The 60,543-nt window shown below is 39.9% G+C and overlaps 1 protein-coding gene across 5 annotated transcripts; it reads left to right on the plus strand.

Annotated features, from left to right (window-relative positions):
- Nucleotides 1–7,098: 7,098 nt before the first annotated feature.
- UBE3A (ubiquitin protein ligase E3A) lies at nucleotides 7,099–56,196 on the plus strand. Of its 5 annotated transcripts, none has more exons than XM_052705699.1 (14): nucleotides 7,101–7,119; nucleotides 15,469–15,536; nucleotides 22,494–22,640; nucleotides 23,205–23,322; nucleotides 26,345–26,389; nucleotides 34,777–35,087; nucleotides 39,166–40,421; nucleotides 47,323–47,467; nucleotides 51,005–51,210; nucleotides 52,766–52,930; nucleotides 53,345–53,500; nucleotides 53,592–53,665; nucleotides 54,503–54,646; nucleotides 54,857–56,196. In XM_052705699.1, the coding sequence occupies exons 4-14, from the start codon at nucleotides 23,303–23,305 to the stop codon at nucleotides 54,975–54,977; spliced, it is 2,643 nt and encodes an 880-aa protein (XP_052561659.1). In that variant the 5' UTR covers nucleotides 7,101–7,119; nucleotides 15,469–15,536; nucleotides 22,494–22,640; nucleotides 23,205–23,302; the 3' UTR covers nucleotides 54,978–56,196. The 5 variants fall into 5 exon arrangements, with proteins under 5 accessions (XP_052561660.1, XP_052561659.1, XP_052561657.1 ...); XM_052705697.1 differs by lacking the exon at nucleotides 7,101–7,119 and adding an exon at nucleotides 7,382–7,534; XM_052705700.1 differs by lacking the exon at nucleotides 22,494–22,640 and having other exon boundaries at nucleotides 7,099–7,119.
- Nucleotides 56,197–60,543: the final 4,347 nt, after the last annotated feature.

Below are 60,543 nucleotides of genomic sequence, written 5' to 3' on the forward strand. Positions count from 1 at the left end.
AACGTACACTGAAGGAAAAATGATCATTGCAGCAAGTTCCTACTGGTGACTGAGTCACGAAAGGCAGTTCTTGGTGACCGTGTCTTCAACAGCAGACCAATTTAAAATGTACTAAACTTTTTCACCTCTTTGATGGTCATTAGTGATAAGAAGGGAATGACTGTCCTCTACTCTTCCCTTGTAAGACCTCACCTGGAACACTGTGTCTGGGCCTAGAGCCCAGACTACAAGAAGGATGCAGAGCTGTTGGAACGGGTCCAGATGAGGTCCACGCTGATGGTCAGAGGGCTGGAGTGCTTCTCCTATGAAGAAAAGTTGATAGCTCAGCCTCTTCAGTCAGGGATACTGTGTTTCTACACACGCAGATAGTGACAGGACAAAGGAGAATGGCTTTAAAGTAAAGGAGAGGAAATACAGGTTAGATGCGAGGAAGAAATTCTTTACTCAGAGGGTGGTGAATAACTGGAACAGGTTGCTCAGAGATGTTGCGGATGCCCCATCCCTGGAAGCCAGGCTGGATGGGGCCCTGGGCAGCCTGATCTAGTGGTCAGCAACCCTGGCTATGGCAAGGAGATTGGAACTAGATGATCTTTAAGGTTGCTTCCAAGCTAAGCCATTCTGTAATTCTATGAACAACAAACAGGCATCAAGTCTGCTTCATATAGTAAGAACAAGAGACTGAAAAGCAGCAGGTTATGCAGTGATGGCCACTACTACTATGCTACTAGAATCTAAATCATATAGAAGTCATACACAAAGTTACACCTTGTGAGCACTCATCCAGATTTACAATGCCTTTATGTCTGTAATTGCATCAATTTTGATTAATTTGGAAGCATACAATAGCATTTATTTTCAGTATTTTCCTTAAAATGGCGAGGAAATCAGTTAGCTCTCAAATCAAATGTAACTGGTAAAAGCTCTTACCTGCTGCTTCCTTTAGCAAAAGCAACGTCACTGCAAACTTTAAGGGCTATAGAATAATCCTAGGGCATGGAATCATGCCTGTCCTATGATTATTATTAATTTTTTTTAACATCTTTTCCACAATTGCAAGACTGTCAGGTAACTTATAGGCTTAGAAGGCAAAAACTGAAAAGAAATCACAATTAATATTGATTGCAATTGTTTGAATCTGGTTCTCATATGCATGACAACCACTGTGGTTCTTCTTCAATATCTCTAAACTGTATGGTGGCTGTTTTTTAAGTATCTGCAATAAATCACTGCTGCAGGTTAGTAAGGAAACTAGTTCACCGAAGCTCATCCCATCTTTGCAAACCAAATCATTTGATCACAGCTTTGGCCTTTTCCATATAAGTAAAGTAAAATCAAGATTTCACAGTTCACACACATTAAAGACCAGCCTAGAAAATCAACACAAAAAGCAATATGCGTGTGTTTTGCGTGTGAGCAGACTTTCTGACAAACGAAAATGAACATCTTGTTTTAAAATATATTTCTTTTTAATTATTTCTTTTTAATTTAATTTCTTTTTAATTTAAAGGAGTTCTGCACCCAGTGATCACATCTGGAAGAGAAAAGCAAAGGGAACAAGGAACACAGGCTCGTTGGAACAACTCCAGTGTGTGTTTCCACCCCAAGGGCCAAGCCTTTCAGCACTCTCTTGAGCTAAATTCCCAACTACTTCAATGGGATTTTCCTCTGGCATGAAAGATTTTAACTTCTCTCTGAACATTCCTGCATTCCTCCAGTATGTCAAACAGAAAGCATTACTTTCTTATACTACCAAGTGTAAAATTATGTAAGCAAAACTGTGAAAGGAAAATCACAAATGCAAAGACCCCTTACCGTAAGTCTACATTTGGACAGTGGTGGATAGAAATGTATGGAGTAGATATTCAATGCTTTTCCAGACAAAACACCTGCTGAATGCATTTGCTGGGTGCACAATGGCCTGGATGATCTCTTCTGCTCAAAATGCACTGGGGTGCATTTCAGCCCCAGAGTCAGGAGGTGTGGCATGGCCACATGCCAGCATCACGTGGGGCTGAGATGGGGGATGATGTTGTACCTTCCACAAAAAAAGCAATGAAAGCATGTGGGTCAGACACAGGACATGCTCTAGCAGGACACTGAGCACTTCATTCTTCAACAGAGATCTGCAAGGCATCTGCCAGTTCTGTACTTCCATGGTGAGCTCAGCATTTAGGATAGGGGTTGTCTGAGACATGCTAGCTTTAGTTCTTCCAGCCTCCAGGTTTAAAAGAAACTTATTCCCACTTAAATTGATGTTATCATCCTCTTCTCCTCAGGTAAGTTCTTCCAGTGGTCAATGTCTGACACTGCCTGGAAGTGATGCAGGAATCAAAACCCAAAACATAGGAATTAAAATTCCACCCATACCAAAACACAGGCAATTCACAGCAGAACAAGGCATGAAGACAGCTTAAACTCTCTTTCTCCTCCCCTGCTTTCCCCTGCTTTTGTGCTTTCTCTGTCTGCAGCTGCTGAAGAAGAGCTGCAGTAAGACATGTATTGCTGCTAAGGAAAGGAGGGGAGCCAGGCTTCACATCCATGTCTCCTGACACCCCGGACAAACTGGAGCTCCTGACACCCCAGGGCAAACTGGAGCTATAGCTAAATTTTTTCTTCTTGTGCTAAACAAGTTTTTGTTTTCAAGCAGACACCTTTTGGGAGCACCCTCCTTTCCACATTAAAGTCTCCCCAGACAACAATACTACTAATGCAGCTGTACCAAAACCACCAGGTGTGGAAAGCTGCATACTCTATGCCAATTACCCAAGTCTTCAACTTTTCAATTATGTCATAATGACCTTTTAAAAATCATTTATTATTGACTGGGAAGAAAATACGGATAGCTAGTTGGACCTGATTTCACCTAAGTGCCACTGCAGTGCTAGTAACCAAACCGTATTTTGTATTCAAGGATCAAGCTGCTTAAATAGGAAAGTAATTATGACATTAAAATGCCAAAGGAAAAAAAGATCATAAACAGAATTTGTCACCCAGTAGTATAACCCAAGGGTAAAGGGAGCTCCTGGTGTGACAGAAGTTTCTCTTGGAAAAATACAGTGCCTTATCTCAAAAGCAGTATCAACTATTGGGCACCTCGTGGGCCCTTGTTTTAGAAAAACATGTGTTTGTTCTGGGATTGCTTGGCAGAATTTATTTATTTTTTTATTTTTTAGCTGTGGTAGGTTGATAAATGCAGATGCCTGCACCCTTCCAAGCATTATTAAGCATGTCACATTAATTGCACAAAGTCATTTTGCTCTGCTCAGCATGTCAGGCTTCTATATATATCTAGGAAAAATAATGTAGGCATGTGGTCAGGAAAACAGCTGTGTCAAGGGCTTCTCCCTTACAAATGAAACAAGAGTTAACCCAAACCTGCATAGCTGTGTGATGCAAGATAGTGTCAGCTGCGTGCTGTAGGACACACCAAGATGTTCCCATGAAATCTCTGAGTAAATACAGAAGTATTGCATCTGAGCATCTTTCACAACTACAGCAACAACTCATGACTTCTTCCTGAAACCAGACACCCTCTCAGGAGCCAAGGCTGGGCTGTGAATGTAGAGAAGCATGTGAGCACAGCAGTGAGCAAAAAGGCAGGAAAAAATGGGTCGGGAATACCTGCAGTGCTGTCATCTTCACAGCACAGGGAAGGAAGAAAAAAAAAAAATGGAAAGGAAAGGAAAAAAGGTAGAATGCACAAAGGAGCATTTTCGGCTCATCTGCAGAGGTGATTGAAGAGAATATTTCGGAGACCTGCAGGGAAGTTCAAGCTCTGCACCTCATGAGAAGAACAACTGTGTCCATAATCTGCCCCTGCAAGGAAAATGAGCAAGGTGTACCCAAGGCTAGCAGAAAGACAGCCAACTCAAAGACTCAAGGGCAAAGAGGTGAGCATGTGCTGCTTTTCCTTCCGCTCAATTTCTTCCAGGGACTGCTGTGCTGAGGAAAGCAGCAAAATGCAGAGGAAACCTCCTTCAGCTCACAGAGAGGAACCAAAACACCATCAACAGCAGCTGACAGCAGCCTTATAGCTAGAGATGGAACAGAGGTTGAGGTAGCAGGGATTTCCACACACCACCCTAACTCAGAGACCAGTCTGTGTGAGGAAGGGGCAGAACAAGTATTGTTTTAGGACTCAGAAGCATGAGCTGCCTTTCAAAAATGCCTGCATTTCTGAAAGGCAAACATCCTTCAGGTTGAAATGAAGCAGCAGAGGTCAGTAGCTCACTTCCTGGAATGGAGCACTAAAAGCTACGCTTGATAGTTTGTTCACCAAGCATTCATCATCTACTCCGCCTCCAGTGGGAATTTAGGGTAACTGGAAGCATGCCTGACAAAAGGGAGTGTCGAGCTGAGACAAGGAATCAAACAAACTTTTCTCTGTATTGCTTGCATTTAGCTTCTGTGTTTTTCAGGTTAATGCTTCTATGTCTCATGAATAAAAAGAGCAGTATTCTGGTGGTTTAAATATCCTCCTTGCTATTCCTACATATCAAGCCAATAATAAAAGCTAAGACTGGTTTCAGACATTAAAAATTAACATGGACTAAAAACAAAAACAAAAACATATTATGTAAAAATATGTGTGATATGGTGAAAACAGGTCTCCAGAGGACTCCGGAAAATGAAGTGCCTGTTTCCTTATTTTCCCTCGCTTCATTTGTCACTCACTCTACCTAAAACCTTACCACAGGTCTCAGCACAAGGAGGGTCATGTTTACTACATGAGCGAAAGGTGGAGCAGTCAAGATTCTGCACGGATTCTAAGATTTTGGGTGGCACAGTACTAACTGCTCTAAACCTGATGACTTCTGACCATAAAACACAAAGGCAAGAAAGAGAGATTAGGAACAATGCCCACTCCGGTCCGGCCTTCTTTTCCCCCCAAGAGGGCTGGAACATATTCCCACCAGCCAGGGCTGTGGAGGCTATGCTGCCTCCACCATGTTCTCTTGCCTTTCTCTCTTCCTCCACTGAAGATAACACTGCATCCATCCAACCAACTTACACTCCCCTATTCATAGCCTGAAAAGCTTAAGTCTCCCTGTCTGCACTGCAAATGAAGAGATCTGAGCTGAGTGTCATCCCAATCTCCAAATTTCCTCAAGGGAAAAAGAGAGGGAACAGCTGGGGGTAACAGACCACTTGTTCTTATCCCAGTAACAACTCGTATTTCCATCACAATCAGTCAGTCACCACAGGGATTTTTCTCTCCCTTACCAAGGCTGGGCTCTAACTCAGTATTTCATTATATTACTGATTATTTTTTCCTGTCCCTTATCTTTTAACTGCAAAGGGAGACATAAAGTCTCCAGCTATCAGCAGGCTGAAGTATTTGGCTTGGCTCCCAAAGGCTCCTAACACTTCAGTGTACTCTTTCTGTCAAAAGAGGATTAACTAAGGTAGACTGTTCACAAAAAGATGCCTCTCATCTATGGGGCTACACTGATAGAGCTTCAAGATCTCATTTTCCCACAGATAATTCTCAGGAATCAACACACACACAAAAAGGAGTGTTACTGGGTTCTTTGTATTGGAGTTTTCACATGAAATAAGAATGGCATACATGCAGCATTCTTCATATGCTAAGATATCTCCAAAGAAAATTATTCTTTCTGAAGTGAGACATCAACATCTGAAATTAATACACAGCAGACCTGATGGTTTCTCTCCAGCACTACACACAGTGAACAGTGAATCGGAATTCAATTCTTAATTAATTTTTTTTCCTTTTCCTCATGCTGGAAATCACTGCCTTTTCCACACAACTTGGGAGGCAGGTTGCATCTGCTCTCCTCCAGCAGTGAAGAAAAGGCACTTGTTTACAAATATCTGGATGCTGAGATTAGGTTTTCTGCAGGGCTTCTACATAGCAATCAGCCCATTAGCTATAATTGTTGGGTTTCACATTTTTACCCAGCACTGCTTGTATCAGGTAATTGAAGCATCTCACCACAGCCCATTCTGTGTAGGGGATCACTGCAAGACACCACTGAACCACTCATTTCCCTCAGCAGCAGCACTTAGCAATGCCCAAGTGCTGCAGCACGGATTAGCAAGGAGGTATGCAGAAGCAGCTTCTCCACTGAGAATTCCGCTCACATTTCTCCAAATGCAGAGTTTGCTTAGCTGGGCAGATCCAGTAGCTTTCCAGCAGCTGGTTATACCTTGGCTGAAAACATTCAAGGTACAAAAGCGTACCATTCAAGGTACAAAAGCGTGTCTATACCGCAATACCTGGGCGTTTTGGAAAATGTAACATATTTCATAAGGCAGTACAGTACAGTTATCCTCTCCCGCAGAGAAGCAGCCTGGGGACATTGATGGTCATAGTTAATCTACAGCAACTCTAGTCACTCCAGAGATGGGGCACCACAGCTTCTCTGGGCAGCTGTGCCAGAGCCTCACCGTCCTGAGTGAAAAATTTCCCTCTGACATCTAACCTAATTCTCCCCTTTTTAGTATAAATCCATTCCCTCTCTGTCCTATCGCTATCAGACCACAATCCATCCTGCACGTTTCCTCTACCTACTGTCATCTGCCTCCAACTCGCAGATTTTACACTAAGAGATCGTTGAAACTGCTGAAGGATGCAAAGGATGAGAGTAATCCCAGACAGAACTCATTGAGAGCAGCCCTGCGGTGGACTTGGAGGTGCTGGTGCACACACCATAGTGTTCACCTGTCCTCTTCAAGACCTTGAAAGCATACAAAGAATTCAACGTGGGCTTAAAAGTTTTATTTTCGCATGTATGTACCCTAGTAACATACATACAACCGTTCTCGTGGCTCCGAATACCCACGTGCTGCTTATATGCGTGCCGCAGTCAGAGGTGCCCGCACGCCCGTGCACATGCAGGCGCGTGCAGGCACTGACCCCACACGCCCGCACCTCCCCCACAAGCAGCACGCGTCGAGCAGCGCACGCGCACATTCGGTTCCGCGCCCTCGTCAAACGGGAAACTCCGCCTCACTCCCGCCTCTCAAGTTTTGCCCTCTTCCAACATGGCGGCCTCCGCCTCACACACGCAAGCGTCGCTCTGGCCCCCTTCCGCCGGGAGCCTCGAGTGAAAGAGTCAGAAGGGAAGCCGCCCGCGAACTCTATGGTGCAGTACGGTGCGTGGCGTGGCGCGGCCGCCTCGTCCTTCCGCCCGCGCTGCACGCCGGGACGCGGCGAGTCCGCCTTCCCGCCTCCCCCAGCCCGCCGCCAGTCCTCCGAGCTTGCGCCGCGCTGACATCGCGTTCTCCCAAGATGGTGGCGCGGGGCTGAGTGCGAGCAAGGCCGCGAGAGGAGGCGCCCCGCGGGCCCGGCCCGCCCCCCCGCCTCTGCGCGCCGCCCCGCCAGGCCGCTCGCCTCTCCCTTCCCCTCCCGCCAGGCCGCGGGCCCCTCTTCTCCGCCCCGACGGCTCCTCCGGCAGCGGCGGCGGCACCTCCTCCTTCTCGCCTGCGGCCCGGCCCCGAGCGCGGCGCGGCCCCCGCATGAGCCCGGGCGGCGGCGGCAGCGAGCGGAGCAGCAGGCCGCGGCGCGCAGGTCGGTAGGCGCTGCGCCGCGCCGCGCTGAGCGGGGGCCGGGAGGGGGGTGGTGGCCAGGAGGCGGCGCGGGCCGCTCCCCCGTCGGGAAGAACCCCGCGGGAGGGTGCGTGGCCTCGGGGCTCCCGGCCCTGCGGGGAGCAGGGGGGGCTCGGGGCGACCTTGGGTGAACCCGGCCCTCCCCCGTCTCGGTTCCCCCCGCTCAGCGCGGGCAGCCGGGGCGGTCCGGGCGTGGAGCGAGTGCGGGGCCTGCGTGGTGCGTTCCTCTCTCTCGTGTTTCCCCGATCCGGGCTGGGGTGTCGGGTCTTGCCGCCGAGTGGGAGCTGTCGCTGCTGGCTGCCGGACGTGGCTCTCAAGTGTTGAGTGTCTGCGCTGCCTTCTTTTTAAAGGGACTCTGCGGGATCGCGGGGCTTGGCGGTCGGTTTGTAGATCGGGTGTCCGAGGTGATGCGGGCCATGCTTTGTTCCCTAGCAGTAACTCGTGAATGACCGTGTCCCTTAAGTGATGAGAACCTACAGACTCCTGCTAACCCCCACTCCCCCTACCCCACTCTCCTATTAATGAAAATAATTTTTGTGTTGGTATCGGGCTTTTGGGACAAAGCTTGTCTTACACATCACTTCTGAGATGGTCCCTCTGTATGGAAACTTCACTATCTCAGCAGGATGCTGCACTAACCTGATGTTCTGTGTGAGCCTGCTTGGCAGATTTGTTTTACTGTGCCTCTACTGCATGTCTGTCAGAGTTCTCCAGTGTGAAACTGTACCCGAGTGTAGCTCTGATTGCCCAAGGAAGTATAAGCTGCCTGGTTGTATTGTCAGTATATCTAATAGAGCTTTGGTTCCGTGATTTGGAAGGCAGAGGTCTAAAAGTTAAAGTTCTCAAAGAATTCCTACAGGTAGCATCTGCGTGGAGACTGCTTGCTGGGGGTGAAGCTGCAGGGTGATGTGACAGTACTGATAGGCACCTCCCACGGGTGGGAGAGGGCTGGGGTGGTGACAGGTACTTCATGGTAAGAAAGAAAGCTCATGGAAAGTGGGCTCACAAACTCCTTGCTTTGGGTGGTGTTATGCTATTTGCATATTGTGTCTCTGAGTACTCTGTGTACTTTGATCTTGGAAACAGTTAGAGGGACTTTTTTTCTATCTGAGAGTACTGTGAAACTCGGTGCTTAGTGATTGGGCTGAATTGAAAATATGAAATGTGCATTACCAATAACTTTCAGTAACTTTCCTCACCTACGTTTGCCTTTTGAAACAGATGCAGTCTACAGTGCTTAGACTGTCTCCATAATAGCACCGTTGTCAATTCAGATGTAACACTGGAATAAAAGGCATACAACTATTTAGGTTTACAGGATGAAAAATAACTTTAATTGAAATAATTGTAGTGCAGTTTTACAGATGTTTTTGTCTCTTGTGAATGTCTCATTCCACTCTGCGTTTCCTATTTAATGTGGTATCTTTCCTACAGGAACTAACAAGTTCTTTTTCTGTTTACCAGAGCTGTTTGGTATTTCTCCTCACTGGAGTATTCAGTGTCTCCCAAGTGTTTGGAAATAAAAACTTCAAGCTAGACGGCAAAACAAATTATTTGATTTGTTGCTTGTTTCGTTTTATTTGTTTTTAGGGATATGATTGTGTCCACCTACTTAAAAAAAAAAAAAAAAAAAAAAAAAAGCGTAAAACCTCAAACAGTCAGAGGTGTCTGTCTTTTATTTATTTATTTTTTTCAAGCAGTAAGTTTCAGATCCCAGATCTTAATCCACATCCTCCTCAAAACTGATGTGTGATTTTTTGATTGTTTTTCACGTAACAAACAATTCTAGTCATCTTTTAATTACTGCTCCTGCTTAAAGGCATGTGAGTGATGATTTGAGGATGGAAGGTAAAACTCTATGCATTAAATATATCTAGGGATGTTTAATGCCTATCGGAGTCTGTTGGAGCACCTACAGATTGCCCTGTTCTAACTAATGTGGGAAAATAAAACAGATTCGCTTCATTTTCATTGATTATATTATTATTTTTTTTGTAAGAGACAACCTGATACAGAAATATGAGGTGACATGTACCTCTAGTGTTTAAAATCATGTGTGTTTCACTATAAGTGTGTGATTTGTGAATGTGTTCATTAGTTTTCACATGAATTCATAGGTTCTATTTAACTATACGTATGGGGGGCGATGGGAAGGGATAAATCTTTGAGTCAAGTTTTAATAGTGGTAAACATAAACACGTTTAAGTGTGAACATGTTTAAGCATATAACATCTTGTATAAACAGTAATTAGTGTGATACATGATACGACACTTAATGGAACAAATTAAGTGTTTATATTTTTCTAAATATTCATCATAGTTTTTGCTATACAGGAAAGTTTTGGGGTTTTGTTGTTGGTTTTTTGTTGTTTTTTTTTTTCCCTTCACTACTTTCAGTTTCAGTTTACTTAGGGAATGTCCAAGGAGTATTCATATTTTAAAAGCAGGAAATGGTTTTTTCCTCTCCCCCTCCCACCAGTGTATTCATACATGGAAGATAAATTCTTACAATGAAATTGAAAGACAAAGGGAGAGAATTCCTGGAGTGCAGAGGCTCATTGCAAGTGCTGAATTTCTTTTCTGGTCATGGTAGGCCAGATCTTCACTCAACTTCAGTTGCTGGATCAATATGGGTTTTTAAAGAGAGGTACGTTTTGTGTTTCTAGCATTTTGGTAAATGGTTTGGTTTTTTTAGTATCCATGTATTTGAGCCATGATTTCCATAGAGAACCGGGATTCAAGGTCTGGCTGTTAGTAATTGAATTCTGATTTGCACATCACGTGAGAAGGGCAAGAAATTCACTGTCAGGGTCTTTACGAAATAATTTAACATTTATTGTTTACTTGTATTAATCTCCCGCTTTGCCTGACCAATCCCCCTCCCCCAAGAGAGCGCTGTAACTATTGCTTAAATATTTGTTTCCCAGAGACAACAGCAATGAACAAATTGCGTGCTTGAAGTGACTTTTGTTCTTGTCATCTCAAATACTTTGACCTTAACTAACATTTACTGCACTGACTTCCTGTATATACAGCCAACACCTGGCAGCCTCGTACAGCATCGTATGGGCTGTGAGTTAAAGTCTGGAGGCTGCTGGCTCATATGGATAGTACTGTGCATGATTATTTAGTTGCTTAGCCAAAAATCAGCAAATAGGGTGTAAAGGGCTGTGTTTTGTAATGAAGCAACATGTAGCTATATGAGCTGGTGAGACAGTCTTCAGGAAAGTAGGCTCATAGTAAAAGTATCTAAAGAAAAAAAGGCTACTTAAAAAAAACATTTAGATCCAGGATTTCTGCTTGGCAGTGTTAACATGTGAGGAAGCTGTAAATTTTTAATTTACATTATAAATTAAGAATTATCACCTTACGTAGACTTGTTATGTATTAATCTCTTAAAGGAAGCGTTAACTACTCCACTTTTAATAGGTTGAGCCTGCTTCTCTATATTAGTAACTGCTGAATGGAGGAAGGGGGTGAAAATCAGTCTTTACCAGGTCTCGTTCTGTAATCGCCTCACATAGTGGTTGTTACCTGTGTTCTACTGAGTGGTGAAGAATTAGCAGAAGTTGCAATTGTTCAGCTGAGGGATCTAAATGGGTGGCTTCCCTTTGGAACCCCAATCCCCTGTCTTCAGTAAGAGGGGTGGCCTGCTTCTTTTGGAGCAACTTACATTTCCTTAGGACAGGTATGTATGTGTCAGAGAGAAACTTTGAGCAGGTGTCACAGAGGCTTGAACGTTTTTGCAGTGTGGTGGTTTGAAAAGGATATTCATGTTATGGCTTTCTAAGACTTCATCAGAAAGTGTCACTGCTCGCATCCATCCAAACAGCTGTGCATTCAAGTACTTTGGAGTCATGTTTACCTTGTGTATTGTGCCAACAGTGAGACTGGACCGGAGGTAAATTCCAATTGTGACATTTTGGTACACATTTGAGCTGATGTACCAGCTGACTGCTTGGTGTGGCAATTACTAGTTTTTTTTGTGTTCTGTTCATTAGTACATCAAAAGTCATACTTAATATACTTGTGTGACCTAATTTCACAGGATGTGGCCTAAGTAACTAAATAAAAAAGTGCATCAACCATAAGTTCCAGAATCTGTTTCAGATTGATGGAAGTTTTGGTCTTGGTGGACCTTGCAATAACCAGTGGGGTCACAGGCACATAATTATGGCACCAGTACTGAGGCCTGGGGCTTGTTGTGTATTGGTGTGGCAACAATGAATCCACCTGGTTTCCTCTTCCTTCTGATGTTTTGGGAGCAATGTGGCAAGACTCCAGCTGTTCAACCCAGCTTGAGTTGTAAGGGCGAGGCTAGGTCTTTGTGCCTCTGTCATTGAGATGACTCTGCTTCTCCTCCCTTTGGACTCCCTTCTGGGACTCCTTGACATGTCCTTGATGATCATTATGCCAAGTAAGTTGGTTAAGTGAGCAGTGGGAATGAAAAATAGACCTCCCCCTCTCCCTGAAAGGCACAGAGATCTGTAACACAGTGCCAAGCTGCGCGGTGCTGAGAGATGCCAGGCTTGTCCAGGCAGCCGGGCCCTGGCAATGCTTGTGCTCTCCTGCTCTGGTATGCTCTGTGGGACCCGGGTTGGAGCAGCTGCAGCTCAGCAGACTTGGGGTGTTGGAGCGTGGTGAACTGGCTCTTAAAGGAGCTGAACTTCCAAATCGGTCTGCAGGTCAAATGGGAAATGCTACCATACTCATGGGTGAAGATTTTGCGTTTTGTTCTCTTTCTGCTTTAGGCATAGTCATGCATTTGAGCTGATGACTTCAGTAATTAACAACATTCTGATTTTTGCTGTATGTTATTTTTATTTTCTTAAAAGGCATTAAAAAACTTTTACGAAGCTAAATAATGCTGCCTGTCACTACTTCAGAATTTCTGGTAGGATGCTTTCATCTTTATTTGCATAGCTATATTCAGATAACACTTAGTTTCTGATTCATAGTGAAATCTAACGTCCAAAGTCTTGATGATCAGTGTTAGGGTTTAGTACCCTATTCTATGTTTAGAAAGTCCAAGGTACACCAGTGTACACTGGCAGCTACAGCAGCACTTAGGTGCCTGTTCCAACTGCTGTAGCAAAAGCTGGATGGTGGAAATGCATAACTATCCACACAAACTGTAAATCCTTTGAGTTCTGAGAACACGAGTGTTCTTCGGGGAGTGTATCACTTTACTGAGGTACTGGTGTTTCTGGGTTGCAAAGGTTGAGCCCTTTCTTTTGTAAGAGAGGGATTAAATATAGTCCGTTTGCATGGTTCTTTTGACCTGGATATCTTACTGAAAATAGACTGTTAGTGAATACTTGTTTTGTTTGAATAACACGTTAAGAATATCTCTTATGGAAGAAAATGAGTCTTCTTCAACTTACATATTTAATGTTGTGTGAGAAAATCTATTATACTGGGCAAAATACCTCCAGTCTTGTGACAGCTAGCTTGTGTACTGTGGGGTCTTTGTGGTTTTCTTAAAAGTTAGAAAAGTGCTGTCAAGCTTCTAATTGGTGTGACTTCATTGTACCTATCATCAGGCAAGGCACAAGAGTTGTGAAGTGTTTTTCATAACTTCCTAACTATTTTTGCAGTTCTTTACACCACAGTTGTTTAGTTAACTCAGTAGCTTACTGTCTGTTGATATGCAGGGCAACTTGAAGTTGGAAAACGTATGGATCAGGGGCATCGAAAAGCAGCAGTCTTGGCTGTAGTCATGTGACAGATTGAGAATTCTTTACATGGAATAGAAGTAATAGCAGTAGCTGTGCTTTTAGTCACACTTTTGTCCACTTGCATCTTTTTTTTTGAAGCAGATGTGGCTTAATGCTAAGTAGTAATTATACTGGTGGTAAATGTTAAAGTACGTCTGATTCTGTACAACTGCATCCATTCCTGTTAGGCGAGCATTGCAGGTCCTGCGTTCCATTTTGTTGTTCACGTAGCTGCTCATGAGTGGATGTTTTTCAGCAGGCTGCTGAATTCCTAGGAGGCTTCTGCTTGCCTCTGTGGTAGCTGCTGGTGAGTGGCTGAGCAGAGAGAGTTGGAGGTCCGTGTGCTCCAGTTTTGTGTTGAGACTACTGCTACCTGCCCACGGAGGCTGTGGATGCCCCATCCCTGGAGGCATTCAAGGCCAGGTTGGATGTGGCTCTGGCAGCCTGGTCTGGTGGTTGGCAACCCTGCACATAGCAGGGGGGTTGAAACCAGATGATCATTGTGGTTCTTTTCAACCCAGGCCATTCTATGATTCTCTTCTGTTGCAAGTGTTTTATCTTTAGCAATTCCGCTGCCTCCGTCTCCTCTACTCTGTTATGCTTCTTTAATTTGTAATGTCCTCAACTTCGTGGATTTGGTTCTGTTGTGACCCTTTGTTTTCTAGTCACCTCTTGCTAGGCAGCAATTGTTAGATCTCTGCTGAATGTATTTGTGATACTTTTTCACTCTTATACTTTGCTTGTACTCCATGCGCTCCACAAGCTGATGCTTTGTGGCTTAGAGGATGATTAGTTAATTACGTATAGATAGCATTACTCTGCATGTACGAGTGTGTGTACATGACAGAATTTGCATACATTACGATACAAGCTGGAAGTCCCGTGGTGTGAGATGTGAAAACATTGTTTGTGTTTGTAGCAGAGTTTGCTTGGTGGCTTCCCTATGAAGGAGTAATTATTCTTTGTCACGTCTGCCGTTGGTAGTACCTCCTCCCATCAGGAAAGTCATGTTGCTTTCTCTCACTCTTTGGATAAATTTATTCTTATGAGTGGTAGTAAAGTTTTATTGACGCAATTCTATGGGTTTGTTGTTCACCCTGACTATATGTAAATCCACGTAATTGCCGTATCTTTGCGTTGAGGTAGGAATTTTGCTGCATTGAACAGGTCGGCTGCTCCATGTAGGTTTTTTTTCTTCTGGAAATATAGGAAGTTATGCACAGCCTGGCAGTGCTGTGGAGCTGAACTGGCACAGATGTTCCTATTCATTCTTTTTGTATCCCCAGAGCAGAACTGGGCCTTGGGTACTGGATGGGGTGCTCTGTCATTTTACATCATTAAGACAAAATTGAATGTGTACTCTTTAAGGTAACCGGATCAAGGCTTCTTTTGTAGGAACACTGATCTAAGTTGGAAATCAGACTGAATGAGCTACACTGGATTTATTTGCTCTTAGTAGAGCTTTAGAACCAACAAATTAAGTATTAATCTTTGTGACGGTGACAGCATACTGTGAACCAAATAAGTAAGTTTTCAAAAAGTAAATATTAGTTTTCTTTAGATATATGGCTATTTTGATGTAACTCACACCCCTCACTTTGGTTGTACTGTGCTTATTAGTTGCTTGTTAACAATATTCAGGGTATGTTTAGGCCTGAGTTCCTTATTTATTATGGCTTTTCTAAAAATGAACTTTTTATAGGAATTCTTACCAAACTTCAGCAGTTCTATGCAGCCAGGACCAAGGTGTGGTTCTGTTTGTGACTTTTGAAAGCATTTTATTATTATTATAAATACTGATGTCTTTAATTTAGAAAATACTATTTTTTTAAAGAGGACAAAAATGGGTGGGGGTGGGGTAGGGTGGAGCAGGAGAGAAACCTTGCCAGAATCTTCTAGAAGGAAATGGATATTTATAATAAAATGGATGAACGGAATTATAAAACTGTATTGCATCACTAGAGAGGAAAGAATAGGGAACAGTGTGTGTGGATGTTCAGCTTTTGCAGTTTCCCAGACATAACTAAGCATTTTCTGCTCTGGCTGGTATTGAAAGTCCTGTGTTTCATTTCAATGTAAACTTGTGACGAATCGAACGGCTGTTCTCATTTATATCACTTTGAAGCAACAGTGAGTTGTGCATGGTGCAAAAACTGACATACGGTGTTTTGCATTATAGGTACAGGAACTGTAGAAGTCCATTTTAGAATTGGGAAGTAGAAGTTTCTGCAGCTCTGGAAAGATATGGTACGTCTATGTTTTCACTTCTATTGTGTATATATATATTATGACTAGTAATAATAATTACACTTCACTGATTTAAACAAGTTGGAAATAAATTCAGGAAAGCACAAACATTCATTTTTCCCGTATTTTTTCAACTTTAATGTCTATTACTTTTAGGCTTAGTTTCTTTGCATAGCTGTGTTACTTGATATTCTTGGAGAAAATGAAGATGCAACATTGATGAATTCCCTTTTAATTTGTTATACAAGCTCAGCGTTATGCTACTATGATTCATCTATTTCTCCATTGGTTGGATAAGACCTGGTGCTGTTGCTGAAGGTATTCCATGCTGCTTTTTCCATGCTGCTGTACAAGTTCATAGTCAGACTTCTACATTTTTAAAATATAACTTGCAAAATAGACTCAGAACTCCTAGGAAAGTTGATCAAACATCACTGTAAGCAAAATTTACAAATCAGGATGTTTGGAAACTCAGAAAAGTAACTTTCTCTAACATCAGCCTGTGCCACATGGTGTCTCTCTTTGTCTGGGCTGTTAAGTGTCCAGCAAGCTTAAAACACTCTGCATGCATTATAACAAAATCAAACTTTACCTTGTAGTTACTCTTGTTCCCATTTTTTAACGTTATGCTGCAGTCGTCCAGCATTAGAGAGAGTCTGCACCACTCGATAGTGGCTCAAGTTCTATAATGTTCTTGATACATCCTTTTATCTTTCTGAATTGCTGCATTCAGAAAAAAATAATATTAGAGTTCAGATTTTTCTAGATTATCAAATATGTGTTAATAAAAATCATATGGAGTTACTTCAGCAATTACATCTAAGCTATGAATATACTTTTTTTTAAAAAAGCACTTGAAATACTTGGAAGAATTTAACTCCTTATACAAGTTTTATACCTGTATATTTGTGTCTAGATTCTTCTTTTGAAGATATCAAACATGGAAAAAATAGTAATAAATAAATAAATAAATAAAAGTTCTAAAGTCCTGTCCTTGTGGAAGGACTGTTGGCTGTCTCTTCTTTCTGTAAAGTTCTGTTTCGTGGGAGTTAAAAATGATTAATTCTAAACTGAAACTTTAACTGTGCTGTGTGCTAATTAAAAAACTGTAGTTCTTAAATAAAAAAAATAAATAAAAAGATGTAAGTAGTAGCGTTCTCTCAGGAACATCTGGGCTATGATAATTCTGTGGATTGGTCCTGTACTCCAGCAGGCATTGGGCAGGTAGCATGCATTCTCTTTGCACCCACAGCACCAGCGGGGTCACCCACCCACCTGCTTCTCACTCTCCAGTTTCAATACCAGTTGTGTGTATGACAGCCCTCTTTCAGACCTAAACCATTATTTCTTCTTTGCAGTTATCTCTGCTGGCTGCTTTCTTCTGAACGTGTGACTGTTTGCTACTGTATGTGTTCATGTAGTCTTTGTAATGATACACACTTTGTAAGCTGATGAGCAAGAGTCCCCCTCTAATCCACCACAGTGTGCAATTAATGAACATCAGAACAGCAGAACATCAGAAAAACAGAACTGCATGATTGTTGGGGTTTAACACAACCTATGTATAAACAAACATGCTGGTGTCACTGAAGAATCTGGTGAACAGAAAGGTGCTTTACATGAGAGGCTCCATGTGATGAATGGGTGGAAAAAAGAAAGCAAAATAACCAGGCATAAGCAAAAAGGATAGGTGGAATAAAAGTTTAAATATTTAAGCTGAAGTGAAGCTGTAAAACTTAGCTGTTTGGAAGATAACTTGATACCTACCCAGTAAATGGAGAGCTACCAAAACAAATTTAAATAGGTGATTGTATTTCACTTTCTGATGTAGGAGAACCTTTCCATTCAAAAGTGTGTAATTTTGGAGGAAGCCTGAAGTAGCAGACATAGCTGAGATAGAAACAAATGGTTTTTCAGAGATGGAGCGAGGCTGGGAGTAGAGGAGAAATTAGCTATAGTCCAAATGATAAATTCAGTAGCTAAAGGTAATTGCAGATCTTTCCTCTTTTGCAGAGATAAATAAAATGTATCTATGATCTTAAAAACCTCAGACAAAAAAGAGAAATGTTGGGGGATGCCAGGGGTGGAAATCTACTGTCCAGAGTTGTCGAGACAGTTGTAGAAAACAGGAGAAACAAATAAAGAAAATGAGAAGCCTTTAGCTTTAGAAAGAAAAATGGTAGCAAACACTAGGCCACTTTCAATTACTGTGTTATCTGTGGGTATCATAGCCAAGGCATAGCAGGTATGCAGATACCATAAAATGAAGCTTTTATATAAGTCTGTATCTGATTTCTGCATTTGGAGGTTTACCAGCTGCACCAAATTCTACCTTTATTAAACCCAGTAATTTATGTTTACATTAAACTGTTGATTCCTGAATAGTAATTGGCCTTAATTTGAAGATAATAGCAAATTCAGATCCTCTCTGCAAATAGTTTATTAGTTGCTATCCTGCATGCTTGTGTTCGTACTGAGTTTTTCAACCTTTAGTTTCTAGTCATATTTTTTTTTATATGTGTGTTTTCTTTTAGTTGGAGTATCTTTTTTGTGTGTGTTCATTCTCTGTTGTGAAAAGACTTAGTTTTTTCCAGTATTCTCATCAGTTATCTTAATCAACTTTTAACTCTTTTCATTACCTCATCACAAGGCACTTTCTCCTGTTTTCATGCTTACTTCATGGCTCTTTTCTGCTGCCTCTGGAATGGTGTGGAAGAATATTGAGTAATTGGAGAATTAGACTCAAGTCTTGAATGTGTCTGAAGTACTTTGTGTACCTTTCCAGGAACTGTTTGTGAATGGTGTCTGTAATACAGAGAGCGTATGTGTATTTACTGATCAGTTGTTGACTGTTGTAGTCGCTTTGATTGATGTTTTCCAGGATAGAACCCCATTGTTTTTGTCTTCTAGCAGCCATGTTGGTTTGTATTTATCTGCTTTTGTTGTAGTTGAATGAGTTTGGCTTGTGAAGTAGTAAAAAATGATAATAATAATAATAAAATCATGCCTTACTGCTGTTTTTTGTTTCTTTTTGGTTGCTCCACTAGATTTTATGTAATTAGATTTTATTCATATATTTGATTTTTCTTTAAGGTAGTTGATGATTTGACCTACAGATAGTTTTGTAAATAGAAGTTCTGGAATCTTGCATCTTTCCATGCTTTCTGTGTTGGTAAAAACAAGCAAGCAACAAAAGGAACCTTACTGTTATTTTTCTGCAAGTTACAGTGAAGACTGAACTTAGAAATATGGAGGATATTCTGCAGTTTCTTTCAGGACACTTGATGAATCAGTCTTAAGACAGAATCACAGAATTGTAGGGGTTGGAAGGAACCTCTGGGGATCATGATAAATGGCCAGCTTTCCTATTGCAGTTTCTTTTTTGGCAGTGTTAAGCTAGCTATGGTAGTACAAGGGCACCTTTCACTGTGTGGATGATGACTGTCCACTTCATCATGCTACTCAAAGTCATTCTGGAAATGTATCAGTTTGGAGAAGGGCATTTGTTCTTGGAGGATTCAGAGGGATTCTTCAGTAAACATGTAAAAGTGATCTTGAGAGGAAGTTTCCTGAGTGAGATGATCATTTTAAATTAGAGCAAGTAAAATTCCTGCACTGGAAGTTAAGGAACTTGGCACTTTTTTGCACTGATAAATCACCTTCTTTTTCATTAATATCTTTTAAAAAGATGGTCTTAAAGGTTGAATTTTAAGCTTACTCAGGGGGAAACTGAAACTGTTTTCTAAAGAAAACAAATTCTGAAAAATGCCACTTCTGAGCTCATTGGTCCTTTTAGCTGTCAGTCACAGGTGTTCCTCAGTTCAAAGGCATTCCTAGACTTCAGATACTGAGTGTCAGCCACCAGATGTGCAGATGGACACCTATAGGATAAATAAGAAAAATAGTAGATTTAGAAAATCTGTACAGGCGGAACTTTTAATTTACACTGATTGGTAGCTGGAAATTATTTTGGACTTAGTTGCTGATGAATATGTACTTGTGTTCTCCATGGTGTAGCTTTGGATTCTGTTTGTTGAAGCTGGGAGCCTCACCTTGGCTCATAGACTCATAGAATTACAAGGTTGAAAAGGATCTACAAGATCATCTAGTCCAACTGTAATGTTTGTGATTCCAGAATTAAAGGTTCAAGGAAATACTTGATGAGAAGATCTCATCAGGCTGTACAGCCAGGTTGCTACTTAGCCACTTCTGAAGCATCTGAACATGGTTTCTGACTGCTTGCTTTCACTGGCTTATTATTTATTTTCTTCCTCCCTCCCTTTCATTTGATGGTGTTCCTTTCAGAGGAGCTGTATCTTTTCTACATGTTAAACATGGATGTTGTCTCCAAGTACTGTGCAAACATTATTTATCCTACTTTCTCTCGATGATGGCTACTCTATGCCATATACATGGTTTAAGGGTATGGTTCTTGTCCATTATATTGGTAATTATAATATGGGTTGTTGCAGTCCTGGTTCAGTCCACCTCTTGTAAATAGTTGCTAGACAGATATGGATGCACCTGTATCGGAGCATGCCCAGTCCCAAGAGCCTCCAGCAGCCATCTCAAGTTTCTGGGGTGTCCTGCACAGACATAAACTCTGCTTGTTACCTTCAGCTGCCCTATATATTTGTGAAAGACTAACGTGTAAGCAGTGTTAAACATGACAGTAATGTCTGGAGAGATCATTTTTCTGAGTCATTCAGCTTTAAGAATAAATATTTGCTGTGGAGCTTTTAGAATGTTACCTTCTGAAAGATAAGTTACATCCAGAAATTTTTGTAAAGGAATACCTCTGACAGATGAATATCTGCTTTACCTCAGTTTCCTTTTTCACAGTGCATTTTTTCCATTGTATTAGGCTCCCCTTTCCTAATCAAGTTGAGCCCTTTGACTCTTTTACCAATTTTTATCTGGATCCAGCAGTCAAAATGTCCTGTGTTCAAACACTCTATTCTGTGCTAGGCATCTTTGGTGGTCTCCTTCACACCCATCCCACGTTTCAATGTTCTGATCTCTTGCTGCCACAGACAGCGCTCTGCAGATGGATAAGCAAGTAAGGTTTTATAAAGATGAATTTCATCTGTGCCTAGAGACTTCTGGCTAGTCATATCCAGTCCCACAGGACTGGCAGCAACTGTACCTGGGGAAGCTGGGGTGAGAAAGGAGATAGAATCACAGAATGGCCTGGGTTGAAAAGGACCACAGTGATCATCTGGTTTCAACCCCCCTGCTATGTGCAGGGTCACCAACCACCAGACCAGGCTGCCCAGAGCCACATCCAGCCTGGCCTTGAATGCCTCCAGGGATGGGGCATCCACAGCCTCCTTGGGCAACCTGTTCAGTGCATCACTACCCTCTGTGTGAAAAACTTCCTCCTAATATCTAACCTAAACCTCCCCTGTCTCAGTTTAAAACCATTCCCCCTTGTCCTGTCACTCTCCACCCTCATAAACAGCCATTCCCCTCCTGTTCATATGCTTCAAGTGCTGGAAGGTTGCAGTGAGGTCACCCTGGAGCCTTCTCTTCTCCAAGATATACAAGCCCGGTTCCCTCAACCTTTCCTCACAGGAGAGGTGCTCCAGCCCTCTGATCATCTTAGTGACCCTCCTCTGGACCCATTCTAAGAGCTCCACGCCCTTCTTTTGCTGGGGGCCCCAGGCCTGGATGCAGTACTCCTGATGGGGCCTCACAAGAGCTGAGCAGAGGGGGACAATCATGTCCCTCTCCCTGCTGGCAAGAAGTGATCAGTTGAGGGTTCTTGCTGCTGGTATCCATACTGTTGAAATGTAGCATGAGATTTTTAGATTTCAGTACATTAAATTCAGTCTTAAGGTATCATTTAACAGATTAAAAAGGGCTGCAGCTCCAAGATTCAGTGTTTTGATCTATAATAAGTTTACTTTGTAGATCTAGATTTCATTACAAAACTTAGATGGGTTAACAGCAACTTAGTGAGGTTCCTGCTGGTTTGGACACTGTTTCGCTTAATATGGGGGCTGTAAATTCTGTATTTGGTGCTTTGGTGTCTAACAGCTGGGTCTCTATCAGGCCTGGTCACAGACTTGCCCATGGCTGTGGAGCTATCTCTTCAGAGTATATTCTTTAACAGTCCAAAATCTCATCGTTTTGAATCCAGCATCAGCGCTTCATGCATTTCTTCACAGTCACATGGGAGAGGTCATGGACACAAAACACCCTAAGTGCACTGGATCAAAAAGCATTATTTCAAAAATAATGTAAATTTCACTTCATTTTAGTGATGCAGCCTGTAGCAGAGTTGCAAGTTGTAGTAGAACAGCAAAAGTCAGCAGCTTTTCAGACAAACTTTAGAAAACTGTAGGACCTGTTCAGCCATTTCATCTTAGATGTGTCATTAGATGCAAATTAGCAGTGAGAGTTCTTGGTTGCTCTGTCAGACTGAAGACCTTACTGAAAGACTTGTGATATGTTGGACTGAAGCACACTATAGGATGAAACATGTTTGCTGAAACATGCTATAGGATGTGCTGTTAGTATTTGCATGGGATCACGATGACTACAGATGTTGTAGAGAGCTGGTCTGAGTGCCTCCTTAGCCTTTGTGCACCTTGCTGCATAAAAAACCTAAAAATGTGGATATTCACCTGTTAAAGCCACAGAAATAAAACTTTTTTTCAGATACTGGACAGAGATCTGTATTGCTATAGGCTGTTTAGAGACTAATGCCTTTGTTTACTAAACACAGTAACGATGTTTCAATTTAATTAAAAACTTCATATCAACAGAAAGTAACTTGTGCTGCTTGATCTGACTCCATCAGAGGCCTCTTTGCAGTCTGTTGAGTGATAGAGCTTGGATGGGAGAGAGAATGGGGTGATACTGAGTGTTGAGGCTTATGTTTGGAAATATTTTATCAGTTTATTATAGAGTAGATAATAGTAATAGGTAAGAGACTAATTGGTTCCTTTTCAGCCGTGGAAGTAATCAGCTGGGGTGGTCCCATAGCGCTCTGAGCCCGAGTATTGCTGGGTGATCATTGGCTGCCACCTGAGTGACAAAGTAAAGGACCAAGTCTTCAATTTAAACCAGTGGAGCCAGATCACAGGAAAGAATTGACAGGTAAAATACACTTCTAAAAAACATAGAGGAGAGAGGAGAGTCCATGCAATGTAAATGGAGCAAATAACATAAAAGATGGGCCACCAGTGGCAAAACTTGTTTCTTTAAAACAGCTTCATTTGAGGGAAAGGCGTACAACAGAGAGTAAGTTACTTTTTCTTCCCTTTCAAACACAGAACCTCTGTAATGAGCTACTACTAATTCAGTTGTAGAAGGGAAACAATTTATCAAATGTTATTGTAGTTAGAACCTATGATTCACATTTATATACATCCAAATCTTTAAATGCTTTTTGTCTTGACATCAGGTGCTTTCCACTGGTTCAGGAGATGTTGAGTGTTTTTGCTGTTTTTTCTTTTTAGAGAGATTAAAAATAAGTTGAATTTTCAATTTTGCCAGTTGTGAGCACTGTACTGAAGTATTCAGGCAGTCACATAATGCTTTGAACAAGATCTTTATGAGGTTTTTATTTTGCAGTAATTCTTAGCATCTGTGTTTTTGTTCAGTGAGCTGGCTGAAAATAGTTTGTAAGGACTTTTAACTAAATTATTTTTACTTATTTAGAGTTGTTAAGCTCATGCTTAGCCCAACGTGACACAGGACTGGTGTGACAACTGTTTTTAATCAGTGACTCAAAATTGTGATCACCCTGATGTCACCGAATGGCCACAGCTTGTAAAAGGTAAGATCAAGACGTGTTGTGTTGTTTCTCAAGGTAATTTTGTTAAAATAAAATTTATTCTAAGACTTGAATTTGTATGACTTGAAGTTAATTCTGTAGACAGTACTAAGGTGTATTGTTTATTAAGATAAGTCAGATGGCAAAATGGACTTACACTTTTACTTAGACTGATTTCAGAGCTCACTTATCTTGTCCCTGCCTGCTTTTTAAATTGCAAGCTCTGCGGTGCTCCATTGTGCTCCTCTTAAGAGCAAAACCATCACTTAAATATCTCTAACTTTACTATGATACTAAATTTTGTCTAAGTTGTTTAATGTACTAATTTAAGCAATTTGCTCAGTTTATTTTAAGTATTTGTCCAGAATGATTGATGATAAAAAAATAAAAAGTGTAGACTTGCATACGTTTACTTTTCTCTCCTAGGGAGTTACAGTGGAGGTAAAAGGAAAGGCTTGCAGAATGGAGAAGTTGCTCCCAGTGTTGTTGGAAGTGAGCCACCACTTGACTTTGCTAGCTCATACCTCAGTATTCAGATTAGTTGTGTCTTGATCAATTTCTACGATCTTACTCAGAGCTGGAATTTGTAAGAGCGTTTGCTCTGAGATTTTTCTTTGAGCAGAACCTGTTTCAGATTTCTCATGCTACATGGTTGTTTTCAGTATTATTGCCTGCCTAGAAGAATAAAAAAGGTTTTCTGTTTGTAAACAGTTACTATAAACAGCTTCTCAACAAATAAGTACAGTTGTTGTAAATAGATTGGTCTTGCGTATTGTTTTAATGAGTATTCAAAGCTCATCATATTTGTTGCTTACGCTGTCATCTGAAACCTGTTAAAATCCATTTATTGAGTGGATTAAAATTTCTGCAAGTCACTCTTATGGTAGATCTGCTCACGTTACAGCAAAAGATAATCTGAAGGAATTTGAATCCTTTTCCTGTTGAACTACTTACCTCAAAGGACCAAACTTTTTTAAACTTAGCTAGTCTTTTTTCCCCTGAGCTTTCCTGGCACTTAGTCTTCTCATATATTATACATAAACTATAAGGGTAGGAAAAGAGATTGGGTATACTGATTTGTTGTTTACTTGTCTGCACTGCAGACTGCCATCTAGTTTTTTCTTTACAACATTAGGTTTAGATGCTAATCTGCTGTTCTTTTCTGCAATTTTTCATATTGTGTTTTTAAAGGATCAAAGCGACTAATAGTCTTGACTTCTTGACACCACTGTTTTGTGTGTATTTTCATGGCAACTTAAAGCATTGCCATCATCCGTAGTTTCATTGGGTTACATTGCATACAAGTAACACAGAGAAAACAACTGCCTCAAACTTTCAGATTGGCTCTGTGCTCTTGGTTTCTGAAGTCATGCCTGTTAATAGAGGAGCTAGCTGGTGTGTAGACGCTTCTCTCCTTCACTCCTCAGATTGGATGGCTTCAACCACTTGTATAATTAGGCAAATAATTAGGAAGAGGTTTGCTCTTCTTTGTTAAGTATCTGGAGACTTGGTTTGGAGAGTCAAAGGGGAGATTAACCTTTCATTTGTTTTGCTGTTGAGCATTATTTTTCTACTGCAGCTCTTTTGTCAGTCCTGAGTTTGAATAAGTATGGTGAGGATCATTTGGAGGGAGTAAAAAGATCAAATTTTGAGGCTGGGTTTTTTCTCTAACTTCTTTTTTAGCTGTGCATTCTAAGCATGAGTATATACTTCGTTGGATAGTGAGTTCCACTCCTAGTGTCAGTTGAATTTTGTAACTTAGTGAAATATAAACAAATAACTTCCTGTGTTCTGCATCATCTGTCATTGCACAGTATCCAGTTAGCTTAGGAATTTAAAATTGTGTGCCAGAAATGCTTTCTAGGCACTGCATCTGCTAACGTAGTACAGTTTGGTAAATTCTAGAAAGTTGGTGTGTCAGTAAAGGAACTAAGGTTTTAGTAGAGAATACTGAGAACATTAGCTGTGCTAACCGAAGTCCACTAGCAAACTTGGTTGAAACCTACAAAATGAGTGAGTTATATTTACAGATATTTGCTCACTTCTGTTTTGAGAAAGCTCTGTCATGAAAGACGTTTTTGTTCGTGTAAGCTACCAAGTGTTGCTGTAATGACTCTGTGTGTTTCTACTCCTCTACGCAATAGATCCAGTTCAGCAGTTCCAGTCAACTATACCAAAATCTACTGCAGTGAAAGTTGAGTACAGTTCACAAGATTATTGAAAAGCAGCTTAATATGGTTGAAATCAAAACTGTATTTGTATTGCCTTGCCTTCTGGCTTAGAAGTCTCACTGGATTGGGGGAGCCTAGAATGATAAAAATTAATGTTTTAAAAATAAATTATGCTAGTGCTGATTCAGGAAGTTAAAGAACAAGATGGGAATAAGGAGGAGTCAGGCACCTGTAATTTAGCTGTCTTAAGTGAATGTGAAACTATACCCCTTAAACAACTCTATATTAAGTTAAAATGGTAGGTACAAATGCCAGGCAGTAACATCTAATTCTCAAAATTACTGGCTGACCTGTTGATTGGAATGAAGAAATAGGAAATTGTAACTCTTATGTTCTGTGAAGTTACATACATAAATCTGAGTAATGAGAGACAAGAAATTTGCTTAAAGAATGTTGAAGCCTGCTTCTGAGCTGCAGCATCTTAAAGTTCAGCTGTTGATCACTGGTGAACTTTGAATATACCTTTTGGTTACAGAAGTGGTTATGAGGAATTAGGCCAGAACTGCTGCATCATGCAACCTGAATAAGGAAGTACTGCCAACAGAAGTCTCCTCTGGTGGTTGCTGCTGCATAAACTGTGGGGAAAAATGCTGTCCTTTGCCTTGAAGGTGTTCTCAGATTTATGTTAAACTTTCTAGAGTTTGGTCAAACAAGTTAAATGTGCAAGTGCAGGAAAGCTGATACTTCAGAATTATATAATTACCATTGTTAATCGCTTTTCCCTTCTCGTAACTTTTCATATTGTAATGACTTAAAATAACAAACAGTACTTAAGACTTCGTCTGTATTTGCAGATCACCAGGAGAACCTCACTCTGAAAACATTGAAACTAGCCGAATGTAAGTACCTGAGTGGATGAGTTCAGTGTATCTTGTTTAAAAATGTTTTGAATATTTGGACATAAGAGTTACTTTTGTACCTCAAGAAGATGAGTGGAAATATGGTATCACATTACAAAATATCACACTAATATTGCACTATGGAAAAATGGTTTTGTAAATACTGTGATTTTTTTTTTTTTTTTTTTTTTTGGAGGTGAATGGGTTGAAGGGAGAGCTCAAGAGTTTATTTTAACATGAACCAGTAGATGGTAGCATAAGTGTCAAAAATCTGCAAGGTTTATACTCAGATGTGGCAGTAGGGTATGGTTTCTGCATGCTACTCACTAATATCATGTGTGGGATTGAAGACAACTCTTTACTAAGGCATGGTGTCTGCTAGTATCTGTTGGAGCAGATCAATTGCTAGCATAAGGGAAAGAAAACAGTCTGATTTGATTTGGGAAATTCATATGCTAAGTACTCTTAAAAACAGCAAACTAACTTCTTTTCACTAAACAGTATTGATCTAGCATCTTCCTAGCAGTTGAGAACCTTGTTTTGGTCTATCTTCGTTAGCCCAGAAGTCAAAATTAACTAGAAGCAAGATTGTATTTGGCTGAAATGTTCCTTTCAATTTCAAATTAAAAAAAAAAAAAGGTTGTGGGAATGAGAGGACCATTTTTAAAAAGATAAAAGTTACTTGAGGCTTCATTCTTCTGCGCATTAGCAAACAAAGATTCTTTTCTAGCTATTCAAACCATCCTGTGCTAAAATTCAAATAGGGAAGCCACAAACATTGCTCTTCTGGCTAAGAACAGAACTTCTGAAATAATAGAGAGAATGTAACCCATTTGTTAGCATACTATCCTAGGCTTCAAAAGATTTGGGTTAATTTTGCTGCTGCCACAGACATTTTCTGTGGCCTTAAGTCAACTGTCTTGTCCCCAGCCTCCCGTCAAGTGGTCTAGCATTCTACACATCATGGGCTGGGTGTCTTGCAGATCATGGGCATAGTGTATTGCTGCAGCTTCCCAACATAGAGCGGGCAAAGCTGAGGCAGGCTGCTTTACATTGCATTGCATTACCTAACGGATGAAAAAGAAACAAAGAATGCTTTCCTCATGCATTTTTAGAAATTCATTGGAAGAAATTCTTTTCTTGTACAAAGAGGAATATTTCTCCTAGGATGGCAAGGTTGCTTGCCCTCTCTCATGCAAACCAGAAGTGCTGCCTAGCTGCTTGCATAGGAGTACAGGTTTTGTGAGGTAACTGACAACTGCTATATGGACAAATGTCAGTCAGAGGTTTGTAGGGCAGAGGCTCTGCTGTAATGTCTTCTGCTGATGTAGCAGCCTATTTTAGTGATCCTGGGGCAAGTTGGGTTATGGTTCTGTGTTTTCCTGGCCTAAACAATTGTTTGGCTGTGGCCTGGCTGTAGTCTTTCCTGGACATTATCAGCTGATCTGCTGTTTTTTACCCACCGCAAACACAGATAGGTAAGGTAATGAGGACCCTGATAGGTGTGAAATTAAGAAAGTATAAAGAAGGGGGTAAATCAGGAAGAAGAGCCAATCCAACTATATTTCTCTTCTAGCAATTTGACAGTATGTTTTGCTCCCTAAAATTGAATCTGAAAAATTAACATCTGCAGCTTTTCTGTAAAAGCTGAGGTGTTTTTTGTATGTGTGTGCAGAATGATGATCAGACTTGCTCTGACTACATAGGTTTTATGTGTCTAAAATATACACTAGCCAGTCAAGCTATAGGGATCCATATGCAGCGTCTATACATAGTATAGAGCCTCTATACCTAGTACACTTGTGAGTTTTTAGAACTATTTCAGGATGTGATGTATATGTCACCAATTACAGAGAATTTCTGCAATCCTGCTGCATAGTTGCTCTTTGCATTAGGTGGAATGGTATGCTGAATAACAGTTTGACCTGCAGGCCGGCAGTGTTGCTAAAATAGTAACAATGCTATTTATGTGCTTATAATTTGTTGGTAAGTGTAGGAATTTATGGAAGCATTATATTTGCACAATGACAAGTTGTTTTGCACTGGTTGGCTGATATAATTGCTTTATTTGTTTGTATTTTGCATTGCAAGGCTCCATACCAGGAGCATAGTCATGCATTTCGCATGTGTTAATGAACAGAAAATCCAAGTCTTTCACACTGATGCAGCAAATTCTTACATGAATAAGAGTCTTACTTATCCAAAGCTTTTCAAGTTCTCCCTCTGCCTAATGAACATCTTGGTGTTAGCTCAGAGTCTATTTTTTTATGTTTTTTTTTCCTTAGCATCCATTCAAATTCTTGCATTCTCAATGTCAGCATCTTCTGCTGTCTGCTCCTGCTACAGACCTGCAATCATATCTGGCGTTGATTCGTGCAGCATTCTAAAAACCTATTTAGAACTAAATTTTGTTCATTTACGTTAAGAATAACTTGACAGCTCTTAAGTTTGTGTATTTTCACTATCTGTCATCTGTTGTCATTTGTCATGCCCAAGGCTTGGGCATTCTCATACGATAGTTTTCTATAATTTAGCTTCCTTTATGGTCTTGTGGATGGTTTGCTTTAAACTTTAAAATGTCTGTTTGGTTTTGAAACCATCAGATATCACTGTCCCTCTTAAAATGTTGTCATTAGATGTGTTGCATAGTCATCTCACACTGGAGTAGGTTTTGTAGCTGGCTCATTTCCCTGAAAGAATGGCAAAAGGAAAATTCTGCTGCAGCCTCCCAAAATATGCCAGAAAAATGATTAATAGCCATTGCAAGTATGAACTGTGACTGTATTAGTGTTTCATCATACCAGTGCTACCCTAGAGCCTTTTAGGCATGGAATGCCTTAAATTATTTTCCTCATAGCTGAGAGGAGAGCTGGATTTGCATAAGCTGAAGCTTTCTAATCTGTAAATGCTAGACTGTTCTTGAAATGAGAGCTAAAGTGTTTGCTTAGGTCTTCAATCCCATGCTACCTGCAGTTAGTATCTGCGTGACCATGGTTGCTGTTTTAGGACAGTGTCGAATAGAATGAGCTCAGTAAAAGAATTCTGCCATGAAACCAAGCTTACTAAAAACTCCAGAAACTTTTTAACTTGAAAATAGGGTTGTGTGATGTTCCATTTACTGTACTTGGCCTCTTTCTTTGGAGTTGTGCAAGGAGAGTGTGTGATGATGAGCAGTTAGGTCCCTTCTTGTTAGATATATGTTGCAATAGTCACTCTAATATAAATATTTTTTGTAAAGTAGTCTATTTTTGATCAAATTTGCTACTAGAATACAGCAGTGGCTCAGAAGGAGGTGATTAGAATCAGCATCTCAGAACACAGTCTGTATGTTTTATTGTTAGTGAGGTGCAGTTGGTCGGGCTGTGAAGTACTGTTTAAATGTCATACCGTACACATGTGAGCTTTTACAGTACGGCATGGAGTTTAATCTGGTTAACTACATTTTACAAATGTCAGGACGTTTTTGACAGAGGGAAAACAACACAAAATACAGTAAATAATTTTGCTTAATATTTGGTAAAAATTTGTTTTCTTCTGAATATGAGACAGACTGAAGGCCTCCTGCAAGTATGTTTGTTTCACTTCTTTCCATTAAAGATGGAATTGATCTTTTCTTGGCCTTGCAGCTAGTACAGTGTATTAGTATTTAGGACTCCTTACTTAATAACTTAAAATCTGGAGAGCTACTGAAATGTTTTGTGCAGTTAAACTTATGAAAACTAATCTAACACCTGGTAATTCCTCTGTACTTTCTTATTTTGTCTTCAATAACACATTTGTTCAAAGAGAGTAAGGCACTGTAAGCTTCTATTTAATCCTAAGCTGAAGTTTTTTCCAATAGTAATTCAAGTTACTTTTTTATAGTAGTTATGTTCATTTATGGGCTTTTTTATTAAGATTTGTATTTCTCAATCTTTTGAAAAGGTGTTAATTCTGTAGACTCAAGTGTGGCATTTAAATCACAGTGAGGTATAATGTCTGTAGTTAGTCTCGTTTACATATGTTGATTGCTTACATTAATTGTTTTGCACAATCAATTATCAGGCAATTATTTAATGCCTTCAGATCTGAAATGTTTTGCAGGAAAATTAAAAATTCAGGCATTTTTTCTGATATTGCTTGGGTTGAAAAGCCAGTGTGCAGTTAATCCCTTATTCATCTCTAAATGTCTTGGCTAACTGAATATTGAAGTGATAGGAACCTGGGTATGAAACTGTGGAATTAGTCTGTGGAATAATGTTATGTTTCTTGAGCCTAGAGTTAGTTAATAATCAGCAGAAAAAATGACAGTAATGAATGCTTTTCAAATAAGAGTGTAACAAAGTAATTTGTGAGGTAAGATTGAGGGATGTTCTGATCATATTAGTGGCACCATCTCTCTAGCTGTCTCTGCATTGCTCCATGTAACCAGGAGACTCTTCTGTTCTCATGTTCATCTTGAGGAGGTGCTGTGACTCTTTCAGCACACAATTCCTGGAGGCACATCAGATCCAGCTTGTGTGGTGAAGTGAGTGCCACCCACTTCACTCAGGGAGTCAAAGTCTGCACCCAGCTATTGGGTGTTCACTGCCTGAAAGGCACATCATGTTGAAAGGATCAAAGTTTGGAAGTATGAGCTCCATGTGTGTTTTTGCAGGCATACATTAGCTGGGATGCCTTTGGCTGAAGTGGGCAGAAGGTATTATAACATCACTAGGAACCAAGGGGTGGTGCTCAGTTCCGACTCTGGGTGGAACTTCCGGCATTTGGATGTGCAGGCATGCTTTGTGGGCAGTGCTTTTACTGGAAACTTCTCTTCAGGCATTGCTGTTATTACACTTAATTAAGCAGAAGAAGGAAAACAAGCAAAATTTGAAAGACGCTCTCAAAAACCAGCGTTCATATTCGCAAAGATGGCTGTCCATAACTACACTTTGGTATGTAAGATTTTGACTGCTTTGGGTTTGAAGGTGTTCTTATTTCCAAAGTGTAGTATAATTACTCAGCCTATTAAGTTTCTATTTTTCTCTGTTGCAAAAATATTTACTTTATGTAGCATTTCTCTGTATTTAGCTTAAGATATCTGAGAAGCACAAATTAGATGTGTTGAAACTTTTGAACTACCACATTCAGTTCCTTGTTTTATATGTCTTTTAGACATCTGGCAGAAGAAACTAGAAAGTGAGACTTACGACGAGTCTCTGAGGGAACTGGGGCTGTTTAGTATGGAGAAGAGCCTGAGGGGAGACCTCATAGCTCTTTACAGCTGCCTAAATAGGCTGCAGCGAGGAGGAGGGTGTCAGTCTCTTTTCCAGGGACAAGTGCTAGGATGCGAGGAAACTTCCTTAGGTTGTATCAGGAGAAGTTTATACTGGGTACCTGGAAAAAGGTCTTCTCCAAGAGAGTTGGTCAAGCACTGGAAAAGGCTGCCCAGGGAAAGAGTGGATGTCCCCATCCTTGGAGGTGTTCATGAGACATGTTGATGTGGCTTATGGACGTGTTTTAGCGATAGTACTTGGTATGCCAGGTTGGTGGCTGGACTTGATATTGAAGGCCTTTCCCAGTCTAAATCATTCTGTGCTTCAAAATGTTATTTTACCAACGTCTCCAGGAAAGTGGAGGCTCAGTTGTACAGTTTCTTGTGCTACCCTGCAGATTTGGCAGCATTTCAATTACAGATGCAAAGTACTTATCTGGCTTTTTATTAGTTAAAGAACAATTAAAAAAGCCAATAGGGATTCTTGTGTTTTTTTTTAAGTGCTGCATAAGTAAGTCGGAATATGTTAATTTTTAAAATGGAAAATGTGCTTGTGGAATTATTGGGCTTTGGGGAAGGAAGAAGTTATATACATATTACACTAGGCTCTTGTCCTCACCAAAGTATAGTGTCTTCCTTAAGAAGGTTATACAAGGCCTACTGTGTGGGAAGTTATCCTCAGGGCAAATCTGTAAAATGTGTATAACTGTGCCCGTACAAGCAAGTTTTGAAATCAGATAGACAACAGCAGTGTGGGTCTTTATAAAGATGCATATAAGTCATCCGCTGCAGTCTGAGCTATGCTGTGTCTCTGTGCTGATGTACAGTTAACTAGCCATTGAATTTGTAGGGAACTAGTTACTGTTTGCTACACCCATGCGTAGGAGCTTAAAGGGTGCTGCAGTGTTCACTTACATTTGCTGTTTTTGGTTGTTTGGTTTTTTTTTTACATAAAAATCAAGAATTAATACGAGAAAATATGTAATGGTTCTGCAGTAGCTTTTTTTAGTTTTCACGAATGCCATTTCTATGCTTTTTGCTTTCCATCATAGTGGATATGGAAAGAAGAAGAGTTCCTTAGATGTCAGCTGTTAGAGACAACTCTAGTCTTAATGCTGTGCCTTAGTATTTTAGATATTACCTGATTAAAACATAGTGTTTGATGTAATGAAATACTGCTAACGTAATCAGCGTTTATATACTGAAATAGTTAAAATGTTACACGAGCAGGAAAGGTGTGGATGCTTCTTTAGCAACTTATCCAGCTTGAAAATGTAAGCCCTCTCTTGTAGGAAATTGGTCATCCTTTCGCAGTGTATTTAATATGAGTAACAATTCTGGCTACTCTGGGTGAAAATGTATGCCCACATGTAGAGAGGCTTATGAGAAATAATCCTTATAACATTCATAGGTTTTTACACAGGTCAGAAAAAACATTGCTGCAAAGAGTCTACATGTAGACTGCAGTGGAGAAATAAAATGAAAGAAAAGTGTGATGAGGAAGCATAAAGCTAAAATGCTCATGTGGATATAGGATGACTGTCATTCTGTATGCATGTGCACACAGATACAGGCCTCAAACCAAATATGTAAAAACTCCAAAGGCTGGAACTCTTTCCTCAGATCAGGATATAGCTATTCTATTTCCTTACGCAGTAGTGGCTTTGACGGTGTTGATGGTGCTGCTCTACTTTTTTTGTGAGCTTCCAACTCTGCCTCGGGGCACCAGGGAAACTTTTTTATTCTGTTCTTGGAAAGTTGAGGTCAGGCAGACATTGGGAGTAGTGGTTTTCTTCCCTTTTGCTCTTACAGATCTCATGATCGTAGAGAAGGAATAGGAGTGTTACTGTTGAATAACATACATCTCAGTAGTTACTTTAAGAACATGAGGACACTTCCCCTTTTGAAGCCACTGCTTAGAAACTCTAGTACTTGACCAACCCATGTTAATGGCTAGGCACAGCAAGTGCCGAGGAATACCAGCAGGTCTGAGGCTTCAGTTCTAATGCACTTGTTCTAAGCAGAATCTGTGCGTGCATCAACCTCTGGAAAAAGCAACTTCAGTTGTCACAGTTTCTGATTTATGTCTTCTTCCCACCTTCTAACTTTTAGACATGTAGCGTATCGTTACGTTCAAGACCTATAAGTTTGACATTTCCAAAATGTTAGAGATTTTGTTTCTATTTGATATCTTGCTTTCATAACTAGCTTTCTTAAAATAATAGGGTTTTTTTGTTTTGTTTTGAGAATACAGTGAAATATGGTGTTCTTGGTGCTGCATGTAGCTCTTTCTGTCTTAATGAGCAATAGCTTTCAGGTGTTTTATTTACCATTTGCATGTTTCTGTAAACGTGTGGCTCTAGAAACTGACCATTTAGATGTTTTTGTGTGTGTACAGTGCTAGGCACATTGAGTAATCTAGAGATACAGTTGTTATTCTTCAAAATGCTTGACTTGTGTTACTTTGGGGGAAGGGGAGAATTTGGCAAATAGCTGGTTGAGAGCCATATACTTCACTAAGCTGAGGTTATTGAGCTCATCTTTAATCATGGTTTTGTCAGTTGTTCAGTTAACCAAGTAACGCTTTTCCTGCTCTTTTAAATAACAGATTAATGTCAGATAACCATGATCATCTGGAATCTTGTGTATTAAAAGAGAAAACATATTTTAAAGGACTTATATCCTATTGTATAGTATTTATTGATAGTATTACTAAACAAATGCCTCGATTATTTGTCATGTAGCTGTCCTCTCAATGGCAACTGTACCTCTCAAGACTGCATCAGAGAGTTGATTACCTGTAAATCCAGTTCTGTTCTACTTTCAGCCTTGCTTTGCAACTGAACTGCTCTTTTTTTTTTACCAGTTGAGATTGTGTCCACTGTAACACTAGAATGTGAAGCTCGTACCTGTGTGTAAACAAGATTTACCTTTTCATTTCAGAGGACCCATAAATGAAATTGCGTTAAATACATTTGCATTTGTCAAGACGAGAGTCCCGCATTATAAAGGAATCTCCTGATGTTCCCTCTGATTCAGAAATCTTGTGTTTCAGTGCCTGACTAATCTCTGCCTTGCTGATGCTTTGAATGAGCTTTGTATGTGAAAGCTCTACTAATCCTTGTACTTACTGTTTGAATGTTTGCTACAGGAAGCGAGCAGCTGCAAAGCATCTAATAGAGCGCTACTACCACCAGTTAACTGAGGGCTGTGGAAATGAAGCCTGCACGAATGAATTTTGTGCTTCCTGTCCAACTTTTCTCCGTATGGATAACAATGCAGCAGCCATTAAGGCCCTCGAGCTTTATAAGATTAATGCAAAACTCTGTGATCCTCATCCCTCCAAGAAAGGAACGAGCTCAGCTTACCTAGAAAACAACTCCAAGGGTGCCCATAACAATTCCTGCACTGACAGAAAAATGAACAAGAAGGAAATGCAAGGCCCAAGAGATGACTTCAAAGGTAAGATGATACTTTGGAATCCTTATAAAGTAGAACACAATATGCTCAAGTACAAACCAGCAGCTTTCAGTGTGGTGGTGTTCTGCTGACTTCTTAAGTAAAATACAGTGGTCAACCTTAAAATATTTTACTGCAGATCATGTGAGATATCTGGATGAATGCTGAACACTGATTCCAAATCTGGATCTTCACTGCATCTCCAATATTGGTCTGTCATCTTAGATGAATTCGTTCATTCATTTGCCTTCTGAGATTACTGCAAACATGGAGATTTTTCTTAAGTGCTGTTGTATGCCTGCATTAGTTTGACTACTTTAGCCAGTTTTGTAATTGCTCTGTAGTAAATGAGATGTAAGAGTTGCACTTCAAATAATTCCAGTGTTAAGAAATACAACAGGTAAACAAAAATGATACAATAGATGATATGCTTGTTCAGTGGACTTTTTTTTTTTTTAAGCGGAAATAGGGCTGATATAACCCTGAGACTGTCCTCTATAGATTTGTTTTGGACTGTGCATGGCTTTAGAACATGCCCTCCTTGTGATTGTACAAAAGTTAACCGTTAGTGTGAAGCTGTGTTTTTACTGAATGCCAGACCTTCCAGTTATGACTACTAGACAGGTTATTTATTTGCAAATCAAGGTAAGAGAACACTAGAGAAAGAGACCACAGTGTAAGCTGGCACCTTGATTGTTGCCTAAAAATAAGCATCCAAAAAAAAATCCACCTACCAAATGAAAAAAATTTAAGCAAAGAATGGGAAACCATTCACAGCAAAGAATTAGAGAAAGACTTGTAGAATCATCAATGAAATATAACTGTTTTAAGAGACCTGAGATGCTGCAGTCAATACTAATTTCATCTTTAGCTGATATGAGGATGTGTCCCCAAATTATGCGTGATCTGAGTGAGCAAAGATGCAAACAGTGGAGAGGGGAAAAAGGAGCCCAGTTAGTGTTAGACTGGCAAGAAACATGTTAGGTCTGTTTTGTGGCTTGTCTCTTAGTCTTGTGTATTTGAATGGAGATGTGCACATACAGGATTTTCATTTGTTTACCTCTGCCCTACCATCCCTCTGCAACATAGGTAAGTAAGAATCTTTGCAATCCATCCAAAGGCAGCCCATTGTCTATAGCAGTGACTCAAACATTGTGCTTTGTCAAATCACAAATACTGACCTGTCTTTGTAGCTGTATGGACAGAGTAACTCTAGAGCACTCTAGTTATTTTTCTTTTTTTTAATACGCTTCAACAACAGTTTCAGAGAAAACTGCATTCAAAGTTACAGAAGCCGAGGAAAAGGGTATGCGGCTTGCCTTTATGCTTGACACAGGGTTGGAAGTTTCAAATAATTTAGAAGAACTGCCTCTTGGAATTATTTAAATGATCTTTTTCACACAGAGGGCAGTGACACACTGGAACAGGTTGCCCAAGGAGGCTGTGGATGCCCCATCCCTGGAGGCATTCAAGGCCAGGCTGGATGTGGCTCTGGGCAGCTGGGCTGGTGGTTGGTGACCCTGCACATAGCAGGGGGGTTGAAACTAGATGATCATTGTGGTCCTTTTCAACCCAGGCCATTCTATGATGCTGTGTTTCTTTTCTGTAATGATAAATGCTAGAATTATTATCTCTTAGGAAAGGTTTATTTGGAAACTGTGAGCACGTCACTAATAGCATAGATGACATTCTGAAAAGAGGAAGGAAAAAGTCAGGGAAATAATGAATTTGTTTTTTAAAAAAACACAAATATAGATTAGAAATGCAGTCAAATATAAAAAGAACCATTTCAAAGTTTGTGTTATAATTAGCCTGGAAACATGTCTTCAGCTCTTATTGCCAGTACATTGAGTTGGGAACAGGTGGGTAGGCAGTAATGACACAGTCGTAACAGAGATAATAAAACGGTGATTAATAAGTTTTGCTGATTGGGGAATTTGCCAACCGTGTATAGATCACAGTCAGCCTTTTTCATGGTCAAAATGGTACTTGGTGAAATTGGAAGATAAGTGCTGCTTTTGGATCCCTGCTGAAATTTGACTTTGTGTGTGGATTTGTCATGGGTATCAATGAGAGCAAGGTCTGAGAGGAGCTGTGTTTACACAGTTAGAAGACTTAGTTGTAGTAGAAAGTGTGAGAGAAGGCACAAATAACTGCACGTATTCAGATGTGTCAGCTGAAAGTCACTGGAGTTAGAAGGAACCTTTGCTTATGCTGGATTTGTTCTCCAGCCAGTCAGTGTCTGATACATCAGATACATCAGGTACATCAGATGCTGATCACTGCTATAAAGTAAGACCCTTCCATAGCAACTCAGTTGGAGCATGGTCTCAGGATATGACAAAGCTATTGTGAAACTGCTGATGGTAACACTTAATATTTTAACAAGAAGTAGCACATGGTTTGTTTCTTAAATATTAAAAGCATGTAAAAGAATGACTGGAGAAATCCTGCTGAATTTAAAACGTGTTACTATTAAATTATCAGCTTCTATTAGTAATTTTTTGAGCTATGTATAACTTCCATGCACTTGTCAGTGAACTTGAGGCTATAGTCCTTGTTTTCAAGGGTTATGGCACAGAACAATCTGAGAAGCGGAATGTATTCTAGGCAAGTTTGCTGCTTACACGTGCGCTACAGCAAATAAAAATAGGAAGTGTACCAGGATTTAATCTTTTTATAATATCTTCATTGCTGTTATTTATTCAGCGGGACAGATCTTAGTTTTGAAGCTTTTTCTGCTGTCTTCTTATTTAATGGAAGTCAATCTTAGTAGCATGACATAGAAAAGATTAAGCTTATGTTACTTGTGCTCTAAGAATGGCTGTGAGGCTCTGCAAAAAAATGAATTGTCTCTCTGCATGACTTAGTTTATATTTTTAATGTAACGTTCATTCCAAGTAGACATTAATATAGGCAATAACATTTGAAAATGCTTCAACATATGCTGGTCTATACAAAGATGATAGGCTTACTGTCTGCAGAGGTGGCTATAAATTCAGTTTTCATTCTGTGTACTAGTTCAGAAGAATCTGATTAAGATAGAATGAAAACAGTCCGCATAATAGTATCTCTGCATATCTAAGAACGCACATCACATCACTGTATTTATCAACACCACCAGTATAACCAGTGTGTTTGGTGGTAATCTTACTCTGGAATCATCACCTGGTGCGAGAGCACTTGTGGGTGCTGTTTGAGAAGTGGAGAAAACTGTAACCAATGCTATTTCTCACTTGTTACTAGATAGAAAGAGAGATTTGGGTTAGCAAGTGGACCTTAAAATGAGTACAGGGTCTGGGAAACAGGTACCACGCTGTTGATGTGTAAGCCACCTTGACTATATGAATAGCATGTTGATGAGTATGTTCAGTTGTTATTCATACAAATAACCCACCTGCCCAACAGTGCGTGTAATTTAGAAAGCAGCAAAAGCTTATAACCCTGAGTTGAGGGGTTTTTGAATGTTTTTCAGGTATGTATTACGCAAAAACTGTTGCAGAACTCATAAAATTTCTTACTTATTTCTAATAATCTTATTTCTAATATTCAACAAAATAAGTTACTGAGTCTTTTAAAAATCTATCCTTAAGTTGGATCATGTGTGTGCTCTGTTGGAAAAAAGTTGATACAGTTTAGTTCAGGTAGCGTAATGACTTGTGTATTGGCTGTACTGATTTACCAGAAGCATTGGTATTATGTCACACAGCCTTATTATAAGGCTTTTAAGGTTTTAACATCTTGCTGATTGCTCTAGTTACTCTTCTTTAGACAATCTAATACTATGAAACTAAACGAAGTCAATCAACTGCAAGGCTGTTTTTCTATCACAGCATGTTCTCTGATCAACACTGCAAATAAGATGGTATACAAAAGAATCCTGAGTTTGTTGTTTATCGTGCTAATGAAAGTCAGGTATGTCTTGAATTTATAAATTGACACTAAGTTGACACTGTTTGGTTTTTTTTTAACATGTGTTGATGATATAATATACACAGCTTTATTGTGTAAAGCATGTTAACAGTATTTTCTTAATTTTATATCTTAATACAATTAATAATAATATTTTCTCTTGTTATAGATGTGACTTTTCTAACGGAAGACAAGATATATGAAATTCTTGAACTATGTCGAGAGAAAGAGGATTATTCCCCTTTAATCCGAGTGATTGGGAGAGTATTTTCCAGTGCTGAGGCACTGGTACAGAGTTTCAGAAAAGCCAAGCATCACACCAAGGAGGAGCTCAAGTCTCTTCAAGGGAAGGATGAAGACAAAGATGAAGATGAAAAGGAAAAAGCTGCCTGTTCGGCTGCTGCTATGGAAGAAGATTCAGGCGCGTCATCATCTTCATCATCGAGAATAGGTGATAGTACACAAGGAGATAATAACCTCCAAAAATTAGGCCCTGATGAAGTGTCTGTAGATATTGAAGCAGTCAGGCGGGTCTACGACAGGTTACTTTCTAATGAAAAAATAGAAACTGCCTTTTTAAATGCACTTGTGTACTTGTCACCTAATGTGGAATGTGACTTGACTTACCACAATGTATACTCTCGGGATCCTAACTATCTGAATTTGTTTATTATCGTTATGGAGAATGGCAATCTTCATAGCCCAGAATATCTGGAAATGGCTCTGCCGTTGTTTTGCAAAGCAATGAGCAAGCTGCCCCTTGCAGCTCAAGCAAAACTGGTCAGATTGTGGTCTAAGTATAGAGCAGACCAAATTCGGAGAATGATGGAGACGTTTCAGCAGCTTATTACTTACAAAGTCATAAGCAACGAGTTCAACAGTCGTAACTTAGTGAACGATGACGATGCTGTTGTTGCTGCTTCCAAGTGCTTGAAAATGGTTTACTATGCAAATGTAGTAGGAGGGGATGTGGATACGGATCATAATGAAGAGGAAGATGAAGAACCCATCCCGGAATCAAGTGAACTAACTCTTCAAGAGCTGTTGGGTGAGGAAAGAAGAAATAAAAAAGGTCCTCGAGTGGACCCACTGGAAACTGAACTTGGTGTTAAAACTATAGATTGCAGAAAACCACTTATCCCCTTTGAAGAATTTATTAATGAACCACTGAATGATGTTCTAGAAATGGACAAAGACTACACTTTCTTCAAAGTAGAAACGGAAAATAAATTCTCTTTTATGACTTGTCCCTTCATATTGAATGCTGTTACTAAGAACCTGGGACTGTATTATGACAATAGGATCCGGATGTACAGTGAACGGCGCATAACTGTGCTCTACAGCTTAGTTCAAGGACAGCAGCTCAACCCATATTTACGACTTAAAGTGAGACGTGATCACATCATAGATGATGCACTCGTGCGGGTAAGTCACGCAGCAACATGGAACCTAGGTTTGTAGCATTTGACTGTCACAGACTGCAAAGGCTCTGGCTAACTGAAAAAGACTACATGTGAATTCAGTGTTTTATGTGCTAGACTTCCTCAGCAAGAATCTCAAATAGCTTTACTGTATTAAGTTTGAAATTCTGGACGTGCTGCTGGAGACTTAAATGTTCATGTCAGAGCACTTGCCATCACAGGTGTTTAAGGTAGTTCTTAACCCTCACAGGCAGGTTTCGTGCTGTTACATCTTGATGCAGAAAGTGGCTTATTATTGTCTTATTTTCTCTAAACTCTGGGCTGCATCATCTTTTGATAATGGGGGTTTTCCAGGTGGGTGTTTGAATTAAAACCTTTCAGCTGTGTGCTGTTGTTGAGACTTGGACTTCTAGGTACAAAGCATATGTAAAGATTGACTACTTGATAAGTAGAACTTCTCACTTTTCTAAGCCTCTTTGCTATTTGGTGCAAATAACATGACTGAGAAAGGGGAAGTAGAACCTGTTAGTACCTGAGAACTGTGAAAGCAGCCTGCTTCTGATTATGCTAGCTTCTTGAAGTAAAACAAAGACACTTGATGTGTTTTTTGAAGGTGGGAGTTGTGTAGAATACAAACTACAAGGAGTATTTAACGGGAAACACTTTTCCATAAATTTGCCCCTTAATTTCAGAACTTTTCCTCCATTTAGTTTGTTGCTTAAAGCTGTTGTTTTTCAGAAGTCCATTTTTTTTTTTCTGTTAAAAGCAAAACAGTCCTTGTTAATTTTTAAACTTGCTTTTAAAGCATGCCACTCACACGTCAGACAGGGCGTGTATTTGGGAGAGACTTTGGAGAAGATATGGCTTTGCTTCTTTCTCAATGCAGCAGCTATTTCTGTTTTGACTTCCAGCTACTACTGAAGATCAGTTACGAGAGCCCTGAAAGAGCTCCCACTTAGATTTGCAGAATGCATCTGAATTTCTCAGTGGGTTAGCTGCTTCTCAGGAATTGTTTATACTATGAATTGATACAGAAGACTTTTGCTTTCGAGTACTGGTAGGGGGAAATGAAGAGGGGAATTTGCTATGCAAAGATGGCTTTGGTCTGAAAGCATACTTTTTGTAATAGGCAGATGAGGAATACACTGTTGTAAGTTTAAATTCTCCTGTGTACCCATTTTCTGATTTATTTATTTATTTTTTTTTTTAGAATGCTGTTTGTAGTTTTATTATCTATCAAGCTTACCTTGTGTCCAGTTAAGTTTTGCCACCTTAAAGTAGCAAAGTTTCTTTTGTTGATGCTCTTCAACTTTGATGCACATAAATAATGGGAAAAAGTAAAGTACTCTCTCTTCAGGAGAAAATGAACTGAAATAGTATAAGAGCTAGTTCTGGGGAGATGTTTTATTAACATCAAGTCTAGCAGAGAAACAGCAGACCTTCCTCATACTAAAGGTGGGGAAGAAATTTTGGGGGCCAAAAAATGTTTAATGTAACTTAGCTCATGGACAGCAACTAGTTGGTGAGTTCTTACAGCTCAGCTGGGCCACAGCAGACATGACTGCGCTGTTGGTGGTTTGAATCAAACATATACTCATTTGTGATGCATGTGCAGCAGTCCTGGCACTGTCCAGAGTCTACAGATACGTGCCTGGGCAGTTGCCATGGATCCTGTAATGGATGTTAATGTAAGCTGTCAAAGCATGTTATGTTACTGTGATCTGACTCTGTCAAAAACCTAAGGATAGTAGAAATTGTAGACTATTTATTCTGAGACAGAAAGTAAAGGAAAAATTGAATGCTTTTACATTCAAACAGTGAGCTGAACTTACGGTGTTGGTCAACAAAAACAAGCATGGCCCAAGCACTTCTCTAAAGTGAAAAATGGATTGTATTCAAGAAATGGTGATGATTAAAGATTCACTGCTGTATAGACCATTGGTTTCAAACTGAAAGAGTGGAGATTTAGACTGGATGTAAGGAAGGATTGTTTTGGGTTTGGTTATTTTTTTTTTTTCCCAGTAAGGGTAGTGATAGCCTGGAACAGATTGTTCAGAGAGGTGGTGGATGCCCCAGCCATGGAGATGTTCAGGGCTGGGCTGGATGGAGCTCTAAGCAACCTGATGTAGCTGTAGGTGTCCCTGTTCACGCATGGGAATTTGACTAGATGGCCTTTAAAGGTCCCTTCCAACACAAACAATTCTGTGATTCTATGTAAACTATGATTACAAATACTAATAGAGAATATAATAGTAATAATACAGCATATAGTAGTCACCTTTAAATGATGAACGTGTTTTAGTTGACAGTAAGAGTTACCAATGTTCAAGGACATAATGCTTCCAATGTGTCTTAAAGTTACCCATCTTATTTGCCAGTCATGAAAGAAGGCTCTATCAGGTGCTAATAAGTGCAGGCATTTGGTGTGACCCACACAAACCTCAGGAAGGCTCTAAGCTGTAAATCTGCAGGTAGCAGGACAATTTAGTCAGGGAAATTCTGCCCAGTGCTACCGCCTTGCGCTTTATTCAGCAGCTGTCTGATCTGTCAGTTTAAAAACTGGTGCTGTTGCTAGAAGTGCTTCCTGTAACAGATTTGGAAGTGCTTGTCACAGTTTTCACAATTTGTTTCCACTTCCTGACACTTCAGTAGCGTGAAATAAGTCAGGACAGAAGTCTTGATTATGTCCCAATCATAGGAGTGACTTGGTGTCTCTGACTGCGCTCAGAGTTGGAACTGCAGGTCAAAGACAAGTTTGATGCCACCAGTATTAGCATAGAAACACACAGTACAAAAAGTGAAACAGTTTGTACGGGTTTATATTGGTGACAGCTGCAGCTTAGGATGTGATACTGATGCAAGGGTGCAAGGATCTCATTGAAAACTATTAGAAAGATTTTGCCAAGTCTTCAGTTGTGAAAGTATAGTCTTAAATCTGTTTGGTGCTTAAGTTACAGGTAAGTAACACCACTTCTGATATTTCACTCACACACTGCTGTTGTTTTTTCCTTTGTTTTACTTACAGGATTTGTATTCAATGAACTGTTGATCTGAATAGCTTGATTTATTTCAATTACAAGTAATTTTATGCTCATGTCAGTACACCAGTGTTTTTACAGGGTATTTTCTACAGAATCTTTTACAATATGCATAACTGACCATTTCATGATGAAGTCATTCTAAGAATATAGATTATAAAGTGAGGTTGAAGTGATCTTAATCATATTTTTGACAGTACTGGATATTTTAAAAACAACTGTAGCAATCAACTTTCATAATTTATTTGAGCAAGTGGACTTGACTACAGATCTCTGCTAATCAGTCAAGCTGGTTTGCTCTCAGTATTTAAACTTGAATTCATCATGTACGTCCTGCTTTTTGGACTTCGTTTCTTATCCTGAGAATTTGAAGTAATACCTTTTAAATACTTACTTACAGCTGCTCTCTATGAAGACAACTGTACTTGTCCCTGGAATAAATAGATCTAAGCAAAATTTTTATGTATAAACTCATGGTTCAATTTCTTTGCTTGTTGTGTGCCATTGAACCTTTATTTTTGTTTTCTATTGAAATTAGCTTGATGAAACAGACTTTGTACTGTATGTTTGCAGTATACTTATTTTTATGTACGTTAGTCTGAAAATTCCTGAGAGGGGAAATGGTAAGGTGTAAGTCTTCACTTCTATTACAGAACTCACACTTGGGAGCTGAGAGCTCAGTTGGCAGTCCTAGAAAGCAGTTGACATGCTTTTTCTGTGTATAATGCATTTCTTTCAAGAGGTTAGCTCTAATAAAACTGAGTCATGTTACATGGATGTGGTGGTAATGAAAAGCTTATCCTTAAATCCCCTCTTCTGCCTTTTCATCTCCCAGCAGTTACTTCTTTCATCCTCTTGCTCTGATTTTACTCTTTTTTTTTTCTTTTTTTTTTCTTTTGTTTTTTGCACAGATTCTATATGGATTTATTTTCAGGTAGCAGTAATTTAAGAGATATGAGCTACTAGGTGAGATTTGCAGTGGTAGATTCCTCCAGCAAGCTAGTATCTCTGGCTGGGACTTCCTTGCAGAGTAGAAATTCACTTGGACAAATGTTGTTTTGAATCCAGACAGCTGGTAGGCAGCGAGCCTCTTGTAAATGACTCTGCCAACTGGATCAATGAGCAAAAACTGTGTGACTACTACAACCAGTGTGCAGATTCTCACACTGTTAGGCACCAAGTATTCCAGGAGCTTTATGGTGTCTGTGTAGACTTAAATTGTTCTTTGTGTGTTAGTTGAAAATCTCGGCCCTCATTCTGACTTTATTGGTGTATGCCAGCAACGTGGGCAAGCGTGTATCTGGACCATGAAATGCAGCTTAGGATTATGCTTTCTGGGAAGTTGCTGGAAAGTGTTGTGATTTCATATGTTTAGCTCAAACGATGCTGGCAGAAAATGTTAGCTTCTAAAACTCACGTACACTTAGATTGGGTTGATCCAGCAGTATCTGTGTTAGCATGACTGAAGTAGATCTGGTTATTTACAAAAGAAATATATAAATCCTTTAAGCTGATGTTCATACTTCCTCGCTATAGAAACACTGCTGCAGTTAGGCTGAAATTCAGGACCTCTCTGATTATGCCTGTTTTCTACCAAGTTCTATTTTTTTCTTGTTAAGCATCAGTTGAGAGACACGGATGTTCAGAAGAGCAGCTAAATCCCTGACTTTCAGTTGAGCAGCTTAGCAACATTGTCCTGGTTATAAAATCTTCTCCAAGGCACATTAGACTTTGACTCAAATATGGGTTTGTTGGTAATCCTTTATCTGACTTCCTCGCAGACATCCAGCACAGTGTTTCAATCTCCCCAGCCAGCACTGGTCAACTAAGAGTGCTTCCTTCCCCTGTCTTACTATTTTTCTTTTATGCTGCTCATTGCAGTCTAGTTCTCAGCCAGAGAACTAAAGAGAAATGCAATGCTTTCCTGACGTGAGAATTTTTGTGCTGTGGAAAGGGATTGCTGCCTCAACTAAAATGCACATGCATTACCTGCTTTTTCAGAACTCGTCAGAATTCATAAAACTTTCAAAATAGTAATTTGATATTTGGTAGCAAATATACAGTCAACAAAGTCATGAGCTGGGCAGAAAAAAAACTGTTATTAACACCACTTGTGTCTATCCAGCTTTCATATGTAATAACCAGTAATCATGATCTGAAAATTACTGCTATGTTTTTTAAATGACTGTCTATTTTACTTAGAACATAGCTTGTCCTGTTCAGAAGCAAAATTCTTCTACCACGTCTGTACAGTTTGTAACTTAAAGATTTAAGTGGAAGGCAAGATGCTATAGTGTACTACTGTGGGAAACATGATGAGAATATCAAAGGGAATCACAGCATGGGTTTATAGAAGAGATACTGTTTGTTAAAAACATGGTCCAAAGAATGTTATTTTAATCTCCTTAGGAGCTAAAATAGTTCACTGCCAGTGATGGTCAATTGACTACTGCATGGGGAGATTGCTTTAGATGGTACATATCCAAATTACAACATTCCATGTAAAAAAATCTTAATATATATCTCATCTAGTAATCTGACCTCACTCACTGTGGGTCTTCACGGCTTACCTTCATTTCTTTAATAGTGCTTTATAATCAGTGGAACTACCCTATCTCTATCCTATGGAGGTACCCTGTATCTACACTTCCTGATACTAATTTTCAGTACTTGTTATGGTGCTTTCTCCACATGCTCCTTTTGCATGAGGAGCTTCAAAGTCTTCACCCATCCTGAGCTCTGTCACTCATCTGCCCTGATGTCTCAGTCCCTGGTGTCACTTCCTTCTTTATTCTCTTTCTTTCTGTTTTCCTTGACACTCCCATAGTAAAATTCAGGGGCATTAAGGAATGTGTTGGTGGTTGTGGGGATAAGCTGGAGTAGTGAAATAGAAATGGTTTAGCATGCTAACAGTACATACTGGTAAATACACTTGACAGTTACTGTCAGCAACATAGAATTCTTCGTAGAGGAATGTACAGGTTCATCTTTGTTTAACTGTACTGCTGTTGAATGTTCTTCTGCATGTAGTTATGTTTAATATAATAATACTGTACAAGTTTAGTATGTTTACATTTCAAACAGGATTATTTCTTGCCAGGTATAAAGCCTCTAACTTACTGTTTAATGAAAGGACAAATTTCTGTTGTAAAGAGTGTTACAGCCCCGTAACAGTTTGCATATAGAAGTGAAACCCTTTGCTATAAAACATCCCCTCTGTTTGACTTCATGCTTCCCAGGAAGAAATGCCGTAGATCTGCTTAAGGCCACTGAAGACAAAAGAACAAGAGAATTGAGATTTCTTCACTTAGGGTCAGGAGGAGAGGAGATTTGTTTGAATAATATCAGTGTCTTTTTGTTTTTGTTCCTCACACCTCTGCACTGATAGTGAGATGTGGTCACCTTATAAAGGCATGTCTTCTGTCTTCTGTTATAAGTTATCACGTGAAGCTTCCAAAGAATATGTGCATATTCACAAAACATGTAGTTGTCAGTTATGTAGATCAAGCTGCAGTCTTTTATTGTCAGATGAATTCAGCTATCACAGCAATGCACCTTGTTTTCGTATTTGTTTTTGTGATTTTTGTCCAACTTAATGCTGACTTACTTGAAGTAAGTGTTTAAAAGAACGACAGTACAGAGCTCTAGCAGACTTAACTGGCTAACGGATCTCATCTTTGGTAAGTTTCTTGCTACAGAAATTCCCAAATTGCTACGTGTTTAAAGTGATTTACCATTAATATTGGTATATTTTAAGTTGTGATTTATACATGCTTTCTTCTTAGATCTGGAGGGTGATTTTGCTTTAGTTACTTGATGTTCCACTGAGATGTACTAATTAAATAATTACATCTGTTCACTCAATAGCTAGAGATGATTGCCATGGAAAATCCTGCAGACTTGAAGAAGCAATTGTATGTTGAATTTGAAGGAGAGCAAGGGGTAGATGAAGGAGGTGTTTCCAAAGAATTTTTTCAACTGGTTGTGGAAGAAATCTTCAATCCAGATATTGGTATGTTGTCTAATAACTTACTGAATACTCAGAAGGGAAGGTTTTTGTAGTGCCTTCTTTTCCCTGAAGCTCCACAGATTGATTTCTTGGTCTTCATGAGAGTACTTAACTCACTGAGGGTTCAGCGTTTTGCCATCAGTTGTCCTTCTGAGAAGCAGTGATGAGAGGCATAACTGCAGTTAGTGAGAGCCATCGTTTGCTTAAATATGAATCAGTAGGACAGGGTTCCTTTGTTTGTTCTCTCAACTTTCTCAACTTTGCTTTGTGATTAGCTTCTAGAATTAGTAAGCAAACCAAAGAGGAAGAACTTCTGCAATAAAACCAGAGTAGGACTATGGTGAGTTCTTGAGTTATTTCACCCCCTTTCCTCAGCTTAAGAAAAGTCTCATTCTAAAAAGTCTCAGATCTTCTAATGGTTTAATCTAAAATGGCTACAGCATACCAGTAGTGTCAGATTTGCTTGTAGTTGATTAAGAAGAACTACAAATAATTTGTTATAGTCAAAGTTTTTATATTTCTGTTTTAATCACATTTACTGTTTTTCCCTATAGTCTGCTTTTAATTTGCAGCTTGCTTGCAGCTTTTAGAGGATTAAAATTGTTTAAATATTATTGTGAATACAGTGTGTCAGTATAGAAATCAAAGACTTTTGCCTAGTTACTGTACTAATTTCATGATTTATGTAGAGTTTGATGGAACAGTTTAATTCCTGTAACATAGCTTCCATTAAAGCTTAACAGCTTGTGGCTGGTAGGTAACTTGTGTTCATCAAACTGATTTTTTTTTTAATAAGCCATTGTATTGAGCTTTGTGGTTTAGAAAATTGACACAGAAACAGGTATTCATTTTGAGCAGACAAGAAAGGAAGTTCTCAGAAGAGGTAAAAGAATCTGAACCTGGGGACTTGCCCTTCAGCACACGCAAGCCAGATCTTGTTAAAAAGTGGCACTGATCCGTAGACAAGTCTTACTCAGAAAACTGCTGTTGGAGAGAATCTAGGTTAGCAAGGCTAGTCAGAATATATTAGAGTGTATGAAAGAATTAAGACTTCCTTATTTTGGTAAAGTACTGTTTCCAAAGTAAAATTCCTTTTTTTAACACTGGGTTAATGAAAGTTGTGTGGGGTTTTTCATTATTCAGCGCTGCATACAGAAGTAGTCCTGTGTCAGAATTGAAGTCTGATTCAGCTAGTAATATCTGGCTGGTGTATGTGTGTTCCCTACAGATACAGATGCATAATACATTAGCTGTGCATGCATGGTTTAAATGCTGCTGTTTTATTCAAGTATAAATAATTACATACTTTTTTCATTTATATTAACTTTACTCTCAAAAGCTAACTTATCTGCTTATGCCATAGGTATGTAGAAGCAGAAAATATGGCTTGCTCTCACATTTTTATTTTGCACCTAAGAATATACACTGTAGTATAACAGCTTACACACTGTATTTACCAAGCGTGACTTCTGATTTGTAAATGTAGAAAAAAATCCTTTGAAGATTATTAGCTGTCTTCTGCTAGTTACATGGAGTGATGTTTATTGTTATAATAGTTCGTTTGCAAGTATGTTGCTAGATTTTTCATATTATAAACCACCTTAAATATTTTGTTCAAGGAAGCAATAACACGGAGTTGGGAATTTATTACCAGTAATTTTCATGGTAAAATAATATAATAATATATTCTATATATAATATATAAAAGAATATAATACTCCTAGCTACGTTGTTCTATTGTTTTCCCTTTATTTCACTTCCCTTTTTTTTCTGGTGTTATATTGTGGTTTTAATGCGTGGTATTCCTAATTTTGGTCAGTGAATAAAATTGGATTTCATTTTAGAGCCTTTTCAGAGGTGAATCTGAGAAAAACATTAGTCCTTTGTTATTAGACATTTGTTGTAAGCAGTGGACTTTGTAGAGGGATTCATTTGAACAGTTTATAGACTGTATAAAAACTGATTTGATGAGCAAGAGCTAATCTGGTGGCTTGCTACAGCAAAAAGGATAAGAGGCCCTTTGCCCTACTCTCATTCATATAGCCCTATCCTTTCCCTTCAGCTTTCAGCACGTGCCAGTTCAGCTGTTTAATGAAGCCTTTTATGAACTTGGCAAGAAATTAGTTCCCTGAAACAGTATGTTGAAATGAGGGGATATAGGGAAAAAGACACAGCCACTACCCCTTATAACAGTGACATACTATTAAAATTGCAACCCTTCTATGAAACAGCAGTCCCATGCTGTGTTTTCTCATCAAGTTAGAATGTGTGTGACAGCTGAAGCAAAAGTTTACATTTTTATATGCTTATATGTATGTGTGTGAGTGCATGTTGGGCACCTAACTCATTTTAAATTTGTTTGCAACTCTTATCACCAGCTCATCACTGTAAGTTTCAGTTCATAGAATCACAAAGGATGGAAGAAACCTCTCAGATAATTGAGTCTGTCAAACTCATCCCCACCATGCCACTTACATCCTCAGTGCCACATCTACACGGTTCTTGAACACCTCGGCCAAGACAATGACTCCACCACCTCCCTTGGCAGCCCATTCCAATGCCTCACAATCCTCTGTGAAGAAATTTTTCCTAATATCCAATCTGAACTTCCCCTGACCATTATCTTAAGGCAGTTACTATCCTGTCTCTAGTTACCTGGGAGACGAGGACAGCCCCCTCCTCACCACAGCCTCCTTCCAGGTCATTGTAGAGAACGGTCAGATCTCCCCTGAGCCATCCTGTTCTCCAGACTGAATAATCCCAGTTCCTTCAGCTGCTCCCCATCAGACTTGTGCTCCAGACTCTTCACAGATTCACTGTCTTTATCTGGACAATCCAGGGCCTCAGTGTCTTTTTTGTAATGAGAGGCCCAAAACTGAACACAACACTCAAGATGCAGCCTCACCAGAGCTGAGTACAGAGGGACGATCACCTCTCTGCTGCTGCTGGCTGCACTAGTTCTGATACAAGTCATGATGTCACTGGCCCTTCTTGGTCAACTGGGCCCACTGCTGCCTCGTTTCAGCTGTTGACTAGCAGCACCCTCAGATCTTTCCCTGCTGCATGGCTCAGTGAGGGAACTGCATGTAGTCCTGTTCTTTGGCTAGAATCAGCATGGAAAAGGCTTTGAGAAAAGACCACCGCTTACAGTAACTAGAATTCGACGCAATTTCATCCACATTATTTATTAGATTCTGCTCTTGCACTGTTGGATTTATCAAAGTTAAAATCTGTGTTAACAGTGTGCTGCTTCTTCGTCAGTAATAGGAGGGATAGAAGGTTGTATACATGCAGCTTCAGTGCGCTTTGCAGGATTTAGTATCACAAGCCTCATGCGTGCTTTTAGTGATAATGTTGAGTTTCTTCTGTTACCCTAAAGGTAAGTAGCTTTTCTGTGCTGTTAAATCCAGCAATAATTCTCAGTGTTTCAGAGACGTTCTAACATACAGGGGTTATGAAGCTATGTTTTACATGTTGGTGGTTTGTTTGTTTGTTTGTTTTTTAAATATAACCATAACTATTTAAAATAATTCTTTACAGGCATGTTCACATATGATGAATCTACAAAACTGTTTTGGTTTAATCCGTCCTCTTTTGAAACTGAGGGTCAGTTTACACTGATTGGCATAGTGCTGGGGCTCGCCATTTACAATAACTGTATACTGGATGTACATTTTCCCATGGTTGTCTACAGGAAGCTAATGGGCAAGAAAGGAACTTTCCGTGATCTGGCAGACTCTCATCCTGTAAGTTCATTATGTTCTTTGTGTTTATTACTGCATTTTCTGTGTACTGCCTTAATGAGGTTTTCAATTAAATACCATAGAACTGTCAAAGTTGAAAGTAAATTAATCTTGTGTGTAGAGTCTGTATCTGTTTAAACAAATCCATAGCAATGAAAACCTGTATCTGACTTGGTGGAGGTTGTGAACAAATAAGGCTGGATATTAATAGAGCTTAGTTCTTTGTTGTTTTTGGTGGTTTTTTTTTTTGCAAACTACCAAAGTTGCTTAATGTTGTGTGTTATTAACTAACTATTAAATAGTTTATTAACATGACTTGTTGTTAATCATTGTATAGCTTCCCAAAGAGATTTCTAAAACAATAGGTAGAATTGCATTGTATAGTTACCTACAAAATACACTACAGTGGCTCTTGACCTGCAAAGATTTGATACCTGTATTGTGCTTCTTCTTGGTATTTTAATATAACTTAAGGACTTACTTCAGAGCTTTCACAAACCAAAGATGAAGTTCCAGGTAATCAAGCCACACAGTACTTTCTTTAACAATAGAACATGGAGGATGGATAGGGGCTTCCTACCCGGGTACAACCAAGGGTTTCAAATCCTGTCATTTCCAATATGAGGGATTTTAAGAGATGCTGTGAAATGTTGAAAGAATACAGCTAGTAAAAGAGTGAGGCTTTCATGTAAACTTTCAGTAATTAAAACATACAGAGAGAGCTTATTACTTCTACTTAACTACAAAAATACATTTGCACTTGTTTTTTCTTTTACCTTCAGTTTGTATTCAGTCTGAGTCCTACACCTCTGTCCTAGCCAAAGAACTGTTTCTGTTCTGCATAGGCTTTGGTTTCCAGAGAGTCCTAGTCTTTTCCTAAGGCACTGTAAGGAGGAAGACTGACATTTCTTTCAGTGGAAGTAACTGTCAGAAGTAATTTCAGATTGCACTTGTCAACCTCTGACCTAAGCTGTACTTATTTTGTAAAGACCTTGGGATTTCTTAACTACTTTACTTTTTTTTTTTTTTTTTTGTACAGACACTTTCTTAATTTAATGACTGTCCTATCTATGTTGCTTGCTTCTACATTACTTCCTAATTCACTTTTAAATCAAGATGTAGGAGATAAAAACCTGCTGTCCATTTTTTTTTCTCTGATTCAGTTATTTCTGTGATTTTTAATGCACAAATTGAACTTAGTGGTTTAAAATGTTCTGGATGTAAATATGGGTTCAAAAGAGTTAGAAGTTAATCACTGGCTCTTAACCCACAGATCAGACCACAGTGTTTGACACAACCCCTGGGTAATAGTAAGCTTTCCTCATGTCGTTACTATCATTTGTTGCCTTTTATATCTTTCTCTTTCCTTAGCATGTGCTCCTGGTTGCTTTTACAAACACTGAGTGAGTTTGATATTTGTTTGTTAGTGAATGGAAATTGGAGTGAATGGAAATTAAGTAACTTGTCTCAACTGTTTTCATGACAGATTATTTTGTGTCTTCTGATATTGCTCTGTATTGAAACTTACTTATGACAGATCTGTATCTTAATCTAATAGGTTCTTTACCAGAGTTTGAGAGATTTGCTAGAGTATGAAGGAAGTGTGGAAGATGATATGATGATAACTTTTCAAATATCTCACACGGATCTCTTTGGCAATCCAATGATGCATGATTTAAAGGAAAACGGTGATAAAATTCCTATTACAAATGAAAATAGAAAGGTATGCTTTGTGCTCAAGTAACTTCTTAAAAGTAATCGGTAATTTTTGGGTGCTCTGTACAGAAATACTCTATAGAGATTTGGTCTCACAATGGAAGTGTAATTTACTTACATATTTATTTGTTCTGCTTTTGTTTTGTTAAAGGGAGCACTGATAAATACATACATACGTATGTATTTATATGTATACATATATATGTATACATATAAATACATAGCTTCTATGGGGGTGTTTTGACCTGTTTGAGAAACATTTGAGACTTGCTCCCTACCATTACTGAGTAGAAGCTGAGCCCAGGTTATCCGGGCAGAGCCATAGAGTTAAATTATTTTGGAGTCTTACATTAATAGGAGATTCTTTGAGTGGAGTGTGTATCAAAGTACTAAGGATTTCTTGGGGGTTGTTTCCTTACAGGAATTTGTCAATCTGTATGCTGACTATATACTCAATAAATCCGTAGAAAAGCAGTTCAAGGCCTTTCGGAGAGGATTCCACATGGTGACCAATGAATCTCCTTTGAAATATTTATTTAGACCAGAGGAAATTGAATTACTTATTTGTGGAAGTAGGGTAAGAGTCCTGAATGTACATCAGAAAAAGTGGAACTTTTTTGATTCTAATGTCATTAGTGGTCATTCTTAAAAATGTCATCTTCTTGCAGAATTTAGATTTTCAAGCACTAGAAGAAACTACAGAATATGATGGTGGCTATACAAGAGACTCTCTTATTATTAGGTAATTTTTTTTAATTTCTGAAGGATTACAAGCAGTTTGCTTTCCTGCTTCTTTGTAACAAATTTAATAGCATAAGATTTCGTATTTTTGAGGTATTGAATTTAAGTCTTCTCTACAATTCCACTTTACTCAAGTACTGTCATTAGAGCGTTAATTAGAGCATTAATGCTTTGGCCTCCAGGGAGCTTCTGTAAATCTTGAATGTTCATTTATTTGGGACTTTATCTTTCTCTTATGTCATTCAAATGGGACAGTTTAAATAAATAAGCATCGCTTTGGTTTTCTTTGGGGGAATGAATTGTTTGAATAGGCACAGTGTGTGAAGAACTTCTTATTTCTCCGATTAGAAATCAAGCAAACTCAACAATTTCAAAGAGGGGAAATGCTTTTAGTGTGCTTATTCCTTTTCTGTCCCCTTTGACTGGGGAGCTCTGTGAAGGCAAGAATCAGAGACACGTGTCTTTGGTCTTCTGGATTTTGTCATAAAACTGTTGTTCGTGATGGAGCAGAGCTCTTGACAGGAGTTGCATTTGTGGTGCTTAAGAAAGCAGGTGGTTCAGTTGAGCAGTACAGGGGAACCAGTACTACTCCAGGGGGCAGAAGAATAGTAAGGCAGAGAATGTTTGCGGATCAAAGTAAACTACAGTATTTTGGTAATATTTCTGATTTCTACCTGGTTGTCTCACTGATTGGTAAATATGTTGTGAGGGTTTTCTTGAATGTAACGTGTGAATTGGTAAGATTGGTTGGACTTCTGAAATGCCAAAGTTTAATTGCTTTTGAAGGGCTCGCACTGAAGGCTGATGTCAATTCACTTATTTCTTTCTTCCTCACTAGGGAATTCTGGGAGATAGTCCATTCATTTACGGATGAGCAGAAAAGACTATTCTTGCAGTTTACAACAGGCACAGACAGAGCCCCTGTGGGAGGACTTGGAAAGTTAAAGATGATCATAGCCAAAAATGGCCCAGATACGGAGAGGTAAAATTCTGTTTGCTTGTTTATAAACAAACAAGTTCTGTGCTTTCATTTAATTTATTAACTTAGTTAAACCTGAAAGTTGAGGCTTGAAGCAAAGAGGATGCTCTTTGAATTCTGAAATCCATAGTAATGAAATAGCAGCGTATTTTGTTGCGCGTAGTGCATGCGTACGTGTTCCTTCATCACAGTTATTTTCTGTTTTCCCCACAGGTTACCTACATCTCACACATGCTTTAATGTACTTTTGCTTCCGGAGTACTCAAGCAAAGAAAAGCTTAAAGAAAGATTATTGAAGGCCATCACATACGCCAAGGGATTTGGCATGCTGTAATAAATGTAACAAAAGGGATGAAAAAAAAAAAAAAGATGGTGGTGATGTCCCTGTCCAAAAAGGCCATAAGATAGTGAGCTACAGTAGTCACCTGTGTTTGTGCCTCCCTTCTTTACTGGGGACATTGGGCTGGAACAGCAGATTTCAGCTGCTTATATGAACAAAATCTTTATTTTTTCTTTTAGCGTGAAAGTGTTACATATTCTTTCACTTGTATGTACAGAGAGGTTTTCCTGAATATTTATTTTAAGGGTTAAATCACTTTTGCTTGTGTTTATTACTGCTTGAAGTTGAGCCTTTTTGAGTATTTACAAGAAAACAAACTGTACTCTCCCAAGGAAACTATTGCCATCATTTGTAGACTATGTAACCTTCAAGTATGTGCTATATTTTTGTCCCTGTATCTAATCAAATCAAGAACTGTACTTTTTGAAGAGTTTGCTTTTGAAACTTGAAGTCTTGGAAAACAGTGTGATGCAATTACTGCTGTTCTAGCCCCCAAAGAGTTTCTGTGCAAAACCTTAAGAATCAATAAAGATGGAAGGGAGAACTTGGAATGTTAAATTGCAGCCTTGAAAACTTTACTTTAGTCACAGCACAACAATTAAAATTCATTTCACTATATGTTGTCTTCACATGTCTTGTAATAAATTGTGGTTTTAATTAGAAAAACATTTCTTAGCATACGAAAGGGTAGAAATTTTAGTTACTTTTTCTAAAGGAGAAAAAAGTTTACTGGGGAAAAGTGCATTTTCAACTGAACGGCTTTAGAGTAGGGAGTGATGAAGTGTTTGGGGGGAGGGAACTAGGAAGTTTTTGCTACATTATAAACAAAGCATGTGGAAGTGCACTTAAAATGAAGTTTTATTCTTAATTGCCTATTATGTTGACCTTTTAAATAGACAATCCAAAGTCTTCCCTACGTGTTATGTCATCGCCATTTATTTAATGAATCATTTGCTCCTCCTTATCAAGGCACATGATCAGTGTTGCAACATAATCTAAAGGGATGGCTGCTGTGTTTTAATCTCATCTAATGATAAGCAAAATTGAAAAATATTAAACCTGAAGGCCTACTTCATGTTGTACACTTCCAACCGTTAAATAAACTGTTAGAAAGTAAGTAATGAGGTTATGTTCATCTGCTACAGAAAATATTCAGTAGGTTTTTAATTTAACTCAACAAATCATATCAGAAATAAATCCTTTACCTTTTGTAGTCTGTGTTTAATGTTAATTTCTCCTGTTGCAATATATGAGAAAGGGATTATGCATTTGTAAGCAAAGACATAACTGGCATATCTCTTTTATAATACAAGCTACAGCTGGCGTGCAGAGCTGAGCTTGTGCCTTGACAGTTGCTATAACTGACTACTACAGATCAGATCAGTGGCTGTGTGGAATTGGCATTAAAAAGGCATAGTTTTGAAATCATTGGAGAAAGAAAAGATGTCTTTCAGGATTATTTTAATAATTACTTTCTAGTAATAGACAACTGCTATGTAACTATGATGCTGAATAAAACAGTGACCTTTTTTCACCATGTTTCAGTGAAAAAGAAAACGATTTCCTTACTTTGATAAACTGGATATTAAATTATTTGTTTAGAAAACATTGTAGCATAGCATAATTTGAGAGTTGAAGATGTATAAAAACTCTCCAGAAATGAATTTGTAGTGACATGGGGCCTGGCAGTGTTCTGCTTTTGAGTCCCAGCTGATGCACATCTGCCTTGCTGGGGAGGGAGGGATGCTCTTTGCCTTCTCATCTTTGACCTTCAGGTGGCACTTAAGCACTTGCATTTCTGAATGTGTGAGATTTAAGAGGAAAGTGCAAGATGGTTTGACAATGCTCGTGGATTCATTTGGACCTAGGGCTATATTCACTGTAGGTGGTGAGAACAGTCTGCTGAGTGCCGTGAGGTGTTTTGTTGCAGGTGTAAATGACATCAGTAGCCCAATACTGTTCAAAGTATATCTGTGATATGTTTTATTCTGGTGTAGCTGTGGTATGGATGGTAAGCTCTAGGAGGTTAAGCTCAAGGAGGAAAGGTTGAGATTGGATGTCAGGGGAAGTTTTTTACAGAGAGAGAGGTGAGGTGCTGGCACAGGCTGCCCAGAGAGGTTGTGGATGCCCCGTCCCTGGAGGTGTTCAAGGCCAGGTTGGATGGGGCCCTGGGCAGCCTGGTCTAGTGCCAAATCTGGAGATTGGTGGCCCTGCCTGTGGCAGGGGGGTTGGAGATTCATTGTCCTTGGGGTCCCTTCCAACCCTGGCCATTCTGTGATTCTGTGATGGTGGTTATGCCCAACTGATGGATGTGTAGGAATCTTGAGGTTTCTTACGGTTTTTAGGCACGTCCAAAACTTGGGCAGGTCACATAATTGCCTAGAAATACAAAGCTCTCACTGAAGTGCTGTTACTGTAAATATACTTTTCCTGTCATTCTTTAGCATTAAAATAATGCATAGTTGTGTTAGCCTTTAAAACTGTAGGTTGTTTCTTGAGGAATCATTTTCAGGTAAGCTATGAAGACTTTGCAACTGACAAGTTTTCCATGCAAATATTTGCCCTCTTTCCCAAAATGCCTCCTTATCTGCTCAGCAGTGTTATAAGTTTCAGCTAATCCTCCAACAGCAGCTGCCACAGTTCCAGATAAGCAACTTTTGAAGTGGTGCAGCTCCAAGCTGCTCTCCTGCTCTACAGGAGTTCAAACGGTCTTCTGTTTGTGGAAGGGCTCATCAAGGTACAGAACATGCCATTTCAGTTCTTTTTTTGCTGGGCTCTGGGAGCAAACCTGAATGTTTTTCACTGGTTTTCGGGAAGGTTGAGCAAATTCTGGGTCTACAGAAGCATCACAAGTTTAGGTTTACTTAACCTGTCTTTAAAAATCTCTCTTGGGTACTTGGAAGAGCACTGAAAGGATTGGTTTTCTTAAACCTAAAGGTATAGTAGTGGTAGAATCTCAAGGGAACAGAGACGTTTTAGTTGAAGGCGTTTGTTGATTGCTAAAAAGATTTTAGGAAAAGCCACCAGTGTGTGAACAAAGATCACTTAATGAAGGAATAGCGTTTTGTGAATTTCTGACTGGGCTTATCTACCCTTTGGCAGGCACTAACGTGAGCCTGGACCACCACAACCAAGGAGACCGCCTTCCCTCCCCATGTCTTGAGGAGAGCAGACACTGATGTGGGCTAGCATGAGCCAGGGTTTCCGTGAGTCACTCTCCTTCTAACAGCAGCCTTCACCACTGCAGTAAGAGCCTCAGACTGCAGTAATCCCCACCATAGGGGGATTAAAGACTTCTGGTGGCTTTGAGTGCCTTCATCCTGAGGTTTCGGTGTGCTTTGGATTGTGCCTCATTCATCACATGGAACAACTCGAACTTTCAATACAAAAGATAAGAGAAGCTTCTCCCAAGTTTAGCTCCACAGTTCTTCTCTGATACGAGCTGTTTGCTATTAGGGTTAGCCTCAAACCCACAAAAGGTTGCGATCAATTACCTGCAGTTCCCACTCTGTGTCTGTGATGTACATCTACACGTCCGTCATGGAATCATTCAGACTGGAAAAGATCAAGTCCAACCATCAGCCCTTCCCCACCACACCCATTAACCATGTCCCTGAAGTGCCACATCTACAGGTTACTTGGAACACTTCCACGACAGCTGCCCTCACCGCTTATACCTGTGCACAACTTCAGCTATAACAGATGGGCCTCTCAGTGGTACTGAAGCAACCAAATACGTTGAATTGTAAGGTCAGTAGCAGGACATGTGCACAATGACCTGCCTGGTTTATGTCCCCAAACCCCTGCTGTATGAGGCTGCATTGTGTGGAGCACTGGAACAGTCAGCCCCAAGACTTGCTCTTAATTGCCTAAATCTGTATATAGTATGAAAATAGTGGCAATCTTTGAAGTTCATTGGACATATCTGAACTGCAGGGGAACTGACAATTGGCTCTCTGAAAGTGAGTGGATCTTTGCAGCACAGCTTTTTGCGGTGCCAAAAAAAAGATGCTTTAGTGCTTCTCCGTCTTTCTGTGTGCAGAGGCCTCTGGTTCTTGCTGAACTGGGCACCTGGAGATGCTGCTCAGGGTGAGTGGCCTTGGTGGGGCAGCTTCTCCAGCAAGAGGAAGGAGAGAACAACTGCTGATGATGAGACCAGAAGACTAAAGAATTAAAGCCTAGAAACAAATGGACCAGGTGTCCAAAGAGGCAAAAAACTGAAACACAAACTACACATAGGGCAGATCTGTATTGGAGTTGAATGATGTCTTCAGTATCCTGGGAGGATAGTTTTGGTGTGAGTGCAGTGATAGAGCACTCGGAGAAAGTGTCAGAGCTGCTGCTGGTTCTGGTGCAGAGGTAATTGTGTTTGTTCTGGAGGGTGAGGACAGCCTGCTGTCCAACGCATGGGGCTGCAGGAGCTGGCTTCCTCATGCACCCAGTCTGCCCTACCTCTCCTCGTGCTGCAGACCTGACTGTGGAATCTCCTCCTCCGCAGCAAAGCCATGAGGGCAGCTGCAAGCCTCAGCATTTGGCTTGTGAGCCCAGTGAGTAAATTTGAGCTGGAAATGGTTGCAAAATCTGAATTTGGGGAACAAAAGGTTAAGCTGGCTGTAGACCTTCAGGGTGTTCCTTGGGGTGTGTGTGTGTCCTTCCACCTCAGGTAGCATGAAGGACAGTGGGGCTTCCCCAGGCTCCCTGAAGGCTCCGCTGCTCAGCATCCTCCTTTCATCTCTCTGCTGTAAATTTAGGGTGGAAACGGGGATTCCCAGACTGACAGTTTCCCTCCGGAAAGCCGCCACAGCCCAAAGCCTGGCTTCAGCTGCCTGCGCAGTTGCCAGACCCGTCTAGTAAATAATTCATTTTGCTGTCAGGAACACACAAAGGGTTTTATGAATGCTGAATTATGTAAACACGGATCTGATTCTTTTTGTCTGTTCCAGGATGGAAACGCTCATAGTGCCAGGGGACTCTGAAGCCAAGTGCAAACGCTGCCATGTTGCCAGTCCAGACGTGGAACAGCTCTCCTGCGGTCAGCGCTGCCTCCTGCTGTACTGCTGTGCCCAGCATGTAAGAGGTTTGGCTGATGAACTCCCTGCTCATCCTGGCCAGCACTGTGGGAGCAGATTTAAGCCTGTAATGGACAGACCAGCTCAGAGAGACACTGGTGTGGGTGTGGAAAAAGAGTAGTTTGTTTCTTAATGTAAAGCAGAGTCCTCTGCTTGCCGGTTAATAAATATTTGGCCAGAACAAAACTGTAGAGCTGATGTCTGAGAGTGTTAAGTGCAGGGGCTGTTCCACAGCTCTTGCTGAGTGAGGTCTGCACAACCAGGCTGACCACAAACGCTGGCTGTGTGAGGCTGTGTGTATGCAGATGTGCTGGTTTGCTGTCACCACCATTTTCCATTGTTGCTCCCTCAATCTGGCCCTCCTGCACCTGCAGAAGGTATTAAAACCCCTGGGTCTCCTCTTTGAGCAACGCTACCAGGCATAGTCCCCAGCTCCTCCCCAGGTTCTGTCTGGTGCTAACATGCGAAGTAGGTACTGGGCTCACTCAACT

The sequence above is a fragment of the Tympanuchus pallidicinctus genome, unplaced genomic scaffold, assembly GCF_026119805.1.
Source record: "Tympanuchus pallidicinctus isolate F22 unplaced genomic scaffold, pur_lepc_1.0 scaffold6, whole genome shotgun sequence".
NCBI lineage: Eukaryota > Metazoa > Chordata > Aves > Galliformes > Phasianidae > Tympanuchus > Tympanuchus pallidicinctus.

Coding starts and splice junctions, on each gene's coding strand:
- UBE3A (XM_052705700.1), top strand. CDS start 23,303: ATGGCCACAGCTTGTAAAAG. Junction 51,211..52,765: donor ATCTGGCAGACTCTCATCCT/GTAAGTTCATTA, acceptor TTAATCTAATAG/GTTCTTTACCAGAGTTTGAG. Junction 53,501..53,591: donor TACTTATTTGTGGAAGTAGG/GTAAGAGTCCTG, acceptor ATCTTCTTGCAG/AATTTAGATTTTCAAGCACT.